This window comes from Humulus lupulus, chromosome 2, assembly GCF_963169125.1.
Source record: "Humulus lupulus chromosome 2, drHumLupu1.1, whole genome shotgun sequence".
Taxonomy (NCBI): domain Eukaryota; kingdom Viridiplantae; phylum Streptophyta; class Magnoliopsida; order Rosales; family Cannabaceae; genus Humulus; species Humulus lupulus.
The window spans coordinates 204,620,606-204,692,694 of NC_084794.1; the positions used below are offsets into that span (position 1 = coordinate 204,620,606).

The window sequence follows — 72,089 nt, forward strand, 5'->3', positions numbered from 1 at the left end:
CTAGGATAGAATTCAAATACTTACAAAGGATGGGCCTAGAAGGCAAACTGACCAAGTGTCCAATCTCTACAAAGGGTGATAGGGCCAAAGAACCAATTGGACTTGTGCATTCAGATGTTTGTGGACCTTTGAATGTACAAGCCAGGAGTGGTTTTGAGTATTTCGTCACTTTCATTGACGATTACTCTAGATGCTCATGTCTTTACCTAATTCATAGGAAATCATAAACATTTTCAAAGTTTCAAAAATTCTTAGCTATGGCTCAGAACCAATTAGGTAAAATGTTCTGATAGGGGTGGAGAATATTTGGATATGCAATTCCAAGATCATTTAACTGAACTTTAGATTTTGTCACAACTTACTGCCCCGGGTACTCCGCAACAAAATGGTGTAGCAAAACGCTGGAACAGAACTTTATTGGAAATGGTTAAATGCATGCTTAGTTACTCAACTCTACCAACTTCACTCTGGGGACATGCAATAGAAACCGCGAACGACATTCTCAATGTCGTGCCATCCAAATCAATCGCCAAAACACCTTTAGAAAGCTAGAATGGTCGTGAACCTAGTTTACGCCATTATAGAATCTGGGGGTGTCCCGCCCACGTCCTGAGGAAAAAGGAAGAAAAGCTAGAACTGCGAACTGAAGTTTGCATGTTTTTTGGCCTAAAGGTACTCGGGGTGGACTTTTCTATAGTCATTCAGAAAAGAAAGTGTTTAGTTCTACGAATGCTACTTTTCTGGAAAATGACTATGTCCAAAACTTCAAACCATGCAGCAAAGTAGTTTTAGAGGAGATGGTTGAAGAATTGACTCCAACCAATTTTCCATCGTCATCAACGTGAGTTGATGATGAAATTCCCACTCTTCATGTCCAACCGATGCAAGTCAATTCAAATGAAGAAAGTACCACTATTCCTAAGCAAATAGTCAAAGAGCCTCGTCGTAGTGGGAGGTTTCTAGGAACCCAGTTCGCTATGGTTTGGTTGGTGAAACCAATATGGTTGTTGGTGACACTAGTGATGATGATATGTTGTCTTTCGAATAGGCAATGGCTAGCCCTAAAAAGGAACTATGGCTCGAAGCCATGAAATAGGAAATGGAGTCCATGTACTCAAATTTTGTCTAGGATCTTGTGGAAGCACCTAGTGACTTTAGGGCCATTGGGTGCAAGTGGATCTAGAAGAAGAAACGAGGTGTTGATGGAAATATCAAAACTTATAAAGCTTGATTAGTGGCAAAGGGTTATACCCAAAGAGAAGGCGTGGACTATGAGGAAACTTTTAGTCTGATAGTCATGCTCAAGTCCATTCGCATCCTCCTATCCATAGCAGTTGCTCTTGACTATGAGATATGGCAAATGGACGTCAAGACAACTTTTATTAATGGAAAGCTTGACAAATTCATTTATATGGATCAACCAGTAGGATTTAAAGTTGTTAGACAAGAAGGAAAAGTTTGCAAGTTGAATAGGTCAATCTATGGACTCAAGCAAGCTTCTCGTTCCTGGAATCTTAGGTTTGATGAAATAATCAAAACCTATGGCTTTAAACAAAATATTGATGAGTCTTGTGTTTACCAACTGAAGGCAAATCAAATAGTGGTATTATTGGTTCTTTATGTAGATGATATCTTACTCATTGGATACAATGTTAAGAAATTATCAGATGTGAAGAATTGGTTGAACACTTGATTCCAAATCAAGGATTTGGGTGAAGCTAGTTATGTTCTAGGTATCTAGATCATTAGGGATAGAAAGAACAGGCTCTTCGCTTTGTCTCAACTAGCTTACATTGATAAAGTGCTTCAACGTTTCTCAATGACAAATTTCAAGAAAGGGTGTCTACCGTCTCGCCATGGAATTGATCCTTCAAAGAAGCAGTCTCCCCAGACACTTGAAGAGGAAGATGCAATGAGAAAAGTTCCTTATGCATCTTCAGTTGGAAGTCTGATGTATGTTATGTTAGACCAAATATCTTCTATGCAGTGGGAGTAGTGAGCAGGTATCAGTCAAACCCAGGACCAAAACATTGGATAGAAGTTAAGCATATCCTAAAGTATTTAAGGTGAACTAGGGATTATATGTTAGTCTACAAGGGTGGTGTTCTGAACCCTGTAGGCCACACTGATTCAGATTTTCAGACTGATGTCGATGAAAGGACGTCTACTTCTGGAATGATGTTTACTCTTGAGGGTGGAGCTGTGATATTGAGAAGCGTAAAGCAGTCTGCAATCTCAAATTCCACCATGGAGGATGAATACATAGATGCGTCAGAAGCAGCTAAGGAAACAGTCTGGCTAAATAAGTTCTATTCAGATCTTGGTGTTAATCCAAAAATGGATAACCCGCTTGTATTGGTTTGTGACAACACATGAGCGATAGCCAACGCGAAAGAACCTCGAAGTCGCAAGAAAAGTAAGCATATAGAAAAGAAGTATCACATAATTTAAGAATATGTGGCCAGGGGAGATGGGAAGGTTATGAAGATTTCATTTGAAGACAATCTTGCGGATCCGTTTACAAAGACACTACCAGAAGCTATATTTGATAAGCATATCAAAGAAACGGGATTATTAGAATTAAGGCATTAGTTTCAATTAGTGCAAGTGGGAGTTTGTTGGGGTTTTATGCCCTTATTAAAACTCAATTTCTTTGTAATCTCATTTATTATCAATAAAAGAATAGAAATCATCTTTTGACTTGGTCAATTACTTTGCTCACATGTTTTATTTTCATGATTATTTATTTAATATAAACTGTTATTAAATCTCGAGCATATAGCTAATCATATTTATAATGACGTAATTACAATGGAATCAAACATATGTTAGTCCTAAGATTAGTCAGTGCACACGATGTACACTGACTTTCCAATCTACGATATGATCTACTTACACATTGTAATGTTATGTTCTTTCCAGAACATTAGCAAGGTAGATCAGACCAGATGTATTTGTTACATTGAACTGGACCGATATTGACAGTAGAAATGATAAGTAAACATATCGTTATGATCTATTCTAGTCATATCATATAGTTGATCATAGGTCAATTAAATCTCAATTCTGAGTGGTTAGTATTCTAACTAATTGTATTATTTGAGTTCTTTGACTTGTTCGTTACCAGCTTACCCTACGGACTAGCTCCTACTTACATCTTGGGAACTCGGTTGTATAATTGAGTGGGAGTGTTAATCATAGATATGAACATCTATAGCTTTTGATGAAGAAGTGAAACGATGGTTTCCTTTTAGTTTGGTTCAAGGTACTAAATGATAGAGATCTCATTTCCATAATTAATATTAGTTTACTGAAATATCATTTACAAGGAACTAAGTGTATTAAGGATAAAATACAATGAGGGGTAAAATGGTATTTTAGTCCCAACTCATTGTAGACCGTTTATAGAGGATTGAGTGACAATTATGGTTGTAACAATTGATAATTAATAATGTATCTATATTTGTTATAGAGCGTTCTATGAATTCAAGAGTGCAATTTCAAGTCTTTAGTGGAGTCACGAGGAATTAGTAAGTTAATAAATTTATTTGTTAGATTTATGATAACTTATTGGAGCTTGATTTCATAGGCTTATGGTCCCCGCTGTACCTTGGATAAAATCATCTAGATAGTCTCAATTAATTTATTTAATTATCAATTAGAATTATTAAAGTTGACCATGTCAATTTTAGATAATTTCACAGAGTTATGTAATTTAGAGAAGAAAAGAGAAATTATGTCAGGTTTATTAATTAAGATAAATTTGCATCTATATTAATAAATAAGTTAAATCAAGGTTCAAATTATAAATAATTAATTTGATAAAATATTTGAATAATTATTTAATTAACTAACCAATAGAAAATAATCCATGCCTTGATTTTAAGTCCAATGGGCTTATAATTAAATGGGAAATTTCACGGGCCTACAGCCCATGATAATTTCGACCTAGGGCTGATATTATCTATTATTTAATTGATTTTTTAATTAAATTAAATGGCCTAATTGAGTCTATAAAAGGAGTGTTAAGTGAGAGATGGCAGACACAAGTTTCTGAGAATATCAGAAGATCTAGAAGGTTTTAGATTCTCTCTACTGCATAAGTCTTTTTCTAAGCCTCAATTTTTCTCTTCTATTCTTCTTCTCTCTGTATCTATCTCATGTGTTGAGAATTGTCCACTCTAGTCTATGTGATTTTAAGGATACTTTGGAAGGCTGTGAAGAAAATTGAAGAACGGTTCAGTTTCTTGGTAATACTCTGCGACATGAAGGATACAAGGGTTAGAGAAACTGAATAAAGGACTCTATCATTCTGCTGCGTATAATGCAAGTGTTCTTATCATTATTTCTATATGAATTCAATTTTAGAAACATGTTTTAGGTTTTCTTATATTAATTTGTTTAATATAAGATCTACATGAAAATAAACAAGGTCTTGTATAAGTTTTCCCAACAACACCAACCCCCCAAAAGGACAAACAACCATTCTCCCAAACACCGAAAATAAACATGCACCAAACTAAATAAGCTTCACCAAAAGCACCATGGATTCCAACAAAGGAACAATGGACCAATCAATGGTGAACAACACCATTATTAATTAAAAGTAACACATACAAAATCAAAATAAATAACCAAAAAGGAATATTAAATAAAAAGACAATAAGCATCACAAGGTTGACCAGCCACCAAACCCCTTCACACCATACCATTTCTCCTGACATCCTCCCTGAAACGCAGGCCACCAACAGGGCCAACGACCCACCATCGGAGACCCATAAGGCAGCGAGAGAACCCCATTCCCAGACCAAGCATCCCCTCCACAGACAAAGGACCAAGCCCAACCGATAGAGAAACACGGATCTGATGAAGTTTCCGTCTAGAGTAGCGAGACTTGTAGGAAGAAACCAGAAGGCGAAGAAGCCAACAACCAACCACCTACACATCAGAGAGAGCCTCTAGACCGAGGCCTTGCTGATGCCTAGAGGCCGAGCAATGAAGCTCTGGCCGAGAGGAGATCAGAAAACGACGACGACGCAACAACACCAAACCCTAGTCACCCACGAGAGAGAGAGAGAACACGAGACCTTTTTCCTAATAAGAGATCAATTTTGTGCGTTAATTTGTTTAAAACAATGAATATTTAATTACATGGATAAGGTCATTCAAGGGAGATAAATCTGATTAGTTTATGCATAATATTGTGTATAATTACTAAATAATACCATCACTAATTAGTTTTTCAAATTGGTGCTAAAATTTCACCAAGTACCAAAAATACCCCTCTCATTTTTTCCCACCCAAAAGTTTTCCCCCCGCAAACTCTCTCACACTCTCTCCATCTCTTTTTTGTTCTCAATCACTTCCTCCCCGAAACCTAAACCCAAACCAAAGGCAAACCTCCAAAAAAAAAACCTTGAATTGATCTCACCCTCTTTCTTTCTCTTCTCCGAAGTCGGCCACCCAAACTCGTCGAACCAACGACGGCAACGAAGCTCTAAACCCACGGCGTTGAACCCGTCAATCGAACCCATATTCTCATTAAGGTAAATTCTTGAACCATATTCTCATTATTGTTGTTTTGATCCCTTTAAATTTGGTGGTGTGGAATGGGTATGGCAGTTCTTAGGTTTGCATTTTTCTGTCGTTTTTTCTGGGTTTGAACAAGTAGCTCGATAGGTTCGATAGAAGCTCGATTGATCTATGGAAATATATGAAACTAGCTCGGTAGGCTTGATTATGGTTCGATAGTAGGCTCGATAGGGTAGTTTGAACGGTTCGATGGTGGATCGATAAGAGCTCGATGGATCTGTGGTATTAGATAAAAAGGGCTAGATAGGTTCAATAATTGTTCGATAGTAGGCTCGATGGATCTGTGGTATTAGATTACAAGGTCTCGATAGGTTCGATATTAGACTTGATTGTAGCTTGATGTTTATTTATGTAGACAGATTTTGCTTAGCTCAATAGGCTCCAGACTGGCTCTATAGTCTCTATAGATTTAGGTTGTTGATATTACTCGATAGGCTCAATAGTTTCTTGATAGTTGCTCGATAGGGTATGTTGCAGGTCGATTATAGCTCGATAGAGCTCAATGATAACATATTTAAATTTTTTGATGAAATTTTTTTGATTCTGTTTAACATTCTATTTTCTTACCAATTTTTTTTTTCATGTGTTGTTGCAGATGCCTAAGTTGCTTGTTCCGTTCAGTGATCACTTTCCTAGTCGAGTGACATATCGGGGTAGTAACACTTTAAATCACATTAAGACTAGGTTTGTGGAGCTTGGGCTGCTTGAAAGGGCTAAGGAATCCCCTTTCAAGCTGTTCTTTTTGGCTTCGAAGTTTTATTTCTCCGGAGTCTTGATGCATCAACTATTGTTGAGGAAAATTGCCAGCAACAACGAAGATGAGGTGCATTTCTTCTTGGGGTCGAAGTTTTGTAGATTCGGCATGGGAGAGTTTGCCCTGGTGACGGGGTTGAATTTCAATACCTTCCCGTCACCAGAAGAGTTGGAAGAGCGTAATCTCAGTGACCAGTTGATAAAGGAGTATTTCAACGATGCTGAGAAAGTAAAGCTCTCACAGGTGGACCATGCTTTCAAGACTTATAATGTTGTGGAAGATGTGGACAAGCTTGGTCTATGTTTTTTGGTTGAGGGGGTTCTGAATGCCATAGAGAGCCAGTTGCACATATGGCGAGATATTCTGAAAATTGTTTAGGACGTAGAGTACTTCTTCAACTATCCATGGGGGAAGTAGTCTTATAAAAGGATATTGCAGTCTTGTAAGAAGGACATGGTGAAGCAAAAGGCCAACTATGACAATAAGAAGGATTCCAAGGTGCAGCAAGAAACCAAGTACATATGTATGGTTATGCCCCGGCCTTACAGTACTGGGCATATGAGGCTATCCAGCAGCTTGCGACAGAGTTTGTTGTGAGCTCGGGAAACATGGTCCCGAGGATGCTTAGTTGATCGCATCGGAGGAACAAGGATTTCACCAAGTCCGTCATCTCACCGATGTTATCAAAGAAGAATTTAAGTTATATTTGATTGACATTAAACAATTATTTTTTATATATATGCTTATTTTTTTATGATTATTTGAGTTAACCAAATGTTTTATGTTGTTTGCAGTTGATCGTCCTTCCGATGTTGAAGCCTCGACCAGCAGAAAAAGACTATTATTTGTCATTGACAGAAGGAGATCTTCCCCTTTATCCTGGGCTTGGCCAAGATCCCTCGGAGGCTGATGAGGAGGAGGATGCGACTTTTGAGAAAATCGGAAAGATAGTTTCTCAGGCAGTCGAGGCAGCCAAGATATTTGATGATGCTACCCCAGAGGAGGAGGTTGCAGGTCCCACCCCTCCTATTTCCCCAGCCTCAGCCTCAGCCTCAGCCCCAACACCAGCCCCAGCCTTAGCCTCAGCCCCAACCCCGGCCCCAACCTCAGCCCCTAAGCTCGCCGACTTGATTGAGCAGTTGGACAGAGTCGAGAGTCGACATGAGACCCTAATGAAGAACCAGTCAGTGATCCTGGACGTAGTTAGTCAGATCTTGATGTTTATTAAGGAGAAACTAAGGGGCTCCAAGGAAGATTCAGACTTAGAGTCACTAGATATTCCTCTGGGCTATGTTGATGATCCAACCACGCCTCATACCATCATTGTGACACCTGATGCTACGACTCCGGGAGTCGTGATTGTCAACCCTGATGATATTGCTGGGGTTCGGTTTCAGAGGACTAGACACCAAAGATGCAAGCCATATTGGTTTGAGGACTACACCGATCCCACGAGGAAAAGACCTCGCACTGATGCAGCTGCACCAGAAGAGGAGGCTACACAGGTGCTGGACCCTCTCAAGAAGCCATATTGCAAATAGTACAGGACAGTGTCCAAGTGGCTACTTGGAGACATCCCCAACAAGACCTCGAGGGATGTAAAGACTAGGAATCACGATCCAGCATGGTTTCTGATGTTGAAGACACCCAGTCGTGGCTCAATTATGGGGTAAATAATTTATACCTAATGACTCGATAGTGGTAGAAATTATGTTTTGTTTTCAAATTTACAAGTTCTGTTTTTATTGGCTCGATATGAGCTCGATGGGGGGTTACCTGGATCGATATGAGCTCGATGAGAGCTTGATAGGAGCTCGATTGGCTACATAAGATATGTTGTTTATTGTTTGAGATTAGCTCGATGTGAGCTCAATGGAGCTCGATAGTAGATCGATATGGGTGTTGAACTAGGACTATTGTTTATTATTTTAAATTTTCTCGATATGAGCTCGATAGGCTACATAAGTTCTGTTGTTTACTATTTGAGACTAGCTCGATATGAGTTCGATGTAGCTCGATATTAGATCAATAGGAGTGTTGAACTAGGGTTGTCGCTTACTGTTTGAGATTAGCTCGATGGAGGGGTGTTGTTTACTGTTTGAGAATAGCTCGATATGAGCTCGGTGGGGCTCGATATGGACTCAATGAGATCGATTATTAGTTCGATATAAGCTCAATAGTGCTCGATGAGAACTCAATTTATTCGTTTATGCATCTTTTTTTAGCCATTTATGATGGTCTTTGCTAACTTTTTATATCGTACTCTCTTTGTAGCATATTGATGCGACAGAACACATGCTTCATATGCGTCGCAAGTATTTTCCCAATACATATCGACAGAATGCAGTTGTGATGAACATTTATTTCTCACAAGTGATACCTGCCCAATATGATCAGTACAAGAAGATTGTCGATAGAACAAAGTTCACGTGGGATTCTGACGTTATGTCCATGTTGACCGGCATCAAGCAGTAGTTTCTAAAATCTTGGGAAGGAGTTGAGGATGTATATTGGTGCCAGAACTATGAACAGCAACAATGGTTTGCCATTGAGGCTTCTATTTCAAGTTTTCTCTCACTGTTTATGATTCAGAAAACTCAGTGATTAGTGACGCAAAGCTACAGGAAGTTATGAATCCATGGTGCTTTTTGCTTCCTTCTTTGTTGATGCAGAGTAAATTGTTCACTGATAGCTTGGTGTTGAAGATCCCTGCAGCAGGAAAGAGGCCACATCAGTTCACATGGCCTCCGGGAGTGGAATATGGATCTGCAATGACAATCTTTTTAACAGGAGTGACACACAAGGCCAACCTTTCTTTAGATGTTACTTCTAAGAATGTACGGACACCAAGATCACTTTCAACATGAACGGGTGTAAACGGTTGGTCGCCGCATGTGTAAGGAACCTCCAATTTCAACCCATACATCTGTTTATCAACTTTAAGTTCCTTGTGCAATATGTCAAGAAGTTGCAAGTACGTTACAGTATCCTCCATCGGTATCACCATGCATTGAGGGTCCTTGAAAATCCACTTATTCCCTTGTAATTTCCAAACACCATTGTAGGATACAAAAATGCATACAATGGAACCTGTGTTGGGAAAAAAAAAGCATTGAAATTGTCAAGAAAACTGTCAATTTTTCAGAAATTCATGAAAAAACGCCATTATCAAGCTTTATCTATCTATAATCGAACTCTATCGAGTTACCATCGAGCCCATAAACGAGCTCTTATCGAGTTAGTATCGAGCTACCATTTCTTAAACCGAACATAAAACCTAACCAAAACCTTCATCGAACCCTATCGAGCTCATATCGAGCACAAATCAAGAAAACAACTACACTAAATATTCTAGGGTCCAATCGAACTCTTATCGAGTTATCATCGAGCCCATAATCGAGCTCGTATCGAGTTAGTATCGAGCTACCATTTCTTAAACCGAACATAAAATCTAACCAAAACCTTCATCAAACCCTAGCGAGCTCCTATCGAGCACATATCGAGAAAACAACTACACTAAATATTCTAAGGTCCAATCGAACCCTAATCAAGTTGTCATCGAGCATAATCGAGCAACAAAACCTAAAACTATCGAGCTATTATCGAACTATATCGAGCAGCATCGAGTTCATAAAAGAACCTTCTTCTACATACCATCGAGCTCCTATCAAACTGTTATCGAGCTCCTATCGAGCAAAAAAGTTGCAGAAAACCCAGAAAAATGCAAATCGCGGAATCTCACTAAAAAACCCCAAAAAACACACAAATATAGGCTCAGATATGTTCAAAATAACCAAAAAAATATAAACAAATAATTCCCAACACATAAAATGAACAATCTTATTATCCATGGTTTTTCTCCTCCAAAAACACTCAAAATGGATGTTGTCTTTGATATTGGCGACTTCACAGAGACAATGGAGATGACTTACAACGATTTTGACATGAAAATCATACAAATATGTGGGTTTTAGGGAGCATTTAGTGAGAATGAAAGAAAGAGAGGGAAGAGAGAGGAATAGAAGATTTTAGGATTTGAAGATATAATGGGATGAGTATTTTGTATATGAAATGAATGTTTAGCATCAAATTGGTAATATTAAGCATTATTAAGTATTAATAGTGAAATTTTCCTCGGTAAACAGAAAGAATTCAATAATTTATAAAATATTTAAAGAGTATTTTTTTAAAGGATATTTAAAGAGTAACTACATATATAGTTAAGTGACAAATACATATCCTTTGACTAATTTATGATTTATAATTGATCTATACTATGATTGAAAAGTTTAGCAACGCGTTGAAAAACTACACGGACAAAATCAACCAAAATATATGAACTGTATGAAGTGCAGAAGAAGTCAATATATATATATATATATGTGTGTTTATATATATAGGACAATTTTTCTATAGGAGCTTAACTTTAAGCCCTATCAGTAGGGCTTTCAGTATTTCTCAACCCGTAAACAGTTTTCGGCGCGATTTTTTTTCTATAACTGTATATATTGTAGCTATTTAGAGCATTTTGCAAATTTTCAGAAAATTCCGAATAGTTTACCGTACCAAAAACTGGGTTCAAACATGTTGTTTTCTACGCACATAAAAAAATTAGTCATGCGTGCAACAACATGTTTGAACCTAGTTTTCGGTACTGTAAACTATTCGGAATTTTCTGGAAATTTACCAGATGCTCTAAATAGTTACATTATACACGGTTATAAAAAAAAATCGCGCCAAAAACTATTCGCAGGTTGTAAACACTGAGAACCCTACCGGTAGAACTTTAGGAGAATTCCCTTATATATATTTTACACTGCAACACCATGAATATATGTACAGACATGGATTAGGTCATTTTAATGCGTTGATTGCGGAACAAAGAGTATTGGCCCATGTGATAGACAATTTTTGACTACCTAAGTAATTTTAGTCACAACTGAAGAAAAATAAATGGATATTTGGAGCCTTTGTTGAAGATTAGATTGATGAATTTATGATATGGTCCCCAACTATATATGTATATATTTTTTCTCCTAAAAGCGAAGGATAATTGTCCAAAATGGTGGTTGAGGTTGAGGATCACCCTCTCCCAACCCACTCACAAAATTTTAAGATGGACACGTTAAAAAAAAAAAAAATATATATATATATATATAAAGAGGGGCCACTTGATGCATATATACAAGTAACCTATTAGCAATGATTAGTATTTCTTCTTCAAATCATTTTTGACCGCATGATGTAAAATATTGCATATTGTGGCCGTCATGATCAATGTATGACTGCTTTGGTTTTTTAGTAGGATATTTGCGGCATAAATATATTTTCAATTTTGTTATAATTAAATATTTATTTTTTTATTTTTATGATAAAGATATCTTATGTTGAATATATGCTAAAATAAATATTATTTTATATTTTATTTACAGAAGAAATATCTGAAGGTTCTAAAATATTGTTTTTGTTTGTACTTCTTTTGTTGAAATTATTAAGTATTGACTCACTATCACTCTGTAATTTGAATATTTTTGTTCTCAAAATATAAATTTTTAAAATTTGAATTAATTTAAAGTGTCTTTTCAATTCATTTTTTTAATTTAAAATATATTTTTAAAAAATATATATTATAAAATTGACTGATTATAGAGTGACAAATATATGTATAGTCAACTTATTTAACAACTCTAACAGATGAGGTACTTACAGAAATAATATTTTAACAACTTTCAAAAATTAGATATTTATCTTTAATATATATTAAATATTATGTATTTTTGCCATAAAAATAAAAAAAATTAAATATTTAACTATAATAAATATAAAATATTAAGTATTTATACACACGTACCTTTCTTATTATTATTATTATTATTATTATTATATCGAAGATAAGGAAAAATAATCAGACTCGTTTATCTTATTCGAACAAAATAAACGTCAGGTCAGCAATTAAAAAAACATTTTAGGAACAAATCCCTATATAAATATTATGAATAATGAAAGCATGGCCTGAGTCGAAAATAGACAAATGAATTGAATCATAATGTATAATTTATACGAGTCCTATGAGGATAAGTTTATAGAAATAAAATTAAAATGCTAGTTATTCCAATGATGGTAGGAGTACTTCGTGGGCTATTGGATAAGCATACTACTAACGCATTATCTTCTTCTTCTTCTTTTAGCTACGGACAAGAAAAGTTGATAACTACCAATTTTTAGGAGTAGTTAACTAAAATTAGATATTAGATATATTTAGTTAAATTTTACTCATTATTATTATGAGACTTCCAAAATTACTCTTATTTGAACATATGATTCTAAGTGTTGTTATAATATGTATCATATGTATCATATTATAGTTAAATTGGAAATGCATTCTAATTGTAGTGTATTATATATATATGTAACAATTATATTTATAGGAATGTATTCAATCTATGAAAAAATATTCTTTAAAATGTAAAAATCAAGGCTTAAAATGTAAACCATAAATCTTAAAATGCAAACAACAATCATTGAAAATATAAACCTCAAGACATAAAATCTAAACTACGACCATTTAAAAGTTTAACCTCAATGTTTAAAATATAAATCACAACTCTTCAAAATGTAAACCATAAAGCTTAAAATATATATCACCACTCTTTAAAATTTAAACCGCGACTTGTAAAAATTTAAATCATAAGGCTTAAGTTAAACCATTAGACTTAAAATCTAAATCACGACTATATAAAATATAAATCATAATCTTTTAAAATCTAAGTCACGATTCTTTAAAATTTAAACCACTAGTCTTTAAAATTTAAATCACCACAAGGCTTCAAATTTAAACAACATCTCTTTAAAATTTAAACCACAAGACTTAAAATTTAAATAACAACTCTTTAAAATTTAAACCTCAAGCCTTGAATTTAAACAACGATGCTTAAAAGTTAAACTATTTGCCTTAAAATTTAAACCACGACCATATAAAATATAAATCATGATCATTTAAAATCTAAATCACGACTTTTTATAATTTAAATCACTAGTCTTTAAAATTTAAACCATAAAGTTTAAAATTTAAACCACAAGCCTTAAAAGTTATACCACTACACTTAAAATATAAATCACGACCATATGAAATATAAATATGATCATTTAAAATCTAAATCACGACTCTTTAAAATTTAAATCACTAGTCTTTAAAATTTAAATCACGACTCTTTAAAATTTAAACCACAAGGCTTAAAATTTAAACCACAAAGCTTAAAATTTAAACTACAAGGCTTAAAATTTAAATCACGACTTTTGAAAATTTAAACTACAATGCTTAAAAGTTAAATCGCTAGGCTTAAAAACTAAACCACGATCGTATAAAATATAAACCATGATCCTTAAAAATCTAAATCACGACTCTTTAAAATTTAAATCACTAGTCTTTAAAATTTAAACCACAAGACTTAAAATTTAAACCAAGATTCTTTAAAATTTAAACAATGCTTAAAATTTAAACTACGACTCTTTAAAATTTAAACCACAAAGCTTTAAAATTATACCACGCGATTAAAATCTAAATCGTGATCATATAAAATATAAATCATGATCCTTTAAAATCTAAACCACGGATCATTAAAATCTAAACCCCTAGTCTTTAAAATTTAAACTACAAGACTTAAAATTTAAACCACAACTTTTTAAAATTTAAACCACAAGGCTTAAAAGTTAAACCACGCGATTAAAATCTAAACCACAACCATATAAAATATAAATCATGATCCTTTAAAATCTAAACTACGGCTCCTAAAGATTTAAATCACTAGTCTTTAAAATTTAAACTACAAGAGTTAAAATTTAAACCACAACTTTTTAAAATTTAAACCACAAGACTTAAAATTTAAATCACAATTTTTAAAAATTTAAACCACAAGGTTTAAAAGTTATATTACTAGGCTTAACAAAATAAAATGTATAGATTTTTAGCTATTAATTTAACTATGTATTTTTTGTGTTTCTTTGTTGTTAAATATTATTTAAAGCTATTAACTAATAGTAAAAAGAGCCGGATATGATGGTTATGTGACTTCTTATGCTATCCTAGTGGGCATGTCTCCGACTCTTGGCAACTACAATTGATACAATTTTTTTATAGCATGCATGGACACTTTGTGTAGAAAAATAATATAATAAGAATATTCATTATAAATTTGGGTATAAAAATAAGAGAATTAATAAATAGGTAAAAATTAAAATAGATATCTAAAAGTGCACATCTAATCTAATTTCTTCGCTACACACTATCTATCTAATGATAGTTTTGGGTGCCTCACATTTATTAAGGAAAAAAAATAGCTGCCTAATCAATCTTGTTTAGTCTTCATAATAATTCTTATGTTACTGGAGTATAAATTTTTGACTAGACGCGATTATTTGTTAATGTACATTTTTTGTGTTAAAGACATTTTTTTAATGAATTTTATAAATTATTATTGAAAATATTAATTTTGAGAATTTTTTTGTTAAAAGTTTGAAAATTTGTGTTATTTAAAAAAAAAATTAGAAGAAATTTGGGAATTATTATTTATTAAAAATTTATATCATTTGAAAAATTAAAATATTAAAAAATAAATTCAAGGGCTACTACGCCTCTGTTTTTGTTTGCGTGCAATTATGGAAGAATCCTTCTTTAAATTGGTGTCCTTTTCCCTATTCTTCAATAGAGTAAATGCCACATGTCCCTCGAGATAATAGCTAGGCAATAAGTATTCTTTTTGGTGACATATTCCATTAACAAGTCTTGGATTGTAACAGATTTTATATAACAGAATAATAGAATTGTTATCAGTTTTGTTATTCTAAGTAGACATTAGTCCGATTAGTTAGGATAGTTATCTTTCATATTTTAGCCTTAGTCGGTTTAGTTCTCCTTCTTATTTTTCTGTATAAATAAGTATTTGATACACTACTGTAATTCAATGAATTCAATTTTCAGTTTTATAGCACAATTTTCTTTCTCGTCGAACTTTTTCTCTCTTCCGCAATAGATTGAATCAATAAATTAAAGTGTTTTTTAGAAAAAATAAAACTTAAATGTAGTATAATTATTTTTTAAATTTACAATAATTGTAAATATTTACATATGGATCATTCTGGCGCCCCTCACAGGACTAAGTCCTTCATGTGGGGTTTATGTGAGGCCCAGAAATTTGCCAAGTGTCAAAGTTACATTGGTATAAAAATGTTGACTTTTGAATATTATGACTTGGTATAACCGGTTGTGATTTTTTAATTGGCACTGTTTTAGTAAGTGGGGGGTAGAAGGGTAATTTTAGGTCCAATAAATAATACAGTTGAGGGTTTTATAGTAAATATAGGTAAGAGTTGAGACTTATTTACGATTGTGAACACGTAACTATTTGACTGCTACTAAGTAACTATTATAATTGACTTAGACAAATGTATAATAAAATAACGTAACAAAAACTGAAGTTGTTAAAAAAAATTTATGCCGTATAAGCAATGAATATAATGAGGTGGCAAATTTTTAATATAAATAAATTTTATTTTTAAATATATTAATTATTGAATGACACACCGCATTACCATTTAGTAGTTAATTTTTGCATGGGGTTTTTATTTTGCATGAATATTGGGCATATTGGTATATGTATTAGCCACATAAGAAGTTTAATTCTGATTACTAACTTTTGAGGGTTTGTTAAGTGAGAAAATTAAAGTACAACCCAAGGAGAACATATATTTTAGTGTTGTTAGTTTGTACATTTTTTTTCTATTAAGTTTCAATGCTTTGGTTTTTGTTTGAAGTAATTTTTGTTCTAGTATTGGATGACTTCATAATCTACGTCAAATTATGTGTGACAATATCTAAAGAAAATAATAATACATGGGTTGTGTTTTTTTTTTTTCTAGTTAATTTAGTGGAAACAAAGAAAGAGCGATAAACATTTAGGAGATAATGGTTGTAAAAATTATCACTAATACACTCCTTTTGGTTCAGATGAAATGCATAGTGAGATATGTGAGTTAAAGTAAGGTGACGAGGAAATTATTATTTTATTATTGATTGCACTGAAGATGAGGTCAACCAATTGAGAAGTGTCGATTGTATGAGTATGTCGTATTGGATGCAGTAGGAGGATATGCTAGAGCGATTGTGAACATAGACACCCTTCTGGTTTAGTGGTAATACTTTTTTACTTCACAACCACAGTTGCTTGATTCTGGTATCTAATTGCAAGTGTATTGGGGATCCTGAGAGTATGTAAGTTGTCATTTTGCTACCACCCCTTACGTCCATATTCACAACCTTCTCTCCATGCTCCTCGTAAGTCATAAATGAACTTACAAGGAGAATTGTCTAAATGAGTACATAGACAGGGTAAAGAAAACTAGATATTAAAACTAGAATCTCAATTTGTAGATTGAAGGACTTACTGATCTTGTGAGAAGGTTGTATACAACGCACTGTCCTTCGTCAAACACAATCATGACAAGGTTTCCATTTGCATTTATAAATTTGGAGTTTGTGCATTGTGAAAATGGGAGAGATATTGGTTGTATATGGTATTTTGGAAGTGAAACATGGCGTAGTAGGTGTGTTGGAATCTTGTCTCTCTGAGGGTGGTAAGCACAATTTTATTTTCCAATAGTGCCTACTACTCAAGGTTGTTTTGTTTCAAATTATTTGTGTTGTGGCTCCCCCATGTATTGCCTAAGTTTATGTGATTATAAGGATCCGTGAAAGTTTGTTATGAAAATATTATTGGTTATATTATTATTTTAAGGTAATAACAAAGCTTAATTATAGTGAGCAATTTTAGAATATTATTATTACGATTACATGTTATTTTTTCATGTTATTTTTTCCAACTTAGGAAACAATGAACCCTGTAGTTTCAATTAAAAAAAAATTATGACCCCCTTGAGGAAATGAAGTAGGCCGCTTATATGTGGGCTATAAAAAAAATGCCCAAATTATTAAAAAAAAGAAACAGTTGAGTGAGATGATAAAATTTATTTGAATATAGATCAAGTTTCGGAGTACTAAATCACATTTCAAAGTACAGAGTAAAGCAAATGTGTTTAATGAATAACTTATAGTGGAATTGTATTAGTTGAACGACCATTTTTAGAGAAGTACCCACACAATGAACCATTACATAATACCATGTAAATTAGTAAGTTACTCTGGTAGAAAAAAAAACTTCTATTGCTTCACCACGGGGTACTTGGCTTTGTCGCTGCACTAGCTCAAATTTTTACCGATTTTCACTCTAGTGGACGGGGCATTGCATTGAAATTTGTGAGACCGAAATGGAGATGATCCACCACCACTACATAAGTTGGTATGAATGTGAATGACCTTCATCCTAACAACCAGAGGGAGAACATGGTGCATTGAGATGATTTTATATTTGATATAGTACAGCACAATCGGTGAAGCCATATTAATGTTCATTTATTTCTTCACTGTTTGTTATACTTCCTTGATGCGTGGTTCATTTTTATTGTTTGGTGTACTGGCACATGCATATTAATTATCTTTGAGTGAAAATGGGGTGAGTTCGGGCCTTAGGTTGCGCAAACAGTAAGACCATTTGCTTTGGGCCTATTATTCAACTCATATGGTTGGTTTGCTAAAGTTATGGTTGTTTTTAAATTGTTTTTGGATCCAGTGGATGTGTAACTCTTCATCCTCCTTAAAGAAAGCCATCGGGTTATTTTCAGAAGATATGTCGTAATGGATGTATCTATTTCTATTAGTGGAAGAGCAAAAACGATTTCGCTGAATGGTGCTTGCTCTAATTGTTTTCCAAATCATCTGACTATTATAGCGGTAGAAATTGTCCAGTACCCCTCCTTAGAAGAAAGATCGTCGGCCATGCATGAGAGGGGCACATGGAGACATGTATGTAGTTCTTACAATACAAGGGACTTTCTGTCAGGTGGAGGCTAGTCAGACAGAAGTGATTCCAACTAATATGCCTGGTGTTGTACCCTCTCTTCTTAAATGAATTTAGTATCAGTGTTTTGGTGAACAAAAGATTGCACTAAATGATTTGAGGATCTTCGTTTAGAATATTCTCGTGGTTACTTGTCATCCCTAATATCTTTGACATGGCTGCCCCTTCTCTGACACAGTCGACACTAGTGGTGTAATTTAAGAGGTAGAGTACTCATGGGGTCCCACATGATAGGTTATATGTCAGTGAGAAAATGAATCTCATTTCAATGTACATCAATATTGAGTAGTGATAATAATAGACAGGTTATATGTCCAGATTGGTTTAATGTAGTAGTTATAGGTGTTTTTTTTAGGTTCAAGGTAGTAGTGAGAACAAACCGTACAGTTATCCACGTAGATGAGACGATTAGACTAAGTAATTTGTCTTAATGATTGGCGAACAAAACGAAAGTTCGACGTAACACAAACTTATTTAATGGTTGCTGTTTTTCTAAAACATGTTTATATTAAACTAAAACGATCAGGCTATATATCAATTAAAATTTTCACTGAATGTGTTTCTAATTAAATTAGGTTTGAGATATTTTGCTTAATAAAATGCTCCATACTTGTGAAAAACAAGCTCTGTAACGAAAGTCATTATCACCACATAATACATACTAATTCATACATGGGTTTAGAAGAGGTGAAGGAGCCATTTCCCCTGAAACAAAACATAACCCAACCAGTGTGTACTTGGCAAATTAAACAAGAAGAACTACCTACCTCAATGATTGGTTTGTACCTTACAATTGTAATATAATGAAGAGCTTAATTAAACAGTAGAGTTCTTTTAATACAAAATAGAACCTTCAGTATTCTTGGCTTACAAGTTATGGCTGGAGTGACGAGGTGGACTGTTATTTTGGTCCCCGTGGCAACAATGGCAACACCCTCCGTCCTTTATTTCGTCAACGTCAATTCGGATATTGAATAACATGCTCAAAGCCAAATTTTGGAATCTACTCCTCTTCATGTAAATACCAGGGTCTGAGATGTTGGAGTCCGAAGAGGTGAAGGGGACCGGTTGCAAATATGATTTGCTTTCCGCCAGCGGTACCTCATTGACAATTCCATCAGTGTCAGGCAAATGATTTTTGCGTGGTCGTCCTTCGTTATGGTATAAACACAATATAAAAGTCAGTCCTTGAAAAGTTGTAACCATTCCTAACGTAATGTTAAAACCGTATTATATATAGGAATTCAAACACATTAACATAAAGAAGAGGTACTATTGATCCATAAACTTATCACCTCGCTTCTGGGGTGGCTGTCTGGTGGAATGATGTTGTTTGATTGCGGCACCTTGTGAAGATTGGGGACGTACGAACTCTTTCGCTGTCCTTTTATGGACTTCGTTGTTCTTCTTCCTCGAAGAGCCGACCCTTAGCGGGGGAGATGACTCCTCATAGGCATCAGAGTTGTCGCTTGTTATTGAAGAGGGTCTGCTTGCCAAGGCAATGTATCTCCTCATCTTCCAACTAGGAAAATGTTTAATTGATGAAGGTGCTCATTGAGAAAAAGGGTTAGATTTAGAAAAGATATATTGAAATTTAATGAGCATGGTCATGGCACAAAGAAATTCAATAGTCCCTATAAGCCTTGCAACATAGGTTCATTATGAGTACTATGCCAAATGTGGTAAGATAGTAAGAGACGCAAGACTCTGACAGAATATTCTGTATCTCAATCTTGCCTAACACATTTTTGAAGAGTTCAATTTTGTTTTGTTTTATATTTGTTAAGAAAAATGGGATATTCCAAATCCATTTGTTTTTTGTTTTGCAATGATCATTGTACATGAACAAAAGGTGGGGAACTCGTCCAATAGTGTTTGAAAAAACGGCAGCGAATATTGTTTTTAAATAGTGTTAGACTCTCTAAACGAGTCTATTAGCCATAAAGAATTAATTAAACGTGATTGCACTTTCTATAGGCATATATTATCAATAAAGGTATAATTAAATGTGATTAACGGTTAAAATTTGTGAGAAAAAGTGAAGTTTTTTTAATTAAAATGTTTACATTCATACATGGATCCAAAAATACTGTTTAAAATGTGAAATAACGTTTAAAATGTGAAAAGTTAGAAGCAGCTCACTGAGGGACAAAATAGATTTTACACTTTCCTATGAGATACCCCTGAGAGACAAAATATATTTTACACTAGTTCCTATGAGATACCATATGTCTGATAATTTTGTGTGTACCCTTTCTACTTCAATAACGGAGTAACAAAAACTGATTCCATGGTATTGCTTGTACATAAACAGTCCAATTGAAAGACTTGTAAGTTGCCACATGTATTACGGTAATTAATTAACCTTCTAATTGAAAAAGATAGTGCACCTAGGGACGTTTGGGTAATATTTCTCATTTTAAATTATACTTTACAAAGCGGAGTGAACATATTATGGACGTAATATTTTATACACGCGCAGATCATTTTTCTTTGTTGGTGGAGAATAAATGCACAAGGGCGACGTAACAAAAAATGATGTTTTGGTTGGAGTTTATTTATAAAATTATTACTTTGAAACTTGCATGTGCAGGTTGTATTTGAATAACAATAATTCTTGAATAAACTGCCAGTAAAATTAGGTATGCCATTGTATCACTTTTCCAGTTAATGCAGTACAAATCGTCCTCCAATTCACATGGTAATCATTTTTGTGAATTTCCTTATTTGTCTTATTCGTCCATTCTTATTAAACTGATCATTAGATGAAAACCCTTACCAATATCCTCGGGCGATAGAGATGAATTTTTTGAAGGGAATCCATATAGAAACCGAGGAGACAGTACTAATTTTTAAAAAGTTTAAACTTAAGAAAAAACAGGAAAATATATATGATAATTCTACTTCAAAGTAAAGGAACTAAACAACGTCACAATATATCATAGTTCTACTTCACCAAACACGGGCGAAATCACTCATTGTTGAACCTGGAAACATGTTGAACCACTCTGATACTTCAAAATTAAACTTCAATAATAACTAACAACATCACTGATTGGTTTTGTACTTGGAACTAATAACATGACAACAAAACCAAATGAGTGAAGGGTACATGAAAGTACAGTACTTTAAAAATTCAACATCCACTGACCTTACAACTCAGGGCTAGATCGACTTGATGGACTTGGAGACTTTTCCCTGAATAAGTCAACACTCTTCATTTTGGCCCCTTGGCAACAATGGCAAAACCTTCTCTTCTTTATCTCGTCAATGTCCGTTCGGAGATTGAACAACATGCTGAAAGCCACTTTCTGGAATGTACTCCTGCTCATGTAAATCTCAGGGTCCGATATCTCTGAGTCTGAAGAGGAGGAAGGGACCAACGTGCATTGACTACCCTCTTTTATTTTTTTTAAAAAATATGTTCTTTATCAAGAGGAAGGGCAGCTGCTACATAAAGTGTTTATCTCGCTTACGCCGTGGTTGGGTGGTGGAAGGATGCCCTTGGAGTTCGCCACCTTCCACACTCTGTGGTTGTACGCCCTCTTCCACTGGGCTTGCATCACTTTTGATGGTCATTTTCCTGGGACGACGTTGGAGGGAACTCAGTCTGTGAGAGTCCTCGATCTTTTCGGCCGTCATTGCGGGGAAGCGGGTGGCCAAGGCTTTGTATCTCATTTTCTTTGGAGTGGGAACTGAAAGTAAAGTGCCAGGGGGAAAGAATTCATCAGTACATTTTCAAGTTTATTAAGTAATGTGAACCTTTGTTCTTCAAAGAGAGAAACTGAACAGTCCCTATAGGTCTAGTACCATAGGCAATGTCCTCACTTCTGCCAAACGTGGAGATATACTTAATCACGCAAAGCTTGAATTGCTAAATTTGTCCTCACACTTTTTTCTGAATATAAAAAAATATATATAGTGCAAATGGCTTGGAATATTCCCACTGAATTACTTTTTTATATCGGGTCCACTACAATGGGTTGGGGTCCCACATTTGAAAAACCATTTCGGGCTTCTAAATCCGAATAAAACAAACTATCATGTGAATTTAGATTTGAGTCTTCCATTTATTTTATTTTTTTGAGAGAAAATACATTAAATTATCAAAGAAAACAGAGCAGCCTAGGGTCGCCCAACCAGGCCAGCCATATCTTTAGCCAGACCCGAAGACGCCATAGGGGGAACCCCTCCATCCCAAAAGCCAGAAGCTTGATACCGAATAGCATACTTGGCTGTCAAATGAGCAACAGTGTTCGACGATCTTGGGCCATACCCAACAGACAAAATTCTGAGATCCTCTGCTTCCCTTCTAATAGCAGCCACTAGTAAATCAAGATGTCCACTCTCTTCTGGAGGTCTATTGAGCATACCCACTGCTAAGCTACTATCTGAAACAAGCATCCCCCCTGCAGATTTAAACTCTTACACAACTCAATGCCATGTTTAATGGCCAACAACTCAGCCACAAGCGGTTCGTGGGCACAGTTTATGAAATTGCTTTTGGACGCAATAACCCTGCCCTCACTGTCCCTGGTCACCACGCGACTGCTACAGCAGCCTCGGCCCCTGTTAGTGGCAGCATCCACATTTATCAAAAGCTCATTTGCAGCAGGGGCAGTCCATCGTTCATGGATAGAACTGTATATGTGGGGATTGGCACCCCGACTTTGAACAAATTCGATGTGGTAGTTGGCTTCCCAGTCCACCATCGCAGTAGCCTCCAGGAGTCTTCCATTTCTAATACACCACAAATAAGAAGATTTAAGGAAAATTTTTGCTCATACGAAAACCAATAAAGTATATATTAAAAGGGTGGTGACAATTGAATTTCTTTTTATGGCAAATTATCAGTGGTAATCGGTTATTTATTGTAAATACGAGTGTTGTTATATATTCATATAAAAATTTCCTATTTACTGCAACTAAAAAAAGGTTTAGGCATATAAAATTTTATTTTTCCATATATGCTTAAAACAAATTAAAGATTTACATTATTTTTCATTAATTTCAAAATCAGCCACTAATTTCGTAATGTGTATACTTCAGATCATGAAATTGATGAATTTCGTTTTCGAAAATAATCAATGGGACAGAGAGTGAACCCCCTATAATTGTGATAACATATTGCATAATATACTCAGACTAATTTGAGAGAATCAAAACACCGTTATTTTCCAGTTTCTGTCATCGATCGTGTGTGTTTATGATTTTCATATGTACCGTAGTTATTTCATTATCTGAAAATGTAAACACATCAAACTTGAACGATGCGTCTAACGACGTAGTAAATCCAACAGTGTTACCGTAATGCGTAATGACAATTGAATAGTGGGGAAGAAATAATAAATTTTGTTCATTATTTTGTGTCAAACAAGTAATACATTCCATTAAAAAGGTTTCATGAAGTAAAAGGATCAAATAAGAGTTTGTAACACAAAACAAAAGCAAAAGGGTAGTAAATGTAATGGCCCGAATTCTCCGGTATGGTTTAATGGCGGGATTAGTAGGCCGGGAGAGCCATTCTTGTTTAATTTTGCCATTAAATGTTATTATGCATGTATATGTGGATGGCATTATGATATGATGTTATATGCGTGCATGTGGGTGCACATTTGAATAATTATGCTATTATGATAATTTGGCCCATTGAGGGTGAATATGTGTATTTGGGTGCATAATGCGATTTGTGAATGAGATTCCATTATTATGGAGATATAAACAAAGAACAATTCGGCATGAGACGGTCATATATATTGCATTAGTGGTTTTGTCATAACGGGGTCAATTTTGGGGTAATAGAAATATTTATTTGATGATAAAATGGGAATATTTGAGATCAGGGTGAAATTTCGGAGGCTTTGACTATAATGTCCCCGGGGATATTTTCGGGACCCCGAGCATTAGGTTTTATTTGAGGTTACTTAAGCTTGAAGTAGCCGTCAGATAGAACGTACGATTAGAAAACCTCTCGTTCTCCCTTTCGATAGCCCGTTTTACCTTTTGAGCATTTTCGAAGATATCTCGAGTTCTAGGAGTCGGAATCAAGGGAGGATCGAGGCATAGCGATCCTAGGAAATATTAGAAGCTTCTTCACCGAAGGATTTGACAGAAAACAACCCAATCAAAGGTAATATAAGTTTAAAGTTTTTTGTTTTCCGAGTTTCTAAGGTTTGAATTGGACTTTGTGAATTGTTGAGTTTTTGGTGGGTTTGAACCTTGGGTTTTGAGGGTTTTGGAGTTTTGGGAACTTTTTTTTGATGATTGGGGATGGTTAGGTGTGATTTTGGAAGATTGGAGAAGTTGAAAACACATTCGGGAATGGCTTTGGGTCGGGGGCCGCGGCCCTGTTCTTGGGCGCCGCGGCCCTGGTTCGAAGAGGAAGAAAAGGTGGTTCTGTTTTGGCTGGGTGTCGTGGCCTTTGGTGTTGGGCGTCGCGGCGCTTGTTTCAACAAATGATTTCTAGGGGCCGCAGCCCATGGTGCTAGGGCCGCAGCCCTAGCCCTGTTTTCACCCCTTTTGCTCGTTTTGATCCCGGGAACTTAGTTATAGGCCTCGGGAGTGTTCCTACTACTTGGATTAGTTGGGATTGATCTTCCGGAGGCTAGATATTGGTGTGGAAACCTATGTTGATCATTATTATTAATGATGTCCCGTGTTTGGTTATGATTAGGTGACCGCTAAAGGACTAAAGATTGATCGTTGTCACGGGTCGTTCTTTTAATCTTTCTACCTCGAATCTGAGGTAAGAAAATTGCACCCTGTGTATATATGACATGCGTGGTTATTATTGAGGGATGTTGATTGATTAATGTGGACATGGTTTGCCTATTGAATGCTAGCAAATGGTGAATACTTGTATATTACTGATTAGTCAGGGACACTGACCTAAAGAGTCAGAAATGGCATAGCGTTGAGAACGCCGAGCCAAATGAATATTAGATCTAATTGATATCAGCATTGAATGGCTCTATGGCATTAATGCTGCACCAACCCTAAGGTCAATGAACTTATAAGCGCTAGGCTATTATAAGACTAGTTATTCAGAGCCATGGCATATGGGCCCGGTGACTGTTTGTCACATGGCTAGGGAACGTTGTTCCAGGGTTATGACTCTACGGTCATGAGGAGGGTTATGTTGGTGACTATTCACCATACACCCATCCTGTTCAAACTTATGAAAGGTTCACTTATCAATTAAGCCCGAGTGACCATTTCGTCACATGGCTAAAGGGGCATCCTAAGCGGCATAAAACACAGTAACCCTAAATCCTTAAAAGAAATCACGGTCGTGGCAGTCGAGCAGGCTACATATGTACACACAGCCCCTAGAGCTCTCCAACTCATGGTTGGTCCAACTTATCTTTGCCCTTACTTGCACCACATAGCACCCGTAAGCCACCTGCCAGCAAGAAAACCCAAATAAGCATAAATAGTGAACCAACAAAATATAAATCATATACAACATGCTTAACATTTATATGCTAATCCTGCTTAAAATCCCATTTCATTAACATTATACCATTATTAAAACATAAACTAGTAGATCTAAAACTCAAAACATTCAAAACTGAACTACACCGCAACCTTGATCTTTAAAAGAATTCCTAGATCCTTAAAATGTTGGTTGTAGGGTTTCGACAATAATAAAGATAACCTTCGTCGTGTGGACTCTTTGAAGATTTGAAGAGGTGATGGTGACAGAGATTTTGGCCTTAGAGTTTGTGTTTAGATGGTGGTCCACGACAACAATAGTGAGAGAGTGTAACTCCCTGGTTACTCCAAGATTGTTATGGTGAGCTTTAAACCGTGTTTAACTCGGTAAACTAGTCATTTGGTTATAAAAGTGCATCTACGTGTTATTAATAGGAGTTATCCCCAACATTTCAGTTCAATGACGTGCCAAACAGAAGTGACAAGTCGCAATGCATGGTCAGTAAATGACACATTAATATTCAATAAATGTATTACCCAAGGAGGGAAAGGTCGGAGATTAATCTTCAGAGTTGTGATATTACTAGTCATCATAATTATTTATCTGGTTTGGAAGTGATTTGACCGACCAGGAAGATTCTTTGTCCCACCGGTGAAGATTTTTGACAGACCAGAGATGTGTCATGGTAGAGCAGAGGTGTGATAGAAGAATGCTTTGCCTATACCGAGCAGAGGTGTTGCCTATGCCGATGAGAGGTGCTTGCCTATGTCGACTGGTGAGTTGTCTTCACCGATTAGTCATTTCGGGGATGGATTTGGTTGGTCGACGGATCAGAATCTCAGAATTTACCGTCTACTGACTCTCTAGTTTTGAGACTTTGGGATTGTTACTTGGGCCATTCTTGGCGCATTTTCCGAGAGCTAAGAGGTAGGACTTGACAACAACAACTCCGGCCACGCGATATCCACATGGCTAATATAATTATGCCATATCTCATCTCGCTAATAGCCCGTAAAAAATTAGGGCGTACAACATAATAATGTGATCTCACTCACAAAGCACATAAAATTACATATATACCCTTACAGGGGGAATATTACATAAATACTCTTTTCAACAAATACGACCCTTTAATCATTTTAAATGCAGTAAAACATGCTTACGTAGTCGCATCATCGCATAACTCATTATATTCACATATAATATGACTTTTAAATTACACTAATACATCAACATCCAATTATGCCCCCTAAACCAGTAAGTGTTATTAGCAAAATTAGGACATTACATCCGTAGAACAAAGTAGGGAGATAATATATTTGGTCATGGAACATAAACTAATTGTGTTGCCTAATAAATGGTCTTTTATATTTGTTTGAAGTGCTTCCATTAATAATGACATGACACTTTAAACATATAGACTATTTTTTTAAGTTTGTTTGACACATACACATATACGATAACCATCGATAATGTTGTTATTTTTAATGTGGTTAATTGTGGTCCAGTGATTTTTATAACCAATACAAAGCATTTAAGTATAATTCTCAAGATTTTTCCTTTCTCATAACACCTGGCATGATTTCCCTAGACAAGGAATTGTACCTTGTGCAAAAAATAATGCATCTTTACGGTATGTCTCAACATTCAATGTGAAGTTGACCTTTGGCGTGTCACAGTAAGACAAAAATCTCATGTATACGTGGGGGCCCTCCTCAAATATAGACAGTGTACAACAACTGGCCATTTTGAACGAGTAAAAAAAGGTTATCCATCACACAAACCACTACCAACTACTTTGGCAGCCATATCTTCCTTCATCCCTTCCACCCCATAATTTTTCCTTCCACCCATACCCATGGATTCAGACTCCTCATTTGACTCGTGCAATATTGAGGTATTTCCTGTCACGGGCGACCATCACGTAGATCGACCGGATTGGGAGGAGTTTACCAACAGCAACATAAACACCCTCCCCCTCGAACCTATAGACTATATAAACGATCTGAAGATCAAATTATAGAGGAAGGATGAAGAAATTTTCTTTAGAAATTTGGATTGTCGCATGCTAGAGAAAGATAACGAGTCCATGAAAGCCAGGATAATGCAGCTCGAAACAGAGCTTCAACAGAAGACAAAGAAAATAGAGGAAGTGAGGGATGTCGCGTTCATGGCAGCCTATGAAAGGGTGTTGAAAGCACTACAGGAACTTAAGGCAGAAGCAGTGAGTAGATACGATGAGTACCTGAAGGAGAAAATTAACAATATAGTTGGTGATGTTGCCCCACTTGGACGTAGAAGAACATGAAGAACTGAAGTGTTCTAGTGCGATGGCGTGGTGATTGTTAATTCACCTTACAGATGAGTGGTCCAATTTGTTTGTCTTTTTTTTTGTTTGTTTATTAAGGGTTTAAACATGTTTGTAACGAATAACATGGATTAATGAAGACATTATTTAAATACAGAATATTTGTATGGTTCTAATATTTCTCTAGTAGTAGCAATTAACTTTTACAAATTTTTTGATATATGTCAACAACTATTAATTGGAAGAAGTAAGTAATCATATTTGTCTACTCTTCTATATTGAGCAAGTCAACAGGTTTGTCAAATCATAGATCCAATCAATTTTTATGTCTCCAATCCTACCATACCTTTTGCATAAATTGTACTAATCAATTCATATGTCTCCAATCCAATCATACCTTTCGCATAATTGTAATATTGAACGTACTATGCATCAATTGTGAATACAAGCAATGGCTAGTTTCACTCAATCTCCACCTCCCCTCACCTTCCTTTTGATGATATAGGCTAGGCAAGATAATGAACAACTTATTTCATACCCTGTAAGACTTCACTAATTTGGACAATTGAGTCCCAATAATATACCAAGCAATTTAGGCTCACATGATAGTAGTAATGTGGCCCCACTAAACAAAATACACGAGGAACATCATATATATATAAAAAGAAGGAAATTATGCTAAAGGGGCTTCCCTTTAATCCCCATCGGTGGCGATGGGGCTGTCAGTGTTCTTGAAAACTTGAACAATTTTCGAGGGGATTTGTTTATAACCGTGTATATTGTAGCTATTAGGAGCATCTGCTAATTTTCAAAAATTTGTGAATAGAGCATATTACTGAAAACTATGTTGAAACATGGTGCTTGCGTGACTAAATTTTTTTAAGCGCGTGAAAAACTACATATTTGAACCTATTTTTCGGTACTATAAACTACTCACAATTTCTTGAAAATTAGCAGGAATCTATAAATAGCTATAGTAAACACGATCATAAAATAGTCCCCCCGAAAACTGTAAACGGGATGCGAAACACTGAGCGCCCCACCATTAGGAGTTAAAGTAAAGCCCCTATAAAAATATTGTCCTATATATATATGCATGCTACACAAGGACAAAATCAATTAATTATGCCTCAATTTTGTTATTAACGAATTATTGTAGTATCTTTTCCGCAAAAATTCTTAAATTAATGTGTCAACAAATGATTCCTATAACGATCCATCCATAAATGACTCTTCAAAACATAGTAAGGGCATTCCATATAGTAGAACTTAGTAAACAAGATTGACGTCCATAACATTACATTTGGTAAAAAACGAGACATACAAAGCATTGCACATAATTCGTGAATTTTTTTGCAAACTAATTCTAAACCCTTACCATAAAACTGATCGCATGGCTATGGGATGTAACAATCTGTAGAGGGATTGAGAATTTGTTTCGAAATAGTAGGTCATTGGTGACTATGCCATTGCTCGTTTGTGCCATTATCTCCTGTTAATTAACTCCTTTGACTTTGACTGATGTCTTCCACGTTCGGAGTATAGTACATTGGATAGTTGGAAGATGTTGGATCTTCTGTCTCCATGGATTGATTATCCACTTCTGGAACAACTTTGCAAGTCGCCCTATTATGGCCTAATTGGTTGCAGTTGCGACACCTATTCTTCCTTGGGGTGGCATTGTCCACGCGCTTATATTTTGATTTTGTTTTGTTTGGTTCCCTCCCCTTCGTTCTCACAATTTCCGGATCCCCAATTACTCTCTGTTGTTGTTGCGATCGGTGGTCCCCATGTACAACGTGACTCGATTCAAACTCATCATTAGGCTGACCACACATTGTTTTAAATTTTTCCTCCAAACGGGACATTTCGCTTAATGCTTCTTCATATGTATCATCACGTTGTGTAGCATAGTACCCCATTGCATTTAACCGTGATGTCAACGATCCCCAACGGGTACATAATAACACATCACGGGGGACCCTATCATGGGGAGCGCTACTCAATTCACCTCTCAATTTGGCGTCCTTCCTCCAGCGTTCCTTTAACAGAGGTTTCGGAATGCAGGGTAGGTTAAAATGCTTCATTACCGCAAACATATTTCGACACGGGATTCCGTCTGACTGGAATAGCATGCAACTACATTCAAAGTGATCATGATCAATTACGTACCGAACTACACTTCTTACCAGTCCTCTACGGAAACGACTTAGGGAAAATACCTGCACCCAAATTCTACACTTGTCGAATCAATTGAGTATGCAAGAGCGTTGTCGATTTTTTGTGCGACCTTATCGTACATGTTTCTTGTCAAAACTGAAGCAACTTGCTGGTAATACTGTTGTAGTATGTTGGAAGGGAACTGGGGCGATGTGTTGTTACTGATGAAGTCATCTTCGCGTTCCGTGTGGCGTATGCTTTGTATGGCTTTATCAACTTGGCCAACAAGGTCTTTAAGTTTAAGTTTGCTTGTCAAGAAGTGTGACAGGTAAGAATTCATCGACTCCGACCTTTGGGTGGTTCTGAGGCTCGCAAAGAAATTACCCCGTAGGAAGCATTCTGCCCAACTCCTTCTATTGTTGTATGTTATGGCTGCCCATTGGCTATCTTGTATCTGAAATTCTGTAACCAAGCCACTCCAACTCTCGTCAAACTCTTCCTCTGTACAATATTGATATAGAAGCTCATTAAACCTTGTCTTGAAAATCGGGTGAGGGACATTAATGGTAACATTTTTCTGAAGGTGCCACGCACACAAACGATGGACAGCATTAGGCATGACTTTCTCTATTGCTTTAGCCATAGCTTTATCTCCGTCAGTGACAACAACCTGAGGCAATTTTTTGTTCATACATTGAAGGAATTCTTCCAGCAACCAAATGTATGTGTCCTCCTTCTTATCGTACAGCAATGCCACTGCGAAGACAACAGTTCTGAAGTGGTGATTCACGCCGACAAAAAGAAGAAGGGGTTTGTTGTAAGCATTCTTCTTGTACGTTGTGTCAAATGCGATGATCTCCCCAAAACGTCCATAGTCATCTCTCGAAATTCCATCGGCCCAGAACAAGTCAACGAGCCTATACTCCCCGTCTATTGTGTGTGTTTCAAAAAAATTGGGGTCACGTAACCCAAGACATTCCAAGTATCCCAGGGCACCCTCAGCATCTGTTTCCTCCTCCTCTTCTAACTCTCTTTGTCGTCCAATCCAATTGTATAAGTCCTTTTTCAAGAACGGAACATACTCATGTCCTCGTGATTCAATATGTGGCAAGTTCGTATGCCCGACCGTCTCATTGACATTACTTGGGCACCCATACAATCTGGGACAGCACGGTTAGATCTCAAGAACTGCATATCTGTCTTCAAAGCAAGGTCATGATTATGTGTTGGGTTAAAGTCTTTCACTACCCAACTGTTTTCGGACTTGTCAAAATTCACGCGCAATAGTGCTAGGCACCCTGTGCGAGTAACAGCTCGAGGTTTTTTTCTTACAGTTCTTTAGGTTTGTCCACTTTTCTCGCCTAAACCCTTGATTAGAGCAAACCCATTTTCTTTGCCACTCTTTATTTTCATTGTCCCGAAGGACATCTTCTTTTCTAACACTAAACCCCATCCACTAAGAGTATTTGTAGTAAAAATCTTCCCAGTGGCCAACCGTGGGTAGGTGTTTGTTTATAATGTCTTCCTTTGTTAATTGTTGTGGAAGCTTGTTCGTAATATTTAGTTCTGCGAGTGCTTCCGACATGTCATTCGCCATGTTGTTTGAGTACTTATTTTTTTGTTTCCTGAACATGAAAGAAACAGTTGTTAGAGATGAAAAGAAAAATCAAATAAAAAATAAGGCTTGATGGAAAAAACCTAACTCAATCTTATATTCACTGGAAATGCAATTGAATGTCTATGTTTATCACCCTAGACACTTCAGTTTCTTTAGTAAACGTACCCATGTAATTAAAAGTAGGCACATATTTATGTTAAATCAGTAATTATTGTATGGTAAAAGAAACATTAGAAAACACAATTATGTAGCGATAAATAAAGTGTAAATTACATACAATTAGTGAGGGTATCGATTATTATAGCCCCAACTTACCAATGGGAAGGGCCGGAAAATATATCTAAGAAAATTGAAGTACCCACCTTGAAATGGGCTTTCTGTGCCTCCCCAAAAATTTCAGTTTTGTATTGGTGGGATCACAAGGAAACAAAAAATTAAACTATACAATTTATAATAACATTGCCTCCCTGTGTATGTCATTTCAATTTACAACCCAGAAAAAGATGAATTTTTTTCAGCACTTAATTTTTTTAGGCCAATGGGTTTGGAATTTAGTTTTGGATTAGGTATCCAATGGTTAATAAGCTACTTAAGGTAAGTTTTGTACTTTTACCGTGTATGTCTCTACCTATACTTTGAGTTTCATTTTGGTAAGTGTAGGGCGTAAACCCTAAACAACTCGTCACTGTTCTCAAGCATTAACAAATTAAAGGGTAACTGCCCACACATCCACCATTTTCCAACTTAACCCTTTTCGAGCATATGACCACCCTTACTGTAATTGATTTTGATTTGGCAAGCATTTCAGTCATATACCTTTTATCAATATATATACATCTTCTATCGAAGCCAGTTGTAATGGGTTTATCATGTTTTTGTAGGCATCCAATATAAAATACAAATTCACTGTAGGGACGCAAACAACCAAAATCAACATAAACATGATTAATAAAGGATAAACATCACATCATTACATAATGTGTAGCTACACGATAGATGGTTGAGGGAGATATATCTTCTGCTACACACTATGATGACTTCGAAAATACCAATAGTAGGTACATCCATTACCCTTAACTTATAGTTTAAGGTAACTTTAGTACCTACTGGTTCTTAATTTTTAAGTAATCAACAGTACCACTAATTGTCTCTTATACACATGGGATCATCTAGTTTATACAAGAACTGAAATGAAGACCCATGTGACGAGAATGTTAAAGTTAAATCAGTCAAGAAATATGATCTCCTTGGTAGGTCCTGCCTCCGTAGCTACAACACATAACTCACTACTAATTGTCTCTTGTCGTTTCACCATAGTCCCTACATGATCCATAATCTGGCGCTGGTCAAAAAGAAAAGACTTAATATCCATTGAATTCATCCTTAAAGTCGTCGCTTTCTTACCAACAAGTTCCTTGAAAGCCATAAGCTTCTAAATCTGCACATCTTTCTTCATACAATTTTTGCACTTGCCGCGAAACCCAATCTTAGTTTTTGGAAAAAAATTTCCATTATCACTACGGGAGGCTGTTGCCGAACTAGTTACTGACGAAGGAGTGGGGATGGTCGTCTTCTCCTTGTTGTTAGTTGGTGGTGATGGAGTTAGGGGAAAGTCCGCTGGGAATGGTATAGGAAATTGTTTTGTTGGAGATTCCAACTCTTTTTTTCACTTCATATTCTTTAGGAAAGAGATTGACGCATAACTTGGATGATTCCATGGTAAGAGTAAAAGTGTTTTTGAAAAGGTGAAGCTTTCTCTAAGGGGTTTAGAGAGTCGGGAACCAATGACGGAGCTTCACATACATATCTATACATATATATGTGTAGAAATAGAAAGACAAGTAGGAAGATAAATTTCCCGCCAAAATAAAAGATGGAATCACAGAATATAATGTCAATTATTGTGAAATAAATGAACGAATAAGCATATCAATGAAACAAAAATCACATTATCACAATCTCTCCCAACAAACTAAGATCGGTTTACTTAAGTTAACAATGCCTGCCCAACTTAATCAATTTTGGATATGTGCAGCTCTAGTACGTGGTAGAACCCTAGTAGTGTACACTTGGGTTTGTCTCACTTTTAGATGAAGCATATGCTCGTAGACACATAGGATCTATGAAACTTTCTCACCAACTCCAAACTTTCTCACCAATACCACACAAACTCCAAGTCAAAAAGCATATTGAAAGGGGATATGATAGAATAAGGTACCAAAAGCTTTGTGTTTCAAGTTAAATTGTAAAAAAAATTACATGACTACTGATAAACAATTGGTACGAATAATATGTACTAGTTTTCCAGATTTTCATGAAATGGATTTCATTACCTTGTTCCGTAACTTGTGAAACTCTTATTGTGGAATGAACCTTGATTAAATTACAAGCCCTTCCTCATAACTTATAATTGAAGCCTGGGGAGTGAAGCTCCTTCTGCTGATTTCCCCGTTGGTTACGACGAAACCACGTTTGAGTAAGACTCATCATCTATATGTATATATATATGTATGTATGTATGTATGTATACACAGAGAGTGTGGCTTTTGCCTCATTTATTGTTAGGAGAAGGGGTTTGTTGTGGGAAGATTTGATAGCATTAATTATGCTATTTTTTGTGTCCAACACGTCCTTCTTTAATGAGGATTCTCCATTATTAACATTACATAGTTTTACACTGTTTAATTTGCAGAAGGTTCGTTTCATCAATTGAGTCAATAGTATTACTGTTTCCTATGGAGGAACGCCCATTTTATGTAACTCAAACTAGTGTGCGTATTATATTCGTCTTTCTACCATTACGAAGTTATTTAGATGTATTATATGCACGGTTGATTTTGGATTTAATTTTCCATATATTTTCAACAAGCCAATGAAGAATAAGGGACATAGCAACCATAATCTGTAGGATAATATAAATTCATACGACGACAAATGTCATATAATAAAACATACACGTCCATGGCACACGATACATAGTCATACACATATATATACATATGTATACGTACAGAAAGAGAGAGAGAGAGAGACGATACATATAATATAACACAACAAAAGTGGCATGTACTCTCTAAAGAAGATATTAAACAGATGTAGTGGCCACCCACAAAAGAACATAGCCATGATCCATGTTTGGTTGTAAGCACACAACCTCTGAGTCATTACACGCTAACTGATATTCATAAGTTATTAGAAACACTTATTCTACAAGTAGACAGCGTACTACTGAGTTGGTGGCTTTGGACCTTGAGCAAACAAGGTGTACATGGTGATATAGCCGTTGCGGAGTTCCTCGATGGCACATGCCACAGCTTCAAGGTCCCTCCTAACTGATGATTCCAACGCCAAGAACTTGGCCTTCATATCTTCCAACGTCCCCTTCATGGACTGCACGTCGGAGTTGAGTGTGGTGTTACGAAGGAGCGCGGCACATAACTGGTTCTGTATATCACTCCGGTCAGTGGCAATCCTAAGGTTTTCTTGTGCAATGTGGTTCACGTACTGCATTTGCTCTACATTTAGCTCGTCAAAGTTTGGGCAAGGAAAAACTACAGGATTTTTAGAACTTGTAGGCTTCATTGTAGCTCCTAAATATGTTGACTTTCAGTTTGTTTTGTGATGAAATCCAAAACATGAATATAGGTATTTATATAAGACAAGTAGGAGGAGATGATGGGGTAGGTCGATGGGGTTACTTCTGGAGTATCTAAATTTGTTAATCCAAGGTCATTTCCAAATAAGGACAATTATACATCATTTAATTATTTTATTCAATTAGAAAGGCATGCATAAGTGTAATATCACCAAATAAGTAGTAATGTGGTGCAAGTCAGAAGTTACTTTTGGACACGTAATTGGAACGTGGTTAGGCCGAACTTATTACGTCTACCCTATTTCAGGAAAAGCATGTTTCGGATAATGCCAAACTCAATGGGGAAACAGTTCACTTTTGACTTTTTGGTGAAAAATAATATATTTTTAGACACTCCCCACACCGCAATAGGTCATAAATTTAAAGTTGGAGTAAGAGACTTTTCACCAAATGATTTCATGAGATGAAGAATGATTGATTAAATAAAAAAGTGGGACCCGTTATGTATATAAATATTAAACTGGATTTGATTATTGGAGTATAATTTTTATTCCATTAAACCAACTCTTAACTTTTGGCCTACAACCCTTATATTAGTCAAGTTTGACCTCAATGTTTCGTGTGGCTGAAAGGGACACTGTCTCTCTCATGTCCTTGGTGGGCCCACGTAATATTACTTCCATATTTTTGAACAATATATTTTCGTAGATTGCTTATAAGTACAAGGGGAGCTTCAATTTACATTACACTGTACCTATATCTGTGGTTATAAGTTTTCTTTTCGTCTTACATACTATTGATATTTATTTTTTTTCATTCAGCCAGGGGTATGGATTCTGAATCTTCACTCAATTCATGCAATCTTCAGTTCCTCCACGAACTGCCCAAAACGAAATTAGATGACGTCGACTGGATGAATTCACTCAGTTTAAAATTACAAGCCTCCCCCCACAACCTATCGACTACATTAACGATATGAAGAGGAGGTTGGAGGAGAAAGAGTATGACATTTTCTCAGTTAATGTGGACAATCGTCTTTTGGAGGAAATGAACAAGTCTATGAAGGAGAAGATTGTGCAGTTGGAGGCGGAGGTTGCACGAAAGACAAAGACATTAGAAGGAATGAAAGATGATGCTCAGAACTCATTGGACGAGTCCATGGTGGATTATGAAAGACTTTGGGAAGCAGTCGGACATTTGAAGACGGAGTCCATGAGTAGGTACCAGGATTATCTAGGGGAGAAAGTTAATCATATTGTGGGTGATTGCTGCATACCAGGTGGTAGAGGATGAGGGTCCTCCCTATTACCCTTACTCCAAAAATATTATATTAAATGTTTGATAGATTATTGTTATATTACAGCTATTTTGGAGTGTAAAATTTGTGTTGGACATGTTATTCATGAGGAATACAACTATATTGCTTTTTAATTTACCCTGTTTAAGTTACAACATTGAAATTTATTTTACTTCAAACTTTATTCATTTTGTAAATCTAAAGTTTTTCTCCCTCAATTTGCTACTGAAGGTAGGCATTAATTGTAGTTGTCATGTCCTTCACCAATTTGGGAGGAAATACTAGTACAACTTGAAATGATGGCCTGGAAAAAGGATGGTGACCCCATTCAATTGTCACAGAAAACCGTACCATTGATATCCTCTCTAGGTGAGGGAAAGTGATGGAGTGGGTGGCTGTTACATTATTGAGGATATGGGATTTACTATTTGTCAGAAGATACAATTGACAACCTATCATACTACCATTGCCAAAATTGGTGTACAAAATATATACTGCCAATGAGTGTTATGTGTATGAGTTAGGGGTTAGGTGGGCAATTGATAATAATTTGAGTAGGTTATGTGGGATTTAGTTACTGTACCAAAGGTGCTAGAAATATATTTGTCCTATGTGAAGTACAAAAATGTAAGAAAGCATTTCTCTAACTTGACTACTTTTGGATTTAATCTATTTTTTTATGAACTGCATAACATCATCAATTTAAACTAATGACAATTATAAAGTCATTTTAGCGTGGTCAAATATGGGCATTTCGAAATTTGAAAATAGTTTAACATTAATGTACAGCTACACGTACTTTTGGTTTTAGCCCAGGTAATTAAATAATAGTGCACCGTAATTCCATTATTGTTGGATGTAATTTTTGGCTTTCCTATTTCAGCAGTGAATCTATAAATCATCTTCTTACACCTACGATCTATTGTCATTAATCTTAATAAATTTTTTGAATAATGAATTAAATAGTTGCAAACTAATTAAGAATATTTAAAATGGCAATTTCCCTCTTCCGGTGACCACAAAAGGTAATGCCCATAGTTTTATACTCAATGAAAATAACTTACTAGTTGAACCACCTACAGGATTAATATTAGTAATAGCTTAATTAGATGATTGATGCATTAAGTTCAGGGTCCACTATGTCCTCCAACTCTTGGAAACAGAGAACCATAGTGTCAACTGCATCTTGCATTCCATTCACAGTGCACCATTTTATTCCAATCTTCTCAATTTCCTTACGCACGGATTGAGCCTGCTCCATTGCTTCGTCGAACTTGCGTATTTGCTCTGCAATGAAACATTGAACATCTACTGGTTCTGCTCTCCCAGATTTCGGTTCGACGGGGTTACGAACAACTTCATAAGGAGCGATGGTTGTTAACTTGATCCCAGGTGCTGGTTCGCTGACTTAAACATGTACTGAGTTCCCCAGAGACTGTACGTAATTGTGGATGGTAGTATCCCAGCTTTCTGGGACAACTTTTGGACTATTGGACTCAGCCTGGATGTGTAAATTTTGATCCTCCTTCTTTGAATCCTTCCTTGAGGAAGCCATGGGGTTCTTTTCAGAATACATGTCTTAGTGGATTTAGGTATTTCAATTACTGGTGGAGGTAAAAGAAATGGGTGAATGGTGCTTGCACTAATTATTTCTCAAATCTTCACACTTTTATAGTGGTACAAAGTATCTTGCACCACTCACAAGAATCATTGTTTTGCATGCATGGGTGGGCCACTTGGAGACATGTATGTAGTACGTATAGTATAACTACTGTTTGCTAGTTGGAGGCTAACTCCCTGGGTGGTCTTAGAAATGTGATTTCAACAAATATACTTGTCTTCTACCCAGTTTTGGTAAATGATTTTGGTATCCGTGGTAGGTGAACAAAAGATTGGAGTAAATGATTTCAGGATCTTCGTTTAAAATATTCCCATGGTTCTTTCATCCGAGTACAATCCCTAATATCTTTGCCGTGGATTATACACATGTACCCCTTATTTCACTGAGTCAACACTCGTGATGGAATTAAAATACCTATGCTACTTACGGGGGTCCCACATGATGTGTGCGAAAACATAGCTCAGACTCCTACCAAACTCAAAAGGAATGAGCATATATGAAGATGAAGGGTAGCCTTAATGTAATCACGCCTTGTTTATGGAAATTCACATCTTTTTTGTGTTGTAATTTGTAACTTATCTCAGAAGCGAACGTAAATGTTGTCTTACGGAAGGTTAAAAGTTTAAAAAACATTTGGTACTCGGGGTGTGTCGGACCTATGGTTTGTGAAATTGAAATAGTTTATAGAAAAGTAGGTGAAGATATACCGGGTTCTCGGACCCAAAAAACATAAAAATTAAAAACTAAAAAACTAACCTACTCGCGTGGGAAAGGGGGGAACAATGGAATAGGAACGTATTTTTTGTTGTTTTACCAAGTAAGTATTATTCGGGCTAAAGTAACATGTACTCTTACGGGAAGTAAAACTTTAAATAGCAATTGGTACTTGGGAAGGCCATGAATGATAGTCTGTTTAATTGATATATTTGTTAGTAAACTAGTTGTATTCCTCTCTCGTTCCACCCCACCATAAAATACATTCATTTCACTTAATTACAAAAAATTTCCATAGTGAAATCGTCCTCTGTTTGGAATTCTAATTCCACATATGTGGGAATACAAGGAGAACAAAAACATCCCCACTGAACATAAATTGATTCCCAAAAAATATTTACAAAACTAATGAATAATTTAGTGAGAGGGGGTAGAATATGTTTGGTATAAAAAATGAACTCCTACATGTTAGTTCTACAACGCCTACTACCAGACACAACTGAGGAAAGGTGGAACTCATTCATGGCTTTCTCTTTCTCTTACGAGGGTTAGACCAGGGTTGGCCTCTTCCCTTTTTCGTTGAATGCATGGAAATGGAAGGTGAATGACTTGGGGGGAGACAAACACCTTTCTTTAAGCTTGGACTACCTTCACTTAAACATGTGTTGTAATAATCAGCCGCATCTCGTGCAGCCTTCAAACACAGCCTGTTTGACTCGGATGTAAGAATATTGACTGCTAACCGGAATCTTTCACTATGGTCAACCTTCTGCAAAATATAAGAATCAAGTCAACTACTACCCAACAAACCGTTACATTACATTGATTAATATTTAAATGTTGGCTTTGTATTGTCACAAATCCTTAATGCACTTACGTAGGTGGTGCGAGGAGATTGTCCAAATACAACGCACTCCATATAGTGCATGACGAAAATACCACAATCATGGTCGTTATCCTGCTGGGGTAGTGGTGGAGCGGGGACTATACCAAAAACTTTGAACACCGGTCAACCTACGTATACATCATCCATCGACGACAGTAGCAAGTCATCTAGCTTATTCAACTGTAACAAGAAGTACAAATGATGTATTGTTAGGAAGGTTTTAATAAGATTCATATTAAGATGAAAACACACACCCACCATTCCGCTAAGCAAATGGATCCTGTGCATTTTCGAACGTCCGGTCTTCATAGAGTCCCAGTATGATGCGAACTTCTTCTTCATGTCCAAAACACAAAGTATCCAATGACTGTTTTCCACGTCCTTCAAAGCGACTAAGATCTATAGCAGGGCGAATATCACATAATTATCAAGTTTATTATCCAATTATAAACAAGGTAATAATAAGTCTTAAAAGTAAATACCTTATCCACGTTCTGTAGTAACTTTGTCACATCCACTTCTCCACCGAGGAAGTCAAAGCTCCCAGTCTCCCAAAACTTCCCACCCTGACCACATTGTTATGTCGAAAGTTCACATTTAAGCAATATCAGGAGTTGCCACCAAGGAGCGCTTCAATAAACAATTAAGCAAAAGGAGTATCTATTAGACCTTACCATATGGGGGGCAAAGGATGGCAAAACGAGAGTCTTCATATCTTCAAGTCGGAGGACATCACATGCATATCTTCCTCGTAATACAGACCCAAAAGCATCAATAATTTGCCAAGTGGTAAAAAGAGAGAGTTCAACCATCAATCCCAACATCATTGAATTAATACACAGTATAAATCACTCATTATCTTTACATAAGCAGAAGGTCTTACCTTCACGTCCACATGACCTTCTGGTCTGAGGATTCTGAAGTACCAACGCTCCACCTTTACCACTTGAGTATCCACCAAAACATCCCAGCAAAGTAAAGTGTGGGATAGTTAGCAAACTCTACCAAAATGGACACTCTTCACAAAAGTAAAAAGTCTACAAAATAAAACTCTGCTACTACATGTGATAGTTTTGCGTACCTCAATGACAAACTGTTATAAAATAGGAACAGTCCAAGCTGGAAACTAGCCACGGATACCGATTGTTTGAATTTAAATGCCCCAAACTGGTAGCCGTCGCTTCCCATATACATGGCGACCATATTCTCAAATAACTTGTCCTCTTTGCATAGTTGTGCGTCTCTCTTACGAATGGCAGGATCAATGTTGAAGTCGTCATCGTCCTCTATTTCGTGAATGGCGCGATCACCGGTACCACCATCGGTATTATGTTCAGAAATAATGTTATACAAGACTATTTCCTTCCCTTTTCCCCTGTTCACCCCTTCCCTCTCCTTCTCAACAGGTCTACGTTGAGCAGTTGTTTTGAATAATCTTTTTTTCACTGACACTGCTTTGGTCTCCTTGTCGGAACCTGTTGACTTAGTCTGCGAAACAGCCAGTTCAGTAGCTGCTTCCACCACATCGTTCTGTTCACTAGGGGGTGCAACCATAGGTTGACAATCATTCAAATCATGCTCCATTTCCACACCGTTGTTGTTGTTGTATGAAACGGGAGCTTTTGCAAAAGAATTTTCAACTTCATCCATAAAACCAGCACCACACTCGATCAACATTGGGTCACTCCGACTCCAAACCTTGGTCCAACTTGTCCCATCGTTCAACTAAAGGTTCCCCTATATAGGGTCGTCCATGAACTTCCTTCCATCCCCTCCGTGAGCCTCCTTCTCTTTCCGGGAGTCGGGAATGGCAGGACCACCCGCAGTTGAACTTATTGAACGACTGAAGCTTTTACGTAATCTTTCAAATTCAATAGACATTTTCCTTTGAATCACCTCTTCTAATTTAACAATTTGATTCTCTTGATCGATCATTTTCTTCTGTAGTGATGCAACCATAGTACATAGGGATGAGATCGTGGTGGGCAACTTCAACTCAACCAACCCATCCTGCAATTCTAACAATGGTATCTGGAAAACCAAATAAATAGCAAAATAACGCATCAATTATTACAAATGAGAAAGTGACTCACTATAAAAATTACTAATCCTAGAAAAATCCATCATCCACTTACTGTGTTTGACTGAAACCCCCCTTGCTGCTCTACCCAATCAAGGACGGCCTTAAAATCATCTTCGGACCAAACATTTAAAGGGCACAGGCTTCTATCGACATAGCCTTTCTTCCAGGCAACGTGATGACAATAAAACACCTACAGAGTGTACGAAGACAAAACATATTTAATACACTAGTGTATGGTATAACAATTACATCAACTAATTATTAACAAAACGTACCTGCAAGAAGTAGATGCATCCTCCCACAAACTGGGTTGGTTTGGCACGAAACTGTCGAAGGCTTTTACACAAAAACTTGTACGACATTGAGGCCCAATTAACCCGAGAGACAGTTGCAATGTCTTTTATGGCAAGTATAGGACCGTCGAAATCTCGCGAAATTTTTAGTCCATTTTTCGGCATCAGAAAGGAGGACAGAAGGAACAAAAGGAAGTCTCGAATGAAAGACATGTTGGTTGATTGATTTTGTTTTAGTTTGAACTCTAGAACTGACATAGATAATATTTCCCCCTTATCATTCGGCTCATCGCCACTAACACTGTCCACTAAATCTTGAACTCCGTCCTTAACCCCCATGGTAGCGGTAAAATTTTTACTATCCAACTTAAATTGTTTACCGTGGACTTCCAAACTCCCATCTTCAACGTTGAAGCAGGACACCAATCATGTTATGAGATTTCTTCTAACGGTACAATCTTTCATCCCCAGTAGTGTGCCGAACCCCATTTGTTTGACCACCTCTTTCTGCGCCCCATTCATATGGGAAAAATTTGAGAAAAGCCGATGAGGGGAGCATCTGTAATCCAATTTCTTTACATCAACCATTTCAAAAACCTGTCCACCAGCTGATGATAACATAACACAAGAAACATAAGTAAAACAGTGAAACTAAACTAAAAACTAATATTTACTTTTCAATATGGAAAACAATTCACCAATCAAAGAATTCTACAATCAATTCAGAACATGAAATGCATAAACTAACCCTACAATCAAACCACTAGCCGCTTTTAAATTCCAAAAATTTAGACCAAACTTGGTGCCCCAAATTTTCAAATAATACATCAATATAAATTGGAACCACAACTTCAAAGCAGACCAATAATTTGAGATAAAAATGAAACAATGTGCCTAACCATCAATCATGTGCAGAAGAGTGTGCATTTGATAATATACCAAATGGCGGAGAACAAACTAATACTTCAATCAGGTTTGCAAATATGATCAACGAACCTTTTCAAATTTCAAGCTTTAATCCAAACATAATTCTTTCTAAATTTTCATTTTCAAATCAACCCGCCCGACCCTCTCTCTTTCATTTTCTAAACACAATCCAAACATAATATTAGGATGCTAATATTCACAGTAATGGTGAAGGGTCTCACTGTTAGTGGGAGATATGAAACGGAAGAACATCAAAAGAGAGGGAAGTCTGGCAGATCAAGATCCAAGTCTGCATCAAGAAAATCAAATTCGAATACTATTAAATGCTATCACTGTCACAAAGGACATATTCGAAGGTTGTGTCTAGAAAGGCTTAAACAGATTGCAGACGCCTCTGTGGCTAGTGATGGATATGAGTCCTCAGATGCATTACAGGTATCATCTTCTGCCTCGGATGATGAATGGATCCTGGATTCAGGATGTTCCTTCCATATGACTCCAAATCGATCTTGGTTTGACTCTTTTAGACAAGAAGATGGTGGAAAGGTACTGCTTGGTGACAATAAATCATGTAAAATGACAGGGAGAGGTAATGTGAAAATTAGATTTCATGATGGCCTTGAAAGAATGCTGAAAGATGTTAGGCTGGTACCTGAGTTAGAGAGAAATCTCATATTAGTAGGAATGCTTGATGATCAGGGTTTTCAGATTAAAGTTGAAAATGGCATAATGAAGTTTTAAATGGATCTATGATTGCTATGAAGGGGAGCATAAAGAATGGAATTTACTTATTGGAAGGCAAGACTGTTGAAAAGTTTGATGCAAATATTTCAAAACAGAAGGTGAACAAAAGTGCTATATGGCATATGAGGCTCGGGCATGTGAGTGAGAAGGGATTGGCTGAGCTACACAAGCAGGGTCTATTGGGAAAGGACAAGCTTGAAGACTTAGATTTCTGTGAGAATTGTGTATATGGGAAGGCTTGCAGAGTTAAGTTCAGTGTAGGGTAGCAAAGAACAAAGGGGACACTTGATTCTATACACTCCGTTCTTTGGGGGCCAGGAAGAGTTCCTTCATAGTCGGGAGCCAGGTATTTCTTAATCTTTGTTGATGATTTTTCTACAAACCTTTCGGTTTATATTATGAAGAATAATAATAATGTATTTGAGACATTCAATCAATGGAAAATGCTCATTCAAAACCAAACTGGTAGAAAAATATAATGGTTAAGAACTGACAATGGCCTAGAGTATTGTGCAGTTTTGTGTTTACTGACAATGGCCTAGAATATAAAGGTTAACAAGTCATGTGAGGTTAAAGGAATAGGCTCCATCACAATGAAGTTTCATGATGGTGCAGTAAGAACAATGCAGAACATTAGATATGTTCCAGAGTTGAAAAGAAATTTGCTATCGATTGGAATGTTTGATAAACATGGATTTACAATTAACATTGATGATGGTGTACCAGGTCACAAGAAGTGCTTGATCAGCACGGAAGTAACATTTAAATAATCTGAGATGGGCATGAAGAAAGTTGCTGCCTCTGAATCAGGTAAAATTGTTTCAAAACCAGATGGAAAATTGCAGATTGAGGTGGATAACGATCAAGAATATTTACAATCTATAGCAGTCAATGATCAAACATCAACCTCAGAGTTCAGAGATAATCTGAGTTCATATCAGCTTGCTAGGGACACAGAACGAAGAGAGACAAGGCCTCCTGACAGATTCGGCTATGCTGACTTCATTGCCTATGCACTTTCAGTAGCTGATGACATAGATAGCTCAGAACCTTCAAGCTATCATGAAGCCATTAACAGCAATGAAATGAAAACCTGGTTACAAGCTATACAAGAAGAAATGATGTCTCTTGAAAGGAACAAAACTTGGGTGCTAGTGAATAAACCAGAAAATAAAAGATTGATTGGCTATAAATGGATATTTAAGAAGAAAGAGGGTGTTCCTGGTATCGAAAGTGTAAGATTCAAGGCAAGACTTGTTGCCAAAGGCTTCACACAACAGGAAGGGACAAACTTCAATGAAATTTTCTCACCTGTTGTTAAGCAAACCTCAATAAGAGTAATAATGGCTAAAGTAGCTCAATTACATTTGGAGGTAGATCAAATGGATGTACGTACAACATTCTTACATGGAAATTTGGATGAGGAGATTTACATGCAGCTACCTGAAGGTTATGAAGACAAGAACAACAACAAGGTATGTTTACTCAAGAAAGCTCTGTACGCTTTGAGGCAGGCTCCTAGACAATGGAACAGAAGATTCGATGAATTTATGCACAAGATTGGATATGTCAAGAGCAAGTATGATCCGTCTGTATACATGAATGGACTGTTATATCTCCTACTCTATGTAGATGATATTCTCATTGTACACAAACAAAGATCAGAGCTGAATAAATTGAAGTTGAAACTCAAAGAGGAATTTGAGATGAAGAACCTAGGTGAAGCTAAAATAATTCTAGGCATTGATATTAGGAGACAAAGACCACACACCATTTTTCTGTCTCAAATGGGATACTTACAGAAACTCCTCAACAAATTTGGAATGAAGGATTCTAAACCAGTAGGGACACCTCTTGGCCAACATTTCAACGTTACACTGAAACAATCACCCAGTACAGATGATGAATAAGAACGTATGAGCAGAATTCCATATGCAAGTGGGGTTGGAAGCTTAATGTATGCCATGGTTGGCACTAGACCAGATTTGGCACATGCCATGAGTGTTGTTAGTCGGTTTATTGCCAATCCAGGAGAAGAACATTGGACAGCACTCAAATGGATAATGAGGTATGTCAAAGGCAGCTTAAATATGGGACTTGTATTCTGTAACGATGATAAGCATTCAGTACAAGTAAATGGATATATGGACTCAGACTATGTTGCAAACTTACACACAAGAATGTCTTTGACAGACTTTGTATTCACAGTTTTGGGAGGATGTGTAAGCTGGAAATCAAATCTTCAAAAGGTAGTTGCTGTTTAACTACAGAGGCTTAGTATATGCCAGATACAGAAGCTATAAAAGAAGCTATTTCGTTAAAAGGTCACACCAACGACCTCGAATTCCAATCACAGGATATCACCTTACATTGCGATAATCAAAGTGCTCTTCATCTCATGAAGAATCCCATGCTTTATGAGAGATCAAAACACATAGATATAAACTTGCACTTTATTAGAGACATTGTTGGAAACAAAGATGTTACTGTTCAGAAGATTAGCACTCACAAGAACCCAGCTGACATTTTTACCAAAAGTGTTACTCAGGAAAAGTTTAGGCTCTGTCTAAACTTATTGAAAATTGAAGATTGTTGATATCTCTCTTCAGGGGAGATAAAATTCATTGGACTTAGGGAGCAGTTTTACAATATGGCTTCAGATTCTTACATTTTGCTAAGTGACTAAAAGAGGTGGAATTGTTGGGGTTTTAGACACTTAACAAACTCATAAATAGATGAAGTTTTGGAAGAGGACAAGGCGTGAGATGATTTGAAGAGTTTTAGTTTACTGTTTTGTAAAAGGAGAGTGTAGAAGTCATATTTTTTTTTCTCTGTTTTCTTTTCTGTTTTGAACTTCTGGAGCAAGACTCCTCTGAAGACTTTGTATTCAGTTGGAAGTGTTGATGTAATAGTTCAGAATCAATAAAGAAGTTAACCCTATTGGGTTGTTCTCTCCCGTGGACTAGGTATCCTTGTGATACTGAACCACATAAATCAGTGTCTCTTATCTTCTCACTGTTTGTATAATTCTTCATACATATATCTTGTGTTTATCTTCATTTTTTGTTCTTTGTTACACATTATTGAATATATAACCTGTTATATATAAAGGATGATTATATATTACTAATTGTTTCTTATTTAGAATGTTTTACAACATAGATAACAACAACAACTCCACTCAAATTTGTCAACATAAGATTAATAACTAGCCTAAAATCACACAACTTGCAACTATTTAATTCCAAGTTTTAGTCCAACCTCAGTTCACCAAATTTCAATGAAAAACCAAACCATAAAAATCAAACACAACTCCAAACAAGACCCAAACTTGTAAACCATAAGAATTAACGATCTCAACAACCACCACTCTTGCGATTAAAATGATGCACTTGACATTATATCCAACAAGGCGAAAATGCCAAATACTTCAATGAACTAATTTAATATAACCAGTTTTATTTTAATATCCAAGTTAAATCCTATTATAGTTAATCAAAATTATCAGTTCGAAAACAAACTGCCCCTCAACCTCTAAGGTTTGTTTTCAGAAAAATCATACTCTCAACTTCATATAATAGGGAAAATTTCTTCCTTTTCAGTTATCCCAATGCCATTTCGCCCATACATTTGGAGCACCCTAAGTGCAAACTTCTTAATTTTGATATTCTTTGCATGCAAACTACTTATTCATAACAAATGGCAAAATCTATAATCAACAAATGGGTAATGCCCAAACAAAATTCCACAAGCTAAAGGAGGGAAAAACTTACCAACAATGGAAGAACTTCAAAATGTCGAACACTACGAAAACAACGACCCACCGAAGTTAATACCTCTGCTTTAACCAAAACGGCGACGATTCGGAGCCTACTCCAGATATTCACAGGCAGAAACTTCTCTTCGGAGTCTCGGGCGAGGGAATGAAGCTTACCAAGGCTCGGGCGAGGGAATGGAGGCAGAAACTTCTCTTCGGAGTCTCGGGCGAGGGAATGAAGCTTACCAAGGGAATGAAACTTCTCTTATTTTAGAATATAATAACATAACCAAATAAAAGATGGAGAGGAACGGTTGTCGGTTATAGGGAAGAAGTTATGGGGTTTTTTGGTATTTTACACCACTTGAGGTTCAACTCAAATCCAACCATTCAATCCAATAAACCACCTCATCCAACGACCAAAAATAAGCACAGGACTTAGTCCTGGAAAATGAAGTGAGGGACTCCAGAAGATCCCTTTACATATATATATAAGTCTCTTATCAAATTTGTGGAAAACATTTACCTCTATTTTTCCTTTTATTTTCTCTCATAAAAGTTTTCCTTAGTAAAATCCAAGGTCCAAACAAGACATAAAAATAATTCTAAGTTTTCCACTTCTTGATTTCACATTCTAAAATTATTTCGGTTACCTAGATACATGTTTATCTCTCAATCTCATACTACTTAAGTTGTTTTACCCATTGCCAGATGGTTTAAATATTATCCTCTCGAGTAATAATTCTCACAGTCGAAATATAGCTTTAAACATAATCATTTAAAGCAAACAACATTTACCCATGCCCTAAAAGCAGCAATTAAACAAAATAGAATACAAGATAAATATTAAACACAAATCAATTGTTCATTATATCATAAAATCAAGAATCATAATAAGAGATCCATCTAAACTCTAACAATTAAAAAAATAGCTACTTATGATGTGATTCTAAACTTATAATAATATTCAATATCTAAAATAAATACAAATAGAAGAGAAAAGACAAAGAAGAATGGTGAAAAACTCTTGAAAATTGCTCTCTAGTTGCTTTCAATGTGTTGACGCGGTTCTTCGGCAACAGATAATTAATAGAATAAGGAGTGGGATTAGTGCTAAATAATGAACCGTAATAGATGAATGATCTCAAAATAAAATTATAACTCAAATAATTTTTTAGGTGGTTCAAAGGTTAAAATCCTTCTAGTCCACCAGCCAATATTATTGATATCTCTCTGATATTCCTTACAGGGTATTTCTTTACAAATCAGAATCCAACCCTTTGTAACTCCCAGGGTCTCCATATTTATAGGGAGAGGGCACCTGGGGGTTTGCAAGGGAGATCATCCTGTGACCTTCTTACCCATCATGTCACTTCTGTGACATTCATGATTAATTCCTAAAACTTGACAATGAAGTGTGGTCTAATCCATAGGTAAGGGGGATAATGGGCCGCACGGCCTAACCCAGTCGTGGGTGCCTAAACACGCACATTTATGCTACGTGTCCGAGAATTCAGGGATGGATCAGACACGTGATGTCTGATATATGCACGTTTACATTGCGTGGTTGACTTTATAAAAGGTCAGAGGTGCTAACTCAACCTCGTATCTCAAGCTTGATGTAGTCTCAGCTCATGGTGTCCATACTTCTGACCCGACTCCTTAGTAATCTCATTAAGCCTTTGGTTACCTCGAGCTAAAGAGGTAGGACCTTGTAACAGCAGCTCCGGGTACGTGGCTTCCACGTGGCTGATATAATTATGCCCTTTTTCAGCTCGCTAATAGCCCATGGATATTTAGGGCGTACATTTGCCCCCAAGCCCCTACTCGTGGCATATGACATCACCTAGGGCCACAGTGGGGGCTTTTAGGCTTCTTTGTGGACTCTTCACATTTCGCCCATTACGCTGGCGTCGAATACATGGAGCATCGTGGTTGGTGACAGTCCGTCTTCCAAGAACCGCATTAAATGGCCTAGCCTATCTTCGGCCGTCATTTCGTCTTTCGAGTAGTGATCCTCGTATCCTACATCAAGACAATCGAACGGCCCTCATCCTTTGGCCTTTTACGTATATAAAAGGTTGGCCACCTTTTGCATGAGCCACCCTTTCATTTGGAAATTTTCTCATCTTCTTCTTTCTTCTCAGTCTCAAAACCCTTTCTTTCTTCCGGTCACTATTCCCAGCGTTCCAAAGGTTCAGACACGAGGGCTCTTTTGTGACTCCGGTACCAGCGATCCCAACAGGATTTCAGCCCAGACGACCCCTTCAGTCTCTTCACAGCAAAACATTTCTGTAAGTCCTCCGTTTGTGCATGTTTTAAATGTTTTCCTTCACTATTGCTTAGGTAAACTTTCTCTTTAATTGCATGCAGTAGGTTGCTTGTCTTCTGCTCTTTTTTGCTGGTATTTTATGCGTAGGTTTTTATCCTAGGGGTATCGACCGTAGGAAAAACCACTTAGGAGCATGTCTGCTTGGAATAACCAGTTCTTAGGGTCCAAAAACCGGGTAGCTTAGGGGACACGCTTCACAGGCGGTTTTGCCTACTGAAACTTTCCTTCCAAGGCAAACTTTTACTCTGACCCTCCTAACACACGGATTCTGGGTAATTGGGGACCCATTGGGAGCACAGACGCGTGTTCATAGAACCGCGTGGTCTCACTCGCCACGGGCAAAGATTACCTTAGCCCGTGTAAAGGAACCACTTCGCGCTAGATTCTTTCTTATGCTTAGGTCGCCCTTTCTAAATTTTCTTCTTTGTTCGCTAGGCGACCAGATGGGACCTAAGAAGAGCACACCCAAAAAGAGTGCTGGCAGCTCGTCTTCCCAGAAAACCAACAAAGGAAAGGAGGTGGTCACGGACTCCCCGATCCCCAACTTCGGTCCAACCGTGGACAAGGAGGTCGAGGTGGGGCCCGACGCCTTTTTCGAGGTCGAGAGGATCGCCTCGAAAGTCAACACCCAGGGGAAAGTCAACAAAATCTTGCTTTCCCATAACATTGAGATAGGGAGGGGCGCCCTGGATGCCTGACCTCCCCTTGAAGGCGAGCGAAGCTGTGTGTGGCTCGACGAGGAATACGCCGCCTGGAGCGACGAGTACTTCGCAGATTTTTTAAATTACGTGAAGCTGGCTCCCTTCCAACTCCCCCTAACTCATATCGTCTGTTAGCGGGGTTGAAGTATATATTCCTGAAGCAGGAATGGGAGGTCCCCACGCCGGCGGACATCCTTTACTTCTTCTGCCTCAAAGCCAGCCCGGAGCAACGGGGGCGAGGCGACGGGTTCTACTACCTGACCCGTTTTCCAAATTCGGCTGCGGTCATCGAGCTACCCAGCCACCCCAACGACTTTAAGCACCAGTTCTTTATGTCAAAGGGGTTTTGCAACTGTGAACACCACTACTTCAACCGTCCTCGTAAGTTCCTTCTATCTCAGCTCGTAAGTTGATTGTTGAATAGCCTCTTTTTATTCGTTCCTGACTTAGAAACTATAATGCAGCTATTTTCGCGAGGATGGCCAAGTCAGTGACCCTTGGGGGTCAATATGAGACCTTGGCGGGGCTCCCCCCAAGTGAAAAGGATTATCGCCAGCTTGTGTCCGACGAGACGATGCTGGTGTGTAAGTTAATCTCTCCGGGCCAAACTCTGGCCTTGAGGAGACTGGGGACCATCCCCGCTGCTCGCGAGATGGCGCCCATCCCCGAGGAGGAGGCCGCGGGAAGGATGAGGACGAGGAGGACGAGGTGCCCCTCGTGCGGCGGAAACGGGCTCTGGAGGTCTCCCAAGAAGTAAATGTGGAGAGGGCCCAGTCCGGGGCAGCAGCCGGCCCCTCCGGCCAAGGTAATCCTTATTTATTTAGGGATTTAGATAGGGCCACTGCCAACCTACGGCTTGCTAGGTTTAACCCCAGCCAACCCGTTCATCACCACCAAAATGACCCAGACCGTGACATCACCCTACTCCAATGCGTCAACTAGCTCGTGTTGTGTTATGACATGAGCCGTCCTAGGGGCACCATAGTTGTTGACAATACCTTGGCCTTTAGGTCGGCCTTTTTCGAGGAGTACGGGACCAATCTTAGGCCATGGCCCTCCCTCCTAGAGGGTGTAGTAGCTCCGGGTCTTAGGCAGTACGTAGAAGAGTCCAGTCTTGAGGCAGATCCGGACCCAGAGCCTCTTCTAGCTCGTGAAGTCGTTATCTTAGACTCCCCCGCCAAAGCTTCGGGGCCTGAGGTCGTGACCATAGATTCCTCCTCTAGCTCGGAGGGCAGGACCCCTTTCAATACCTACTTAAGCTCTGCTTTCTTTTGTTTGTTGTTTTGCACAAATATTTTTACATGTATATTAATTCTTTGTTGTCTTTGTTTCAAAAGAGGAGATGTCGCAGCCCGGGAACAATGATTTGCGAGCTATGTTCCCTGGAGGAAACCCTTCCTCTGGGGCTTCCAGGCCCATGGTGAAGAGGCTTCTAATGGCGAAGAAAGCCATCGGGACTACCTCCAAGTCTCCTACAAAGGGGAAAAACCAAGCCCCAGCTGTTCTGGAGAAAGTGCCTCCACCCCCTCTGGCAATGGAGAAGATGCCCCGCCTCCTCCGCGAGCTCCCGTCTCTATTCGGGAACCGGAGGTGCCCACTGGGACCTTGTCAACTACGACCCCCGAGGTTCGTGTCCCAGTCAACCCCCTGGCCTTGGAGAAAATCCCCGATGTCTTCAGGGGGACGGTCTACGAGACCGCGACCTACATGGTGGACCACTGTTACAATGCCACCTCGATTGATCTGCGGGAGATCGAGACAAGGAGTCCCGAGAATGTGATGGAGTCTTCATTGGGGATGACCCTCACGGTAAGTTGGCTTTGCCACTAGTACTCCCTGTTTGTTTGTATTATTATTTTTTCTAAGGCACTTGCCTTATCATCTTTTGGTCTTGCAGGCGGCTCTGGCCCTCCACCAGAGCATATCTCGATCCAAGGCTAGGATCAAGGAGATCAGGGGTGAGCACCAAGCTACTCAGGTCGCCCTTGCAACTGCTCAACAATAGGAAAGGGACGCCAAGGCGGCCCTAGCAACCGCTCGGGAAAACGAGAGGGTCGCGCAGGCCACCTCGGTCGCTGCGCAAACCGAGCTGGAGGCATCCCGAACCAAGCTGCAGGAGGCCGAGGCCACCAAGGTCGCCCTCCTCCGTGAGCTCCCGTCTCTATTCGGGAACCGGAGGTGCCCACTGGGACCTTGTCAACTACGACCCCCGAGGTTCGTGTCCCAATCAACCCCCTGGCCTTGGAGAAAATCCCCGATGTCTTCAGGGGGACGGTCTACGAGACCGCGACCTACATGGTGGACCACTGTTACAATGCCACCTCGAGGGATCTGCAGGAGATCGAGACAAGGAGTCCCGAGAATGTGATGGAGTCTTCATTGGGGATGACCCTCACGGTAAGTTGGCTTTTCCACTGGTACTCCCTGTTTGTTTGTATTATTATTTTTTCTAAGGCACTTGCCTTATTATCTTTTGGTCTTGCAAGCGGCTCTGGCCCTCCACCAGAGCATATCTCGATCCAAGGCTAGGATCAAGGAGATCAGGGGTGAGCACCAAGCTACTCAGGTCGCCCTTGCAACTGCTCAACAATAGTAAAGGGACGCCAAGGCGGCCCTAGCAACTGCTCGGGAAAACGAGAGGGTCGCGCAGGCCGCCTCGGTCGCTGCGCAAACCGAGCTGGAGGCATCCCAGACCAAGCTGCAGGAGGCCGAGGCCACCAAGGTCGCCCTAGCCGCTGCGAAGATCGAGCTCGAGGAGGCCAAGGCTGCCCGGGCCGCACTGGACGCCGCAAAGGTTGAGGCCAAAGAGGCCAAGGCTGCTCTGGCGGCGGCGAGGGCAGCTTCCAGCTTCTCCATGGAGGCTATGCTGTACCACTGCTGGGTCTTCAACCCGGATGGTGACTTCTCCTTTCTGGGTCGATATCTCGTGCTTTTTAAGAAAAACATCAATCAATCAATTTGAGCTAACTTCTAAGTTTTAGGAGCTGGTTGAATCCAGGATATTAATTTTGAAAACTTAGTTCGGGTTAATCCTTTATTGATATCTCGTGCTTTTTAAGAAAAACATCGTTCAACCAATTTGAATTAACTTATAAGTTTTTTAGGACCTGGTTGAATCCAGGACATTAATTTTGAAAACTTAGTTCGGGTTAATCCTTTATTGATATTTCGTGCTTTTTAAGAAAAACATCGATCAACCAATTTGAATTAACTTCTAAGTTTTTTAGGACAACCTGGTTATATCCAGGATACAACTTAGTTCGCGTTAATCCTTTATCGATATCTCGTGCTTTTTAAGAAAAACATCGATCAACCAATTTGAATTAACTTCTAAGTTTTTTAGGACGGTCTGGTTATATCCAGGATACAACTTAGTTCGCGTTAATCCTTTATCGATATCTCGTGTTTTTTTAAGAAAAACATCGATCAACCAATTTGAACCAACTTCTAAGTTTTTTGGACGACCTGGTTATATCCAGGATACAACTTAGTTCGCGTTAATCCTTTATCGATATCTCGTGTTTTTTAAGAAAAACATCGATCAACCAATTTGAACTAACTTCTAAGTTTTTTGGACGACCTGGTTATATCCAGGACATATGCCCCCCAAGTAATTAGGAAAGGGTCTTTCATGGTTACTTGACGTTACATCCACAAATATACACAATAATATAAAAACATTTAATTCTCATTACTTAATAAACAAAAGACGGCTTTTCTGATTAAGCCTTACAAATGTATCATTGATAATATTTTCTCAAATGGATAACGTTCCAAGTTCGTGGGACTGCTTCTCCATTAAGGCGAGCTAACTTGTAGGTTCCTTCTTTTATGACCTCGGTTATTTGGTAGGGCATTTCCCAGTTCGGTCCCAAAACTTCGTCTTTGGGATCCTTACTGGCTAAGAAGACTCTTCTGAGGACTAGGTCGCCAATGCTATAGGCGCGTTTTCTGACTTTTGAGTTGAAATAACGAGTGATCTTTTGTTGATAATGCGCACGCTGTAGCTGTGAATCTTCTCGTCTTTCATCAATCAGGTCGAGGGACGCGCAGAGCAATTCGTGATTGCGGTCCTGGTCAAATGCCTGGACTCTATGCGAGGCTACCTTTACTTCGACCGGAAGGACGACCTCACTCCCGAAAGCCAGGGAGAAAGGAGTATGACCCGTCGGCGTTCGATGTGAGGTCCGGTATGCCCACAGTACCTGGGGGAGCTGTTCTGGTCAGACTCCCTTGGCTTCGTCCAGTCTTTTCTTAAGGCTTGCCTTTAGCATCTTATTGATGGCCTCGACCTGACCATTCGCCTGGGGATAGGCCACGGAGGAGACGCTTTTTACAATGTCGTGCCTCTCACAGAATTCGGTGAAGAGGTCACTGTCGAACTGCGTTCCATTATCTGATACGATCTTCTTTGGCAGCCCGAATCGGCAGATAATGCTTTTGACCACGAAGTCGAGGACTCTTTTTGAAGCGATTGTTGCCGGGGGCTCTGCTTCAGCCCACTTGGTGAAGTAGTTGATAGCTACCACCGTGTAACGAACTCCTCCCTTTTCAGTAGGGAGGGCACCAACCAGGTCAATCCCCCAGACCGCGAACGGCCACGGGGACGAGATCATCTTTAGCTTGACCGGGGGAGCTCGGGAAACTGTGGCAAATTGCTGGCACTTGTCACATTTTTTGACGTAGGAAATCAAGTCCTTTGACAGAGTGGGCCAGTAATATCCTTGCCTTAATAACTTCAGGGCCAAGCTTTGCCCCCCAGTGCGATCCCCGCAAAAACCCTCGTGCACTTCCTGCAAAATGGCCTTCGCTTCGCTTGGCAGGACACACCGTAGGAGAGGTAAGGAGTGTCCACGCCGGTATAATATCCCATCTACCACTGTGTACCTTGGAGTTTGGTAAAGTACCCGCCTTGCGTCATTTCGCTCTTCACGTAACTTTCCTGCTATGAGATATTCGAGGATGGGGGTCATCCAGGTCGGTCTGGCATCGATCATCTCGACCTCCGCCCCGACGTCCTCTATGCTCAGTTTCTCCAAGAACTCTACCGGAACTAACCCCAAAGTCTCTGTCTCTCCAGAGGTAGTGAGCTTTGCCAGGGCGTCCGCATTGGCATTCTGCTCCCGAGAAATCTGCTCGATTGAGCCACGCTCGAATGCAGACAGCTCGCTCTTTACCTTCGCCAGGTAAGCAGCCATCTTGGTTCCCCGTGCCTGGTATTCACCTAGCACTTTGTTTACCACAAGCTGGGAATCGCTATAACACTGAACGGAGCTGGCCTTCAGCTCCTGGGCCACCCTTAGCCCGAACAGCAAAGCTTCGTATTCTGCCTCGTTGTTGGACGCTTTGAATCCGAATCTCAACGCCGAGTGGAATCGATGTCCTTCTAGGGATATCAAAATGATTCCAGCCTCGGAGCCGTTCTCATTAGACGAGCCATCTACAAAGACCTTCCATGAGGCCTGGACTAAGGAGGCCTGGGCTATGGCGGTCTGGGTTGAATCTTCCACAGGATCTTCTCGGAATCCTGTGCCTTCTGCCACAAAATCATCCAGGACCTGGCTTTTTATTGCAGTTCACGATGTGTACAAAATCTCGAACTGGCTGAGTTCAATAGCCCACTTCAACAGACGTCCCGATGCTTCAGGTTTTTGCAAAACCTGCCTTAAAGGTTGATCAGTTATGACATGTATTAAGTGGGACTGGAAATACGGCCTGAGCTTTCGGGAGGCCATAACGAGAAAGAAAGCCATCTTTTCCATCAACGGATACTGGGACTCAGCTCCGAGATGCCTCTTGCTAATGTAATAGACTGGCTTCTGAGACCGATCTTCCTCTCGGACTAATACGGCACTAGATGCATCTTCCGTGACAGCTAGGTAAAGGAAAAGAGGCTCCCCTGCTGTTGGTTTGGACAATACGGGCGGCTCGGCTAAGTGTGCTTTCAGGTCGAGGAAGGCACGTTCGCACTCCTCGGTCCACTCGAACTTCTTATTCCCCTGGAGCAGGTTGTAGAATGGCAGACACTTGTCGGTAGATTTAGAGATAAACCGATTAAGGGCCGCCACCCTTCCTGTCAGACCTTGAACGTCCTTTCGCGACCGAGGTGAAGGCATCTCGAGCAGTGACCTGATCTTATCGGGGTTTGCCTCGATCCCTCTGGTATTGACAATGAAACCTAGGAATTTCCCTGATGCGACCCCGAAAGTGTATTTCTGTGGGTTAAGCCTCATGCCGTATTCTCTCAGTATCTTAAAGCATTCCTCCAGGTCAGAAACATGGTTAACGACAGTTTTTGACTTGACCAGCATGTCGTCAATGTACACTTCCATGTTCTTCCCGATCTGGTTGGTAAACATCCTATTTACCAACCTCTGGTATGTAGCTCCGGCGTTCTTCAGCCCGAAGGACATGACCTTGTAACAATAAACATTAGTTTGGGTCATGAAGCTAGTGTGTTCCTGGTCTGCTGGGTTCATAGTGATCTGATTATAGCCCGAATACGCATCCATAAAGGACATGAGCTCGTGCCCCGCCGTGGCGTCTACCAATTGGTTTATCCTCGGCAAGGGGAAGCAATCTTTGGGGCAGGCTTTGTTCAAATCAGAGAAGTCGATGCAGGTCCGCCATTTCCCGTTGGGCTTCGGGACCAATACAGGATTGGTGACCCAGATCGGGAACTTAGCTTCACGGATAAAGCCGCACCTTAAGAGCCGGGCTACTTCCTCTTCTAGGGCTTCAACTTGGGTTGTTCCTAGGCGCCTCTGTTTCTGGGATTTCGTAGGCACGCTTTTATCCAAGTGGAGGGTGTGCATGATGATGCTTGCACTGATCCCCACCATGTCCTCATGATACCATGCGAACACGTCCAAGTTCTCCTGCAAGAACTTAATCAGCTTCGCCTTCCTTTCGTCACATAGATTCTTCCCGAGCTTTACCATCCGCGAGGGATTTTGTGGATCGATATTTACCTCCTCGAGCTCTTCGATAGCTTGGAGCTCGGATTTATCCTCTCCTATTCTGGGGTCGATATCATCACTTAAGAGAGAAGAAAATAAGCCCTGAGGGTTGACAACATTTTACAAAGGGAGAAATAATCTTATTAATTTTAGCTTACTTTATTTTTATTATAAATTTATTTTGGTCTTCTTATTTTATTGAGATATAATTTTGTTCACCCAAAAAAGATTCACTTGATGACATGGCAAGATTAGTACGCATGTGAGGTGCACATGACTATTTAAGTAGTTATGCTCTGGTCAACAATCGATCAGAGGATAATTTGTATGGTAGAGGGCATATTTCTTAGGCGACCAGGGCTAGTCGCGATATAGCAAATATTTTCTAGAGATATTTGATCTTGCATTTATGTAAAAAAGTGTAAATTCCATTATTATCCAGATATGTTTGTATTAAATGCAATCAAGGTCCATTGGCCCATAGGTAGATCCTTAAGCCTATAAATAAAACTCAAAGGGCTCATGAGAGGGATCTTTTGGAGAGTGAGAGAGAAAATAATTGTTCTTACGCAATTCTTTGTATCTATTACTGAGCTTGTGAAACTCAATAAACCCTTGTTTACTGATTGCAGGTTCCCTTTACATTAATAAGAACAGTAAGTGGACATAGGTCATTACCATCTCTTGGGGTTGAACCACTATAAATCCTTGTGTCATTTATCTTCTTGAGTTAAATTCATCTAATTTCTATCGTTTTATTTGACTCCGTGTCGTTGACCAAATCAAGGGTCAATGTTTTGGTGCTTTTGTTGAGAGACGTACTCAAGACCTCCAAGAAGATCAAATGGCAAAAACAACTAGGAAAATCAGGCAAACCTCAAGGAGTGTACCAAATCAACCTCCTCCAAAAGGTATAGCTAAGGATGAGCCACAGGTGGAATTAGAAGAGGAGGAGATGGATTCTGAGACTTTGTGGACGACAATAATTGTGTTGCAAGAGGAATTAGCTAATTTGAGAGCGAATCAAGAAAATGTGGCCGAAACAATGGCGCTGCAGCAAAGTGAGATTGATCGGCAGCGCCAAGAACTGAATGAGAGGTAAGCTGACATGGACCGCCGACATAGGGATGCCACTGCAGCCTTGGAGGTAGCCATTCAATTGGCACGAGGATAGCCTACACCTGCCTCCCAACCAGACCAACCACCTAGTACTCACCCGCAACAAAATCCACATTCAGAGCATCCCCAGCATCACCACAATCTGCCACAACCAATGCCTCCTCAGAGGCTGGAGCAACCCCTTGCTGCTCAACAGGAAAGGCATTTCCAAGATCCTGAGCAGCAACCACCATCTCGCGCTGGTCGAGAAAACACCCAGTAGCCAAGGCAGAATAGGGTCGAATAACATCCTAGAAGCCCTAGACGCCATACGGCTGAGGAACAAAACCATCCGAGCAGAGGACAACGCCCTTCGGGGAGTAGAAGGCAGGTGGAGTCAGGCTCTGCGGTCAGGAGTCCCCCACAACATAATAATACCAAGGGACCTACCGACCAATGGAGGCGTCCACCTACCTATCGGGACATTCCAGCAGGGAGAGAGGTAAATAATGTGAACAGTAGGTCGCACCGTCATAGGTCCCAATTTAGAGATGTTCATGATTATAATGACGCGGACTATGGCAAGAGGAATGCTGGTCGACGGCAAGAGGAGAGGGATGAAGGACAGAACCCTCTGCCAATGGAAAATCGACCAATAAGCCAGAATGTTGGGGGGAAAACTAAACAGTCCAATGTCTTTGACCGACTAGGTGTGAAAGAGCAAAGGCGAAAGGAAGAAGACCTGAGGGATGTTCTCAATGATTGAAGGGAAAGGTACGACGAGTACTTCCCCCCAGCACCGGTTGCTCCAGCAGTACCAGATAATGTAGAGACTCAACTAGATGCCTTAAATTAGGTCGTCCAACAACTGGTTAGGAACAGAACATCCCATATAGAATTTGATCAAAGAAAGGGCACTCCATTCGTATATAAATTGTTGTGGCTGAGACTCCAAGCAAGTTTAAAATGCCAGTCTTTCCTAACTTCACTGGATTGGAGGGTCTTGTATCTCACGTTGACAAATTCGAGATACAGATGGACATCCACAAGGTGTCAAATGATGCTCAGTGCAGAATTTTTCCTGCCACTTAATCTAAAATTGCTCAAGAGTGGTATTTCAAATTCCCTTCGGCCAATATAGTTTTATGGACAATTCTATGCTGGTCAAATACATCCGACCAAGGCTAATCAGCTAGTCGAAATACGCCAGAAGGAAGGAGAGACCCTGAAGGGGTACATACAACAATTCATGCGAGCAGCTGCTCGGGCCAAGACAGTGGGGGATGAGGGAAAAATGATGGCTCTCATCGCTGGAGTACGACGACATTCACCCCTCTGGAGTAGTTTACAAAAGAATGGGGTCAAGAGCACTCAAGAATTTTTGGATTGAGCAGATAAGTATATTAAGCTCGAGGAGGCTATCGCCAATGAAAGGAAGTATCCTACAGACAACCAAGACCAGAAAGAGGACCCCACCAAAGCCGCTGATGGGTCTGGGAAAACCAATGGCAATGCCAAAAATAATGGGAAGAATGGGGGGAAAAGGGCGAACCACGAGCCAACAACATCTAATAACAAGCGCCCAAAATAGAATAGATACGAGCCAAGGTTCACCAATTACACAGCCCTAGTTGATAGCCAAGCGGAGGTATACCAGGCCAGTCATACTACTGTTCCCTTTAGGCGACCAGCCCCAATCAGGAAAGATATATCCAAGAGAGATACTACCAAGTTTTGTCATTTTCATAACGACTACAGCCATGACACTAACGAGTGCAACGAGCTCAAGGATGAAATTGAGTTCCTTATCAGACAAGGACATATGAGGAGGTATATGCGAGCAGCTGAGGGTTCTCAATAAAAGGCTCAAGGAGGCAACGAGCAGGCACCTGTACGCCAATGCTGGCCTCCTTTACAGCCAGCTCCAGTTGCTGGTACATTATTTACCATCTGCGGAGGACCACACATAGCAAGTTACAGTGGGAAGGCAAGAGAAAGGTACGCCAGAACCTTACATCACGATCAGGATATTGAAATGCTGAACGTCGAGGAGAGAACTCCCAAAAAAGCTCAAACAGAGGAAGAATCAATAACTTTTTCCGAGCTAGACCTCAACATGTTTGATTTCCCCATTCAGATCGCCAACATGATGCTCAAGCAAGTGTTGGTGGATACAGGAAGCTTTGTCAACATTTTGTATAAATCTTCATTGGAAATGATGAAATTATTGGTGCAAGATTTGGAACCATGCAACCAGACCATTTATGGTTTTTCCGGCGAAGGAATCGCGCCAAGTAGGTCAATTACGCTTTCAATCACAGCATGGGCTGCACATGTGAATATGACATTACTCGATACTTTCATAGTAGTTGATTATCCTTCCACATATAATGTTGTGATTGGAAGACCCATTCTTGTCGATCTGCTAGTAGTGACCTCAATATGGCATCTGGCCATGAAGTTTCCAACCAACGCAGGAATTGGATGCGTGTTGGGAAACCAGCAAGAAGCACGGGAATGCTATAATTCCTCGATCACAAAAGCAAAAAGAGGCGGATCGGGCGAAAAAACCAAGAAAAGGTTGTTGGTAACAAATGAAACACAAGCCCAATCAGGTGAATGGGTCACCAAATTAGGGTGTTAACCAAAGTGAGGATAGAGATTTAGATCCTTGCTTTGGGGATTTTGAAGAAAATGTTGGACCCGTTGAGGACCTCGAGGAGGTCCAATTAAGCAGATCCGACTAGGGTTGCGAAATTCAGTAAAAACTTAGAGACAACAACAAAAAACAAACTAGTGGAATTTTTGAAAGAGCACCAAGAGGTGTTTTCCTGGCCGCATAAAGATATGGTTGGGATAGACACAGCAGTGATCAGCCATGTCTTAAATATAGACAAAAACTTTCCACCTGTACAACAAAAAAGAAGGTTAATCGACAAAGACATATCAAATGCCCTAAAAGAAGAATTCGAGAAGTTGAAGGAAAATGGATTCATCAGGGTAGCGTTTTATCCATCTTGGGTCTCTAATCATGTACTAGTTCCCAAACCAAATGGCAGGTGAAGGACGTGCGTGGATTCCACAGATCTTAATAAAGCCTGCCCACAGTATTGTTTCCCACTTCAAAGAATCAACCAACTAGTCGATGCTACATCAGGGCATGAAATTTTATCGTTCATGGATGCATACTCTTGATACAATCAAATCAGTATGCACCCACCTGATGAGGATCAAACTAGCTTTCGAACAGCTACGAGGCTTTGCTATTATAAAGTAATGCCCTTCGGTTTGAAAAACGCTGGTGTGACTTACCAGTGACTAGTCAACCATATGTTCAAAGAGTTGATCGGCGTTAACATGGAAGTATATGTCGATGACATGCTGGTTAAGTCAAAGAAGGCCGAAGAACACATCAAGGACCTGCAAGAATGCTTCAGCATCTTGAACAAATATCAGATGAAGTTGAACCCTCTCAAGTGTTGCTTTGGTGTTGGATTAGGAAAATTTTTGGGATTCATAGTAAATTCACGAGGAATCGAAGCTAATCCCAAAAAAAATCAAGCACTGGTCGAGATGCAGTCTCCTGCCAAGATTAAAGATGTTCAAAGCCTAACTTGAATAATTGTCGCCCTGAGTAGATTCATATCCAAGTCAACGGACAAGTGTGTTCCAGTTTTTAATCTACTTAGGGGCAACAAAAAGTTTGAATGGACAGAAGAGTGCGAGCAGGCCTTCCAAGCCCTAAAATTCCACATGACACAACCACCATTCTTCTCCAAACCAGACAAAAAAGAAACTTTGTTCATCTACTTGGCAATCACAGAGTATGCTGCTAGTGTTGTTTTGATCAGAGAAGAAGACAACATTCAGAAAGCAGTATACTATGTAAGCAAGAGGCTAGTGGGGGCTGAATTACGGTATCCACCCATAGAAAAGTTGGCTTATTGCTTGATTCTGGCCTCTAGGAAGCTGCGACCCTACTTTCAAGCTCACCCCATCGTGGTACTCATCGACCAGCCATTACGGCAAGTCTTGCAAAAACTAAAAGTCGCTGGTCGGTGATTAAAATGGGCAGTTGAACTAGGGCAGTTTAAAATTTCTTATTCTCCACGAGCAGCTGTGAAAGGACAAGCTCTAGCAGATTTCATCGCAAAATTCACCAGAATCCTAGTTAGCGAACCAATAGTAGAAACTGAAAGTCAAAATCAATCTCCTGCCTGGAAGTTGTTTGTAGACGGCTCTTCCAATGAGCACAATACAGAAGCAGGTTTGATTTTGATCACGCTTGAAGGACATCAGTTCCATTGTGCAATCAGATTTAACTTTACAGCGTCCAACAATGAAGCCGAGTACGAAGCTCTGCTCACAGGATTAAGACTAGCTAAGGATATGGGTATAAAATCACTAAATATATATAGCGATTCTCAGCTAGTAGTTAATCAAATTATGGGCGAGTACAAAGCTAGGGGTCTCAGGATGGTTGCTTATTTGAATAAAGCAAAGGACTTGTTGGCATAATTTGAAAAGTATACTCTCCAACAAGTGCCTCGCGATCAGAATTCAAATGTTGATGCCTTGACCAAGTTAGCAAGTGCGAACGATGTCGACGCCTTGAGCATAGTACCAGTTGAACATTTGTTGGCACCGAGCATTCAAATGGAAGAATCCTCACTAGTGATTCAAGCGACAGACACGTGGATGACACCCATTATCGAATATCTCGAACAGGGATTGTTGCTAGCAGAAAGGAACAAAGCGAGGACACTTCAAAGACAATCGGCTCGATTTATTCTGGTCGACGAAATTTTTTAAAGAATAGGGTACTCAATGCCTTTGTTGCAGTGTGTTTCTAAGGAGAAGGCCAAGGAACTGATGCAAGAGGTCCATGAAGGTTTCTGTGGAGATCACGCTGGGGGGCAGAGTTTGTTGAAAAAGATTCTAAGGCAAGGGTATTTCTAGCCCACCATGAATGATGACTCTATGGATTTCATTAGAAAATGTGACAAGTGCCAGAGATTCTCCAAGATACCGCGAGCAGCCCCAAATGAGCTCAAACAGATGCAAAGCTTGTGGCCATTCGCAGTAAGGGGATTTGATATGATCATGTCTTTACCTGGAGGAAAAGGGAATGTCAAGTATGCAATAGTTGTTGTTGACTACTTTACAAAGTGGGTCGAAGCTGAGCCACTAGCAACAATTGTGACCAAGAAAGTATTGGAATTTGTTGTCAAGAACATCGTACGTCGGTATGGGTTGCCGAGGAAAATAGTCTCAGATAATGGCACATAATTTGACAGTGATCTTTTCACTAATTTCTGCGAAAGGCATGGAATTATAAAAAGTTTTTCATCAATAGCTCATCCATAGGAAAATGGACAAGTCGAGGTTGTTAAAAAGACTCTAAAGGACACACTGAAGAAAAGGCTCGAAGAAGCAAAAGGGGCATGGCGAGAACAATTACCAGAAGTACTCTGGTCGTATAGGACATCCCACCGAATAGCAACATGGCACACACCATTTTCCTTGGCTTATGGGTATGAAGTCATGTTGCCTGTTGAGCTAAATCAACCATCACATAGAAGGCTAACATACGACTAGAGCACTAACGATCAATTATTGATGGAGTCTTTGGACTTAGTCAGTGAAAGGCGCGAGCAAGCCCAACTCTGGGTAGCAGCTTACCAACAAAATTTTGCTCGATATTTTAACTCTAAAGTATGTGAAAGAAAGTTTAACATAGGGGATTTAGTACTTAGAAGAGTTTTTCTCAACACTCGCGACCAAGATGCTAGAGTACTCAGACCAAATTGGGAAAGACTGTATCAGATTGAAGAAATCCTTCAACCAGGCATATATAAACTTGCTCGCTTAAATGGAGATCTCATTCCTTGCTACTGGAATGGAGAAAACCTATGCAAGTATCATCAATAAATAATTGTTTTTAAAGAATTGGCTTGTATTAATTTTACTTTTTACAAGTTTATGAACAAGGACTAGTCGGTTAATTGACTGATCGCTTATAAGTGTAAAATCAATTCTTGATCACTCGTACATGCATGATTTTGTCCATTTTATTACGAGAAATAAAAGGAACTGTGCACAGGCAGTTATTCTTGCCAATTATTGTATTTATTACAAGTATTTTCTCATTACGTGTGTTGTTTCGCTATAATATCATTAATATTTTATAAGTACGCGAGCAGTAATGTTCGAACAAGACTTGGTCATGGCAAGTGACCGAGAACCTTAAGCTCCTCAATCACTTGGGGGGCATACAAGATACTAATAAGTGAGCAAAGCATATCAACAAGCATATGTAAACACACGATCAAAATAATGGAAAGCATACTACGACACTTAGAGTATTTTTCAAAAAATTTAGTTAAATTTTGCAAAATCTTGAAAAGGCGTTATGCTAAGTTCGGTCATACAAACAAATGTTGTAATATTAAGAAAGATATTATAGTATCATAATGAAATGTCTTTACACCTCAAGGAGTTTCTGCTCGGATGTAATTAAAATTAAAAGAAAAACTGCATTACGCATCAAAATTGTCTCAACATTTCAAACAAATGTTCGCATATGTTTACAAAGTAAAAAAAATATATTAAATAAATCATTGTGGAGCTGGGGGAGGATTGGGCTGAGATTGTTGGTCAACTACTGTCCCCACATCTTCTTCGGCACCATCAATGCTTGTCGCCAAGGAAATTTTAGGAGATTCCTGAGCTTTTTTCTCTTCTTCTAGGCGAGCAGTGCATTTTGCAAGTTCAACTTGCCTCATCTGCTCAAAGAGGTAGTTGAAGTTCGCCCCTAGGATGTTCTTCCATAACAGGTAGAAGCAGTTGAAGGTTGATCCTTTGAACCTCTCCAGGTTTTGAGAGTTGGTCTTCTCAAGCAGCTTGACCCGCCCCTCCAGCTTAGTGGCCTCCTTCATGCTGGCCGCCATGTCCTCTTGGAGTTTGGTTGCTTCTTTGAAGTTGTTCTCTGAGGCCACCTTGAATTTTTCTTTGGTAGCAAGAGCTTTGGCCAACTCTCCTTGGCTCCTCTTCAACTCCTCAGTTAAACTGGCATCTTTGTCTTCAGCCACCTTGAATTTCTCCTCGCACACCTTGGTCTCCTCGGCATGTTTGGCCCCAGCCTCCTCAGCACGACGCCAACTATGGCTCATGGTGAGGAAACCATATGAACAGAAAAAAAAAAAAAAAAGAGTAAACCGATTAGGGGCAATTAGTGAAAATGTTGCTCGACTGAAATAAAAAAAAAAAAAAGAAACACACTTACACTAACGACTTCAAATAGCCCGCGGCTCATGACCTGGCTGTTCTTCAGCAGAGGAAGATGAGAAAATGCTTCCTGGCTGCGGCAGTGCCTGGACAATCTTTGCAGCTTCTCGTGGGTAGCATTGTAGGTGTTGCACAGCAAATCGGTGGCCAGGGATCTCCCCGCCTGCTCGGAGGCGGAAAGGGAGTTGTATTTCTAGAAGGAGTTGGAGCTGGGGGGTTATCTGATCGAACTTTTTTCTTAGAAGGCTCACTACTACACTCCCCCGGCTGCCTTCTGCTTGGCCTCTTCTTGCTCGAAGGAGCTTCAACCGAGGCGTACATGTTGAATGCGTCTTCAGAAGGCATGACTTCAAAGTAAAAACAAACGATCAGACAAAGTAGTTTAGAGAAGTAATGGAATAAGGCAAAGAGAAATTCTAAGTAGTATACCCAAGCTATCATGTATAGAACTACAACTACACTCACTATCTGCCTCGAAGAAGTTCGAATTAAAATTACTGGTCGTAAATTTAAAGTTGTCATCCCTATCGAATAAGTGACAAGGGATAGGCAAATTATCTAAGAGGGAGAGATCTTTACTATTCTCATTAGAGGATTCGAATATAGGGCCTGTGTAATGCGACAGTATTTATTTTCCCTTCCCATGGTTTGCAGGGCGGCAGCAGCCCGGGGACTGATGGGTGGTTCTCGGATGGTCACTCCCGTGTGTCGTTGCCTCTGGGGTTGTGACACATCTTGTTGTTGCTTGGGGATTTCCTCTCCAGTAGCACTCCCCGCGGTGGTTTTCCTCACTTCTTGACGAGGTTCCAGAAGGTCGACCAACCTTAGATTTCTTTTAGTGACCAGCTCCTTGACGCTCTTCTCTATGTTCTTCATGCTGGCTAAGGTTGTTGTAATGACCCAACTATTCCAAGACTTAGATCATTAAACCTACTAGACATAACTACTACTTTAAAGAGAACATACATGAGAAAAATTCATAACTTTATTGAAAACTATAATAATAATAATATTTTAATACATAATGAGCTCATTGTTTTTAAAAATAAAACATAACTTTAAATGAAATTATTTAAAAAGCTAAATGTGAAAATACATAAAAAAATAATTTTAAAAGACTAAAGAAAATAACGTCATCCTCGAATCGACACGCAGCCCATCCACTCCATTCATCTCAACACACACGCCAAGCTTCCAAGAATCCTTCTGCCTTTGTATCTATTTTCCTGCATCAAACTAAAAATAAAGGAGTGAGCCTAATACCCAGGAAGGAAAAACTACTAACAGCATAAAACATATGCATAAATTATATCATAAACATATACTATAAACATATGTCATATACTACTACAATGGCCATCATATTACTTTGGGCTTGTTTAACTAAGCAAGTCATGTGCCCATTAGATTTGTGGGGCCTGCTAGCCAAGTAAGTCATATGCCCATACATTATTGGGGCTTGCTAGCTAGACAAGTCATGTGCCCAAGGTCTATAAACATACTATACATAATGTTAGCACACAACATATGATAACATAACATATAACATAACATATCATACAAACATACAAGATCTATCCTATTTTCCTTACCAAAACCGGGATATTTGAGAAAAAGTGCGGGGCTTGGAGCACTCCTAAAATCAACAATAGAATTGTGAGTATTTCCAAAGAGTAAAGAATAAATGTGGAAACTAAACCTTCAAGAAGAAACTTACCAAGAAAGATCCTTAAGTTTCAAGAGCCTAATCAAAAACCAATATCAAAAGTTAGGATCTGAATAAAAGGACTAAAGAAACTAAAGAGTTTTAAAGGATTGAACTTAGATAATAAGAGTACCTTAGTTTACCTTGTGGATTGGTCTAACTCCAATACCGAAATAACTAAACCTCACTTCCCAAGTGTTTGATAAAGCTTAAGAATGGTAAAGCTTTTCCCCAACCCAAGTGTTTGTCACTCTTAAGGTCGCACTAGAACCTTGGAGTCTGATCACAGCTGAAGAGTGAATGGAAGGGCTGGGTTCTAAGTCCTATTTATAGAGTTCTAGGAAAAAAGATATTCTTTTCGGCTTTGAATAAAAATAATGAATTTAATTGAAAATATTTGAATATTCGTCAGTCAAAGGCTTAGGACTTGGTCAAATTGTTCAGAGAGAGGTTTAAGGAGTCAACGCTTGATTTTTAAAATTAAAAACAAAACTAAAAAATTTCATCCTAACTTCTAACTTCCTAAATCTCGTAACTCTAAACTCATCTTCAGTAAAATCAACATAACTGGAAATGTAAAAGTCCGATTTAGACCATCTTTATTCCGTTAGAAAGCTAATTCAATTATCTACAACTTTCTTGGAATAATATTGTTCAGAATTCATAATATAACTGGGTCAAAAATAGATCGGAAGTTACAGTACCCTAAAGTTACGGAAAATCTATTTAATTATCTAAATAACAACCTAACCATAAAATAACAAACTCTAAATCCCAAATAATAATGCTTATGACAAGTGTCATATTCTTATTGGCTTCATTTAAACCTTAGGTTATAATAAACAATACACCTAGGACCAACAATATTAATCAAACCTTATGTTATAATTAATATTCTTAAATTATAGGTTAAACTTATAAAATTCATAAATATTGCTATGAGTTTCCAACTAATTCTTGGTTTGAACAGAAATCCACGGAATCTAAAATACTATAACTACTACTAATTAGCTAACTAAGTAAACATTCTGGGACTCTACAATTTTTCCCTACTACAAAGAATTTCGTCCCCGAAATTTACTTACCAAACAATTCCGGATACCGAGCTTACATGTCCTCCAACAACTCCCACGTTGCCTCCCATTCAGAACTATTTCTCCATAGGACTTTGACTATCAGAATACTCTTAGACCGTAATTCTTTCATCCCTTTATCTAGGATGCTAACCGGCTGTTCCTTGTTACTCAAGTCTTTCTGGAGTGCTATCGTATCATACTTGAGGACGTGAGATGGGTCTGACACATATCTACGCAGCATCGAGATGTGGAACACATTGTGACTATCTGCTAGAGCTGGCGGTAGGGATAATCTATATGCAACTGCTCCAACTTTTCTAATCTCAAAAGGTCCTATAAACCTGGGACTAAGCTTGCCTTTCTTCCTAAACCGCTTCACACCTTTCATAGGAGATATTCTTAAGAAGACTTGATCTCCGACTTTGAATTCCACATCACGTCTCTTGGCATCCGCATAACTTTTCTGACGGCTTTGAGCAGCGAGCATACGCTTTCTAATCAGCGCTACTGCATCCTGAGCTTCTCTAACAGCTTCGGGTCCAAGTAGTTGCCTTTCTCCTAACTCATCCCAATGTAGCAGCGATCGACACCTCATTCCATAAAGTAGCTTGTAAGGTGCCATCCCGATCGTTGATGGGTAGCTATTGTTGTAGGAGAACTCTATCAGCGGCAAGTACTTACTCCATGATCCTCATAAATCAAGTACATAAGCGCGCAACATGTCTTCTAAAATATGTATAGTACGCTCGGACTGACCATCTGTTTGAGGATGAAAAGCCGTACTAAGGCTTAATTTGGTACCCATGGCTTGCTGCAAGCTTCTCCAAAATCTCAATGTAAACACCGATCCTCTATCGGACACTATTATCTTAAGGATTCCATGCAGTCTGACTATTTTTTGCACATAAAGGTCTAAGTATTGTTCTGCCGTATTCGAAGTCTTGATAGGCAGGAAATGAGCTAACTTGGTTAATCTATCTATTACTACCCAAGCCGAATCATGCTGCTTATTCATTCGAGGCAAACCCGTCACGAAATCCATGGCTATGTCGTCCCATTTCCATTCTGGAATGCTAAGCGGCTGCAATAAGCCTGCAGGCCGCTGATGTTCTGCTTTCACTTGCTGGCATACCAAACATTTAGACACGTACTCCGCTATATCCTTCTTCATTCCTAGCCACCAATACATTGCCTTAAGATCGCGAGTCATCTTGGTTGACCCTGGGTAAACTGAGTATGGGGTATTGTGCACTTCTTCTAAAATCCTCTTCTTAATCCCTTGATCGTTTGGCACGCATACCCAATCCTTATATCTTAATAACCCCTGACTTGATATTGAGAAATTTGTGGCCTTTCCTTCTCAATTGCATCCATATGAATTACTAACGTGTCATCATGCACTTGCCCAATCCGTATTTCTTCTAACAGACTTGATTGAATGGACAAGTTAGCCAGTTTACCAATGACTACTTCTTTTCTAGCATTGATTAACTCCTTCTATAGCAGCTTTTCTATTCCAGCTAATGTTCCTAGACTTCCATAATTCTTCCTACTTAGCGCATCGGCAACTACGTTTGCCTTTCCCGGGTGGTATAAAATTTAGTAGTCATAATCTTTCACTAGCTCTAATCACCTGTGTTGCCTCATGTTGAGCACCTTCTGCGTGAAGAAATACTTTGTGGTCTGTATAAATCTCACACGTTCTCCATAAAGATAGTGGCGCCAGATTTTCAACGCAAAGACCACTGCTGCCAACTCCATATCGTGTGTTGGATAGCGTTGCTCGTATTCCTTTAGCTGCCTTGAGGCGTAGGATATCACCTTATCATTATCCATCAGCACACAACCCAATCCTTGCTTTGACGCATCACAGTAGACTACAAACTTGTCATTGGGTGCTGGTACACAAAGTGCTGGTGCTGAGCATAGCTTATCCTTAAGCAACTGGAAGCTATCTTCACACTTATCTGTCCATTTGAACCTCTACTGCTTCCGAGTCAGATTGGTGAGCAGAGTGGCTATTTTAGAAAAGCCTTCTACGAACCTCCGATAATAGCCTGCTAATCCCAGAAAACTTCTTACTTTAGACGCATTCTTTGGGCCTGGCCAATCCTTCACAACCTTTACTTTAGATGGGTCTACTGCAATTCCATCCTTGGATACTATATGGTCGAGAAATGTTACTTGTGGAAACCAAAATTCGCAATTCTTGAACTTGGCGTAAAGCTGATGCTCTTTTAGTCGCAGCAAGATTAACCTTAAATGTTTCTCATGCTCTACTCTATCCTTTGAGTACACCAAGATATCACTGATGAATACTATAATGAATTTATCCAAGTAGTCCTTAAAGACCCTATTCATTAAATCCATAAACGCGGCTGGCGCGTTAGTAAGACCGAAAGACATAACTAAAAAATCGTAATGCTCATAACGAGTTCTAAAAGTTGTCTTGGGAATATCCTCTTCTCATACCTTGAGTTGATGATACCCAGACCGTAAATCAATCTTTGAGAACACGGTTGCTCCTTGGAATTGATCAAACAAGTCGTCAATCCGGGGTAGCAGGTACTTGTTCTTAATCGTCACCTTATTCAGCTTGCGATAATCTATGCACATCCACATACTCCTATCCTTCTTCTTCACAAATAGAATGGGTGCTCCCCATGGTGAATGGCTCAGTCTAATGAATCCCAAGTCTAAGAGTTCTTGTATTTGCGTCTTTAACACATTGAGTTTGGTAGGTGCCATCCGATATGGTGCCTTGAAGATAGGCTCAGTGCCCGGTACTAGTTCGATTGTGAAGTCAATTTCCCGAGTTGGCAGCAATCCTGGCAAGTCGTCAGGAAATACCTCTGGAAATTCCTTTACAATATGCACATCTCTGACCTTTAGTGGTGTTACCTTTACCACTTCTGTAACGCTAGCTAAGAATGCTTGACATCCTTTTTCTATCATCTTCTGAGCCTTGAGTGACGAAATAAGCGGTGTGCGTAGACCTGAAACCTTTCCCATAAAGCATAGTCTCTGACCGTCAGGAGTCGATGGTTGTGCCATGTCTTGCTAGCCAGTCCATTCCCAGTATAATGTCGAAGTCTTTAATCTCCAGTTCTATCAGGTCTCTAATTCTACATCCTCAATCTTGATTTGTATGCCTCGTACTACCCGTGATGATAGGACT

General features: G+C 38.8%; 1 protein-coding gene across 1 annotated transcript; it reads right to left on the reverse strand.

Moving 5' to 3' along the window:
- Positions 1 to 29,557: 29,557 nt before the first annotated feature.
- On the reverse strand, positions 29,558 to 35,418 carry LOC133815095 (protein FAR1-RELATED SEQUENCE 9-like). The gene is made up of 3 exons (XM_062247979.1): positions 35,066 to 35,418; positions 30,281 to 31,378; positions 29,558 to 30,197 (listed from the first exon to the last, which is right to left on the reverse strand). The coding sequence occupies exons 1-3, from the start codon at positions 35,416 to 35,418 to the stop codon at positions 29,558 to 29,560; spliced, it is 2,091 nt and encodes a 696-aa protein (XP_062103963.1).
- Positions 35,419 to 72,089: the final 36,671 nt, after the last annotated feature.

Bases quoted from the DNA above. Each gene is read 5' to 3' on its own strand.
- LOC133815095 (XM_062247979.1), bottom strand. From the start codon at position 35,418: ATGAAGCCTACAAGTTCTAAAAATCCTGTAGTTTTTCCTTGCCCAAAC. The intron at 31,379-35,065 runs GTAGTACGCTGT...GTGCTGTCCCAG, and splicing joins GGTCCAAAGCCACCAACTCA to ATTGTATGGGTGCCCAAGTA. The intron at 30,198-30,280 runs GTATTTTCCCTA...CTTTGAATGTAG, and splicing joins AGTGTAGAATTTGGGTGCAG to TTGCATGCTATTCCAGTCAG.